Raw genomic sequence first — 72,089 nt, 5'->3', positions numbered from 1 at the left:
GTACAAACTAATTAAAATGAAGCCACATCAAATTTCTTTTCCAAAGGAAGCAAACTTTGAGTAAACATTGTTGCTTCCACTTGGCTGCACTAAATATTATAGCATCCTCAGGAGGACTAGTCGCAAAAGGCTGTATAGCTCACAAAGTTTATCCTTAAATTGGGCAGGTACGATACTACTGCGAAGATGCCAGGATCCCAAAGTTCTCATCCACATGAGGAAAGACCTGTCCCTTTTCCCATTTTTTCCAAGGCAAGAAGGAACTGTGGTGTGAAAATATTGCAGTCCATACTCTCTGTAACTGTCTTGTTTGCATATATAAATATTGCTTCTTTAAGAAAAAACACACACTGGCACCAGTGTAAGAATGTATGTTATAATATTTGCGCACATACAGATATCAGTCTGTTTAGAGCGAGAAGGCTGAAGAACAGGCACACACAACTGGCACAAAAGGGAAGCTGACCTTTCAGTATTTACCCTGGTGGTGTTTTCAATGGCACCTACCTGGCTGACGTTGGCGACGTCGTTTCGGAAAGCGCCAATAGACTTTGCAAGCCTGAAAGCTCCTTTGCAAAGCGTTTACTATACTGCTTGCTTGAACTTCCTTTTCTGGGGCCCCACATTCTGTAAGCAATTAATTATGTTTTATAACATAAGCATTCAGAGAACAGGTCGGTGTTTTGATGTGTATAACCTGCACTCTTTTAAAGGTGCTATTCCTTCAAAGCAGTGACTCAAATCCTCACATACCCTCCTCTAGCTGTAGCTGTAGCTGTGTGGGTGTGCCATCCACTGCAGCAGCTGCGGATGCAGCGTATTCCCCAGTCCTTGGCAGCGATGCTCTGTTTTAACTGTGGGGCAGAGGAAGGAGAGAGTTGGGATCACTGGATGCAGAACAGCAGAGTATGGAAGACTGATGAAATGGGAGATTCCTAGGAAAAAGGAGTTCTCTAATAAACATCCCTTTATATTTTTTCAGCCCTCTGTATACCCATGCCCGAACTGCTGCCAAATGTAGGCTTTTTTAATGCATAACTCATTCTACACAAACAAAAAGGTGGTAAATAAATGGTGAGGTAGGAAGTTAGGGAATTGTAAAGAGATTGCTCCTGAGGAAGAGGCGGAGGTCCCGATATGAGGTAGGTAAGTATCAGCAGTAACAAAGTTGAAGAGGCAGAAAATAAAGGGCTGGGTCTTGCTGTGAGAGAGAGTGAGTATGGGGACTGGTTGCTTGTTGGTGGAAGGACACAGCAGAAGTGCAGAGGCAGGGAGGAAGCGTGGGACTGGGACAGAAGGAAGTAGAGAGGAGACTTTGGTATTTGGCTGATCTCAATCAACATTTGACACCGTTAAGTGTAAAGAAATGAGGGAAGAACGGTTCTTGCTGCACCGCCTGCACTGCAGGTGCGGAGCTGGGAGCTGCTGCTGCTGGTGAGGGTGGCAGCCCATCCACATCACTGTGTGCTTGTCACGGTCTTGCTCTTGCACAATCACATCCGTCTCTCCTTGATACAACCAAGTGTGCCACATGGATCGATTCCCAAAGCCATCGTTGCCTCAGAAAAAGTTACTGCGTCACAGACCTTTTCCTGATACTGGAAAATAATTTACTCAGTGCTGGGAAAGAGTATTTAGAAGTGCTAACAGTCAAGGCTACGCACTGAATTGTAAATGACTGGCAAATAAGCTATTAATTAAAATAGAAATTGATTCCATCTTGTGGGATTTAAGGAGAAATAAGATTCTCACAAGGTCTCTTCTGAGTGCTCTTTTAGTACAGCTAAAGGCAGTATTTTAATTTTCAAATAATCCAACCCTATAATTAAAGTTACATTTTTGCCACAAATTTTAAAATATTAATGAAACTTGAATAAGTCTGGCTGAAGTGCTCCCAGGCAAAATATAGAAATATGCTAATGAGCACCTTCTTCAAAGATCTACTTATGAAAAAGCCATATTCCAACTGACAAAGTTCATTGCTTTCGTTGTCCTTTGTAATTCTAATTAAATCTTCCTTTATGAATCAATTTTTAAACCATTCCTTCCTTTCATGTGCTTGTGGAATCATATATTTAATTACATTTATCTGGAAATTTACAGGAAATATAATAATAATAATAATTAATAATCTTAAGATCTTTGTTTAAAACATTGTGTTGATTTTTGCCATCTAGAACGAGTTACTACTGAAAACTGAGGTGATACGTAGGATGACATAAATTAATTCTTAATAAGTGGATCATAACTGTCCATGCTGGTATAATTCATAAAGACCCTGTTTTGCACACCAGGGTATAACTAATTTATACAGAAGAAAAAAGAATTACTAACAACCTATAATAGAAGAATTAGCATGCTTAGTCATGCCAACATAAAATCAGAATTAAATATTCTTACTGATCCTTTAACAGTGCTGTTTCAGGGTGTTCCAATTGTACTATCAGGATGTGGATAAGGGTAATTTCACCTGACCTTTAGGCTGTGGTATCATGAGATACTAAAGTACTCCCAGCACCAATTCAGAATTGTAAAAGCTAAGTAATACAATTTTCCTGTCTGATCTATACACCTGTACTAGTTCAGATTTGTTCAGGAGAAACAACAAAAAAAAAAGGGTTACCTGTGCAGGAAGTTATTCTGTGTTATCTAAAGCTATTCTGTGCTCTAGATGTACTAGCTGTATCACAAGCATGATCTCCAGTACCTCCTTCATTCCTTTGGCTTCTGGTGCTCCTGGGGACATCTGCCCCCAAAAGCCCTTAAAAGCATCAATCCTTTCCCTAGAGGAATGCTACCTATGACCAGTGGAATGACGATGCCTCTGTCTGACTTTGCCCACGTTAAAATGATATGCGATTCAGCCTAAGCAAGGCCTGAGACTTGTAAATCAGTCTGTATTTCACTGTAGGATCTGATATCGAACATCTGTACCTAGGCAGATGTGCTAGATGTACCAGATCTCTAGGAGGTGACATGGATGGTGTGAGATGGTGTGAGATGTTACAGATACTGATGCAGATGATTCTGTATTGGCACCTGAACCTGCTTCTCAGATGAAGATGCTCTACTGGTGTCACTGTCAGCCTTGTTTGTTGTTCTCTTCCACTCATAAGAAGCTTGGCATAAGTAAGTAGACCTGTTCTTCTCCTCCACCTCTCATCTTCCTTAAAACTCAGGAGGATGTGGGGAGCAGAAGCTGAGTCCAAGATAGGGGCACAATCATGGCAGAGGCTGTCCCAGGGTGAAAATGGTTTTCTTAGAGCTAGATTGGTCCAGGCCAGTCAAGACTTCTTAAGTCCTCTGATTATGCTGCAGGGAACTGTGAATAAAGAAGATGAGCAGCCTGTGTAGAAGCAGTTCCATAGGTCCTTTTTCATATGTGTTTGATTTAAAAAACAAATACATACATAATGGGGACAAACCGGACCCAAGCATTTCTGTCAGCAGGAAAGTCAAACATTTATGCCTTGCACCATTTCTAGCTCTGGGGTGCTACTTCCTATACTTCTCATCCCCATAACCAGCCACGCATCTCTCCCAGCTCACTTACAAGAGCTCTGAACCTGCAGGATTTAGAGCACTGCGTCGATATTAGTTCAAGGTACGTCACAGCCCTGATCATACCAGTGCTGTGTAACTCACAGCGGTTCTCAGTTGCTGCTTTTCTCAGAGATGGGAACTTCTAGTTTTGCAGGGCGATAGTGCTGCTGAAATGTGACCATTTCACTTGAAGTTACAGTTTGTCACCATCTGCCTTACTGCAGCTGTGAAGGAGAAAGCCGGCAAACATTAATAGGACATCGAGTCTGATACCGATGCATGTCTGCCTTCCTTCCAGTAAGCAAAATGCATATTTCACATACAGTCATACAATAAAGGCCAGTCTGGAATTTACTGAAAATATCTGGAATCCAAAGTTGGCAGCTTCTAGATACCTACAGTATCTTCTCCACTGTCACTGGGACTCCTAGTTTGTTTAGTGGCCAAAGTAGCTCAGCACAGATGCCTGTATCATTTTTCCTACCCAGTAACGATTGCTTCATCTTTGTAGAGTGACATACTGTCATCAGTCATTGTTCTTCTTATGTATCCACTTTCAATAGGGAGTAGAGATGAGGCCCTGCAGACATCATCACTGGTAAAATGTATGAGCCTGATACTTGCAGACTCCATGTGCCACAACTGTGCACACTTTGAGCTGCGCAGGTTATGCTGGAAACCTACAAAGTCTACAAAACTCTCACCAGCAACTTAATGATTGATCCATCCCTGTAAGCCCGGTGACATAGCAGGTGACCAGCACGGCCTGGGCAACCTGCAGCATGTAGTCTGGAGGGAACAAGATTGCCAATCTGCCAGAGATGTCTTCAGGAGGCAGAAGTAGGCTCTGCTCCCCCACTGCAGCTAAGTTTGGCTGTAGGTTAGGGGCATGGAAGCCTTGGTAGCTGTGTTGCTAAACCAGCACGGCTGGGTGGGCTCTTTGGAGAGTGTTACAAAGGAAGGCTGAAGTGAGTCAGCAGCAATGATGTACTCAGTGCTATCCACTGTCTGGGGCACCAGAGCTCCTTCTTGCTGCACCAACAGGCTGTCCCTCCTGAAGTACTCCCACAGCCAGCAGAAATAGCACCAAGTTGCTCTTGAAGAACAGTTCTCTGGGCAGAGGGATCTCTCCTTGACAAAGAAGGGTGAAAAAGAACATTTCTATTCCTCTCTGTCACACTGTGTGCTGCCACTGGCATTTGGATGATGTTTTGCTGGCAAAAGGAGAGCGTGTGGTAGAAGGCGGCCTGGTGGGAGAGGGCTGAGGGGGAAACTGGCCTAGCGATGCTAGAAAAGGGAAGGAGAAGGGCAGCACAGGGGAGGGAGGAGATGCAGAAGGGGGATGAAGACTCCTTATGACCTCAAAGAGAATGGTGATACTACACACTGAGATTTCCTTCTCCACTGCTGTCAGGGTGTTGCTCCCCAATACAAAGACAACCATCTTCTTCTAAATCTTAGAGAATTATCACCACAGCTGAGACTCCCACCCTCTCCACAATGTCTGTGTGGGACTCAGGTTGGGGCAAGACAATGTGATGAAGGGGGGTAAAAATTTACCTTAACCCCCCCCTCCAAACAAAAACAAATTATGTAGATACTCAGGAGGAGCAACAGAGAAAGGTGAAGCAAGGGGGAAAGAAGACAGAAGCCAACGGGAAGGATTTTTCTTAGTCCCTTTCAAGGGGGGATAAACTGAGGAGTCTAGGTGTAGCAGGAGATGTCGTTCCTGGCAATAGCGACAGTGGTTGCAGCAGTTCAGATGGTAAATGTTTGATTCTTCTTCTCAGCCTCCAGCAAGCCAGTAGGGATTTCCAGTTCTGTGCTGCTGTGGCCAGCGGGCCCTGCCGCGAACACAGGCAGTGGGGCAGGGCTTGTCCTTCTGTCCTGGCTGGCCTCTGCTGGGCTGCAGCTCAGCCTGCAAGGGGAAAAGGCAGCAGAAAGTGGCCAGGCTCACCTACGGTCCCTGCGCAGCCTCCTCTATGGCTGGCATTGGAGAGATGGACCATTGGTCTGACCCAGCAGGGCACTCCTTATGTCCTTCATTTATTCTTACTATTCAAAGATTTCCTATGCTTAGATTTAGATGTTCAGAAGAAAAAAACCCACAAAATCCTGTTGTAACTGCCTAAACTTCATAGCATCTCTGTGATGCTGTTTCTGTGCCAGCCAACTCAGACAAGCAATCTGGATGCTTGGGCAGATGGAATTTACTCCCCAGGGGAAAAAACAAAACAAAACAAAACAAACCCCAAACAAACAAACAAACAAAAACAAACAAAAAAATCTTGAGCATTTTCATTGGAAAGGTCTTGGTCCAGGGACATACTTATCCATAAATTCTCATTTTCAAACATTTTTCTCCCTTTTTATTTTGACTCCTTGGTGTAATTCATATGTTGATAAAGATGCTACTTTTAACAGCGATGCTGAGAAAATACTGATATTCCCACCTAACTTTACAAAGGCTGATATGGCTAAGTCAAGCCATTTCTCTTCCAGAGAGCAAACAAGGGATAAAAGAGTCTCACAGGGTCAAACTGGACAGGACTGCACCATTACAATTAAACTATTAAACTGTTAAGCCACTGCAACGTTAAATGCTCTAACTGGCACGAAGGGATTCAAACTTCAGTCTGCTCCCTCGTACCTGCAACTCAAGTGATTCATACTTATAAATTTATAAATAAATAGTCAGCCACATTTCATATAAAAACAATAAGAGAAATACATGCACTTCAGTACTAGGTTTTGTTCAAAACTTATCATGACAAAATCCACCGATCTTGGAGTTAAAGTTTGTTTTGGGGCAAAATGCTCCAATCCTGTCTTTGCAGCAACACTGAGCACAAGAGCGACATTTAATTCAGTTAAATTATTTTATGGGAGAAATAGCTGGAGACAATAAAAACCACCAACAAAGTTCTCAGTCATATTCCAAATCAATCAGCAGCAAAAGGACTTGGAACAAAGTGTTTCTGCGCTTAAGGCTTGAATTTGCTGGAGCTGTCTGGGTATCTGTTTAGGCAGAAAAAACCAGCATGCTCATAAGTCCCCAGTCCCTCCAAAATATAAAAAAAAAGAGAGAAGCATATGGTTGTGGGCTTGAGAGAGAGCAGAAACAGGAGGCTAAATCAACCAGAATATATATGGTACCATGTATCTTGCCCAATTAGTGCTTTATTTCAAATACATTAAATATAAATATCAGTTTTCACTGTGATTTAATTTGACCAGAAGTGTCCTCATCACTGGGTTACAAAAGTGTTACTACACATCTTCCTGGTTCAATGTATACTTGATTATTTTGTGAAATAGAAGTGACAGAGAGAATGCCATCCTGACTCACTGTAATGTACAGGTTGGGGGAATTAATCAAGGACAATCAGGCTCAAATCCTTTTAAAGAGGGGTGGAAATGGAAACCTACTCTTTCAGATGCTGACTGATTATCTCTCGTGGTACTGTGTAAAAGAAAAGGGAGTATATATTTAGTTTTTTAATATTTTATGAACAGCCATATTGAAACAATGAGTATATGTGGTAATATCTAAATGTCAGAGACTATTTCTGTGAGAGTCCAGTTGTTCTTCATTTCAGGAATGAATTTTCATTTTTGTTTGGTAATCAAAATACTTTTTGATCTTTATACGCTTAAGAGGCAAGGAGAGTAAATTAACCAGCTTTATAATAAGCAAAAGTCCAGAAATCAGAACAATTTCCAGTATCTTTCTTTAAAAATATATCTTCAAAGTAATTTAAATCATGACATTTTTCTTTTTAATGATAACCTGCCTTCCATTCACCCCAGCTCCCCAGTGGCCTGCAGCTCTGACATTTCTCCATTGTCAAAATCTTTTTTGGATTTCACATTAGTTGCAGAATGTTAACTGCTGATAAATTGTGTTCATTGTTGATCTTGGACAAAATTAAACTAAAAAAAAATAAACCGTTCTTAATCTCAATTAGAAACAAAGTAGAAGCTCCCCTTAGTAGAAATAATTGCTTCCAATCACTGTAAATACACAAGAATGACTTTTTCAAAGTAATACAATGATAATAAAGCTATAGTTCTGTCCTCATATAATCATTGTATTCACATTTTAAAATGAAACTTTTTAAACTAGTAACATAAAAGTAAAATCTTCATGCCATCTATTCATAACTTAAGTATAAAAAGATACATTCAAATAATGTTCTAGAAATCACTGAATCATTGCATGACTTTATTTCATCTATTTTGTGTATCTTTATAACCCAATTTATATTTGTCTATTTACTTTTACAGACCTTTGTGATTACTTTTTCAGTCACTTGTGTGAAACAGCTGGTGGAGACCGTGCAGAAAAACATTTCTACCAATTTTGCGCTTTACCATAGTGATGATAATAGGTATGGCTCCTTTTTCGAAAGGCCAAGAACTGTGGAGTGTTACGAGTGTCTTTGTTAAGTCCTGTTCTTTTAAACATTTTTCAAGGTTCTTGGAGAGACAATGGGAAACCATGATTTTTGTGAACTCTGCCGGTGAAATACTAAAAGCAATGGATATAAAATTTTCTCTGTGATGCTACAATGTCTAAAGATGACCAGTTCTTGAATGAACAGCATGTTGCACAAACTGTGCTACAGAATGCATAGTGATGCTTGTTGGTAAAAGGAAATGCTTGGAAATGCTACCTGCTACATGTGCTACACGTCAAGTGTCCAGGCACTTGAATGACTTCTGATGGATGACATGGGATCTTTATGTATCTTTCACCCTGGTAAATCTGGCCATAGGAAAGCAATGTCCCATTGCTTCGCTTTGGTTGAGTTCTGTCTCCAAATTACCAATATAGCAGTGCTCTTTGGGAATAAAACAGTTCATGAAGTCCTCAACAATGGATGTGGGCAAGACAGTTTCAGCTGAAGGAACCCATCTATCAAAAGATCTCGCAACACTGGAATAATTTTGTTTTGGATAAAGGTTTCCCACCACACCCAGAATAGCACAAATACCAACACCCCTCATCTCTTTACTCCATTGTTGTCCTTGCCAGAAGCCTTTTGTGACATTTCTTTAAACCTGATCAGGCAGAAAATCAAAAAACTGCAGAGGCAGTTTGGGCAAAAGCTTAAAGCAAAGCTCTGAGCACAGTTCCTCCATTTTAGCCACCAATTTACAGACGAATATATTTGGTTTTCCTAGTGCTATGTGTATTTAATTGTAAAATAGAACAGATTAAAGAAAAGCCACCAAAAGCAAAATCAAATCAGACCACTCAGCAATATGGTGGGCATATTAGGTTCCAGCAAAGATCATTCAAGAGCCTTGCTCCATGTCAGGAAGAGATTAAATTTGAAAATTAATCTCCCACCTTACAGACATGACTCCTGAAAAGTCTCCTGCTTGGCCATTTTTGTGGGAGTCTGGAACAAATTACCACATTGGTAGGACAGGTAGGGAGCGGGGTGCCTGATCTGGGAGAGTTACTGGAGCTTACATGCCTGACAGCAGGTTTGTGCTATATGCAGTAATGTACACCTCCAGGGGTTGAACGTTAGGTATACACCAGGTTTTTCTGGCAAAAAATGTTTCCATGGTTATCAGTTGCCTACAGGACCAGGCAACAACTAAACACTGCTTTTTGGGGTCTAGTTTTTGGAAAAAAAAAAAAAGTGGCACCAAAGTCATGTAATGGATCAGACTTTTTAATAGTTCTTTGTGGTCAATGCAGTGCTGCGATGCTGTAATGGCAAGAAGCAAACCAGAAGGTATATTAACTAAGGATATTTAAAATCAACAGAAAGATAGCCTGGATTTTTCTTCTTCCTTCTGTTTTCAATTAAAAGCCCAGCTCTTATAATTTAGCTGATTTGCTAAATATGTGTTTATGTGTATTAGAGTCTTTCTCTCTGTCTTCCTTACGTGGAGGTGTCACTCTTTCTTAACCCAATTATCCACACTTGGGGGCCCAGTATATTATTTCTATTGGGAAAACAAATTGACAAAGTAAAATATCTTTCATTCAGACCCTTGTTTATTTACAATGACTGCTGGAATTCTGTCTCCTCAAACCCAGGAAGACTCAAAACAGCAGAAGACAGTCTTTCTCTCAAACTTTAAATAATTTTTTAGCCAAAGTTTAGGCTAAAAATCTTTCTTTCTAGGATTTTCTCAGTACCGTATTCTCAATGATTGTCCAGCATGTACCTGGTGACACCTTATTGATTTCTTTCAAGTGGATTTCTTTGTTGCAATTATTGTTGTTGTTGTTGCTGCTACAGCTATTTGGAAAACAGTTACTGAATCTGTCTGTCGCATATGCCCTGTCTGCATGTGCCTTTGGGAAGGGAGGATAGTTAGTTTTACTTTCAGGAGATGTAATGGTGCTTAACTGTTTATTATAACAATTTTAAATTATGGATGGCAGTTATATTCTCAGTATCAGAGGTTTAAATCAGTCCAGAATAACAAAAAAAGGAGAAAAGGGTCTCCCCCAAGCTGATTAAGACAACAGATCCAGGCAATTATGTTTAATTATATACATAAAATTGGTGGATAGGTCAAAATATCATTTGTCACGTTACAACACTTTTATGTGGTCACAAATCACACAGCTATAAACCAATACAAAGGGCACAGTCACAAAGTGTAGAGGGTTTATTCACAGCTGATAAATTAATTGATAAACAAACAAACAAAAATCCATTTCAATAAGGCCTGTCTCTTTTTGTATTAGTATTTATTTTATTGAATCTAAAACCTGCATTACAATGTCATACAGTCTTCAGTCTGACAAAGACCAAATATGATCAAGTGCCTTCTGAAAAGTATGATGAATACTCAAAATGAAAGACAGAAGGTGATGTTTGATCTATATTGTATTTGAAGCCCAGCAGATGTCCAGTGCTGATGGAAAGGGGCAGCTACTGCACGTTCCAATGACTGATGGGAACCCCATAAATATCTTCAATCCTTTAAAATTTTTCAGTTTCTTCTGTGCAACCATTAATGGCTATAACTAAACCTTTTCTGCTGCTTTATAATGAAATAGCTCTTGTGCCTGTACACAGAATAAATGGCTCAGTATGACACATATTCTTTATTAGGTGATGGTGGTGAAGCTGTGCCTCAATGGGATAGAGTCTACATCTTGGCCTCCAGAGGTCTGAAGAGGATGTAAGTCCATCTAGTGAGACAAGTGGGATGTCAGTATTATAAAAATCCAGATCTGACACGTAGACTCCAGCACGTTCTTCTAATTTTTGGTTTCCTTCCCCTTCAAATTCTGTTGGATGGCCTGACTATAAGTGAGGCTTATTCTTCCGTACCAAAAAATGGCAGATGTTAGGGCATCCTGGTGCATAAAGCCTGAAAAACCTCACATCTGGTCTGTGTATCCAGCTCCACAGTGGCGTTTTACCTCACGCAGTTTTGCTAGGAAAAAGATTTAGGGCCTGATACTCAAGTGCAGAAGTCCACATCTCAGCATCACAAAGAAAAAGTCAATAAAGATCAACCAATATAGAGCATAACAATTTTTGCGTATTAGGGTGTGTAAGTAACAGAGTACCCATAGCATCCTGCCAGACAGGTTAGGTTCAAAGTCTTCAGGGAAATTATAACTAAAACTGAGAGAGTACAATAAGAAGCAGTGTGTTACTTGCACGGCATTGTTTCTCTTGGGCCCGTGAAAATTGGAAGCATTTATAGACCAATCTGAAGCCAGCTGGATTCTGATGAATTTTAACCTCAGCCTCTAAGTTTCTGAAAATGAAAATACAGAAAACCTTTGCAAGCTGGTACAGCAGTCCTGTGAAGACTGGAAGCTGGTCAATCCTGCCGTCAGCTCAATGTACCAAATTATACTAAATAAGTGAAACATTGTCCCGATCAGCTTGCATAAAAAACTTCAGGCTAGAAGACTTCGATGAAGATACAACGAAAAAGTACATATGTGATGCCTAGTCTTGTCGGAAACAGAAATGAGTGGTTACAAGCTTTTGAATTCTACTTCGTAAAGAGAAGTCTCATGCGGCTGGTCTGAATCCACAACAAAACTCCTGCCCCGATACCTCCTGCCATATTCACACATTCTGGGCTATTGTGGAGCTCGTGTGTGAACACCTAACTTTTTCTCTTAGCTGTCTCAGCAGGAGCAGGCTGGCTGAGCATCCTCTTGCCAGCTACCAACGGATGGAGGCGGCGGGGGACTGGGCCCCCCGCGACCTTTTCTGGGCGACAGTTTTTGCAGGACCGAGGCCAGCTTCTGGCAGGAGCCTGAGGTCCCGGCCAACCCTTGCTGTCCGCGGGACTCGAGGCACCGCCCGGGGCGCTGGTGCGGGCTCCACCGCCCCCGGCCCTTCCTGTGCCCGCCCCGGGGAGGACGGGCGGTACGGGTACGGGTGCGGGTGCGGGTGCCGCGGTCGGGGCCCGGGCCGGGGGCGGGCGCGGTGCCCGGAGCGCGGCGCGTCCCGCCCCGCGGGGTGCCGGGGAGGGGTGTTCGCCGCGCGTCACCGCCGCCCGCGATAAATGCCCGGCGGGGCGGGAGCCAGGAGCAGAAGAGCGGAGCTCCTCGGGGTCGCTGCGACGCGGAGGTCGGCTGGACACGTCCGCACCCGCCGCGCCGCTCCCACCGCGGCTGCCCGCCGCAGCGAGCGGGGCAAGGCCAGGCCGTGCCTGCGCCCCCCGCCCCCCGGCCCCGGCCCCAACGCGGGCCTGGCGAGGAGGTGGGCGGCGGAGCGAAGCTGGCTGCGGAGAAAGGAGGCAGCCGCCGGCGGAGGGGTAAGGGCGTTGTGGCGGGCGCCCGGCGGCTCACCGCAGCATCCACCCCTCGGCGGAGGGAGGACGGGGGGGCCGGCGGCATCCAGGCCCCGGCGACCGCGGGGCGCTCCGGTCGGGGAGCGGGTCCTGCCCCAGGGAGAGCAGGGCCGGGGCCAGGCCGCCGGCTGTGGGCGGCGGCGGCGCGGTGGGGAGAGCCCGGTTCTGCCCCCTTCGCCTCTTTTTGTTTCCCTCCCGGCGGCGGGGTCCAGCGCGGTCGGTGTGGCGGGTTTCACGCTTTTTCAGGCAGGGTGAGGGAGTGACCGTGGCTCTCCTACCTAAAGCACTCAGTCATGTTGCAGGCGGTGTTGGAATATTGTATTCTTGGAAGTGCTGCTACTTTTTCTGAGAGTTATCTGTGCTTTCCTTTGTTTGGTGAATAGAATAACCCCATCTCCCCCCATTTTCTTGTCCGAGTTGAATACCTTTAGTTTTATTAGTTTTTTTGGAAATCGTAAAAGCTTTAATCGAAGTCATCTTTTGAAATGCACCAAGAGGGGATATTTCATATCAACTTCATTGTTTTTCAGTTCACATTTTGGCAATGAATGCAAACCTTTTACCTTTTTTGTTCCTAAATTCCAATACTGGAAGATCTTCTCTGCAGTCTAATCTTCACTGATGTCTGACTCCTTTTAAGTAGATATGAAAAGCATGCTTTCTTGCATGCAGACAGTGAAGTGTGCATGCCAGTGTACTATCTAAAACCACTTGAACAAACTGAAGTTCATAAGGTTGAAGATACGCTATCTTCCCAAATCAACTGTGTATACTTAACAGTAAAAAAAGGTAGCATCCTGGTTTCCCCCCCAAAACAACAGTGGCAAACTCTGTACAAACTACAGGTTTTGTTGCTTAGTGAGTTCATACAGGCCAGTACTTCAACCTCCAAATTACATTACTCTCTCTTATGCATTTACAGCCAACAGACCTGGAAGAAAGACTGTCTTGGAGCTAACTCCTGAGCATTTTGAGATCATTCATCATGAAGTATGTAGTAGAGGAATGGTTCAGAGTAACTACCTTGCTATTCATAGCTCAAGCAGTTTCCGCAATGGTTCTTCCTAATGCCACGCTCTTAGAGGAACTTTTGGAAAAGTACGTGGATGAAGATGGTGAGTGGTGGATCGCCAAGCAGAGAGGGAAAAGGGCTATCACAGACAGTGATATGCAAAGTATCTTGGATCTTCATAATAAATTACGGGGTCAGGTGTATCCACCAGCTTCCAATATGGAATATATGGTAAGGACAAACTGATAGCGACATGCAGAAAGAAATGTTCTTAGAATAGTGACTGTCTCTTTATAAAACAGCATACTTTAGTCTTAGCTTGCTTGTTTTCTCATTTAAAGCACTTGTTACTTGTTTGTCTTTTTTTTGTACAGGGGTGAACTGTTAGATAAAAATGCCTGTTTGTGGATCAAATGGCATGTTCTACTGATATTAATGGGTTTAATCTCTCGTGGCTCTCCCGAATTTAAGTGGCAGTTCCTCAGTGTTAAGAGGCCAATTTCTAAAATTGTGTTACTCAGAATAGTTGATTGTAGCATAAGAAGTTACCATCTAAGAAGAGTACTGAACTATGCAGTTTCAAAATAACGTGGATTCTCTCCCATGTTTCTAGGTTTGATGGAATTTCTGAGCAAAATGAGGCTCCTATAACAAGAAAGTCTTCTATTTAAGTTGGCATGTGTTACTGGACTGGAGTCCTGTATGTTCCTGTGTTTAACAGATTAATAATGTAATGCATAATTTCTGTTTGTGCTTTTCTCTTAAGAAGCCTCTATATTTGGTTTGCTATTAGTAGACTTAAATCCCCCATGTTTTTGAATTTTGATTTTATGCCATAGTTCAAGGCTAACTCTGTCTCTCCTTGCGAATTAGATCAAATCAGGTCATTAGAGCTTTGAAGAAGCCCAGAGGTCTGACAAGAATGGGCAACTTTTCTTCTGTATTCTTGTTTCTACAGAAAAGCTCAAATCTTTATTGTGTGTCCACACTGTATTATTTATCTGTCCAGCAACCAGAGAAATAGCATTACTGTAGGTTGGGTTGTTTATACCAAATATTGCACAGGTTTTCTGACACTTTCTATTGTAAGGTTATGACAGAGGTCATATTAATATTTTTCAAGATGTAGATATCTTTCCCAGCTTGGAATGATGTCAGCTTGGAGATCTGATTCATCTGGAGCATTTATGTGTCCTGGAGAAACCATGCTTGCTTAAACCATCAATAAAGGTAGTTTAACTTAGATTTACTTATATAAGTGAGACTAAGAGCCATCAGAAAATTAGTTACCACATGTAATCTCGAAACGGATGATAATATCTGAAACCTCTTTAACCCTTTCAGTTACAGTTGTCTGCACATAGCCTTAATCTTTGTTTTCTATTGTGACTTTTTCAGACCCTGTTTAATAATACAGGTTACCTTTTTGTTCCAAATAACTCAAGTTGATTTCCTTCTGGAAAACTTAAGAAAAAGCCATCCAGCCTTTTTGTAGTTGTGCACCTTTTTCCATTCCTAATGCCATTCTACATTTGCCTGTGTTATATATCTTGGAAAGAAGAATTTGGATGTCTTCATTGGAGTTAGATTTTTGACAGCTGTAGTCTTCAAAGATTCCTCCTGCAATGCACACACTTTGGCCTAGACTTTGTGTTATGTCTACATCTGGAACAAGTTTTGTTGTTGTTGTTGTTGTTGTTTTTTCTGTGCTCCCCAGTGACCCTTGACCCAGAGTACAAGTAGCATGGAAAAGAAGTTACCCAATTTTAATGTCAAGGAGAAATTTTTATGTCCCATTATTCAGAATGGGACAGCAGCTTCCAAGAGAGTGGGATTCAATTTTGGCATGATATGCAAGGGAATCAGGGATTGGGATGGGCAAGAGCTTGGGATTTGTGAATACAAAGGGTCTGCGTAAACGGTCTGGTCAAAGGGATGCATACGTGTTCGGGAACAGGAACCCATGAGAAGAGCATGGAGAGAGGCAGAGAGGCTGGTCAAGAAGGTCTTGAGAAATCAGTGGTATGGAGGGAAAGAACAGATGAACAGATGTGGTTAGGGGAAGAACTGTGACTCTCTGGGCAGAGAAAAATTGGTAGCAGGAGTTCATGGAGCGAGGTTAAGAGCACAGGAGTTTGCTAAGAGGCTAATTAAAAAAGACTAAGCCTGGGAGTGAGTGGGAAGGAAGATTGTATCTGGAGGAAGCAGGTGGGAGTCAATATTGGCAACCGAGAGAGGATGGTTTAGGAGACTGGGAGCCCTCGGCTGCTTGAATAGGAGGAGGAAATGACGGGATTCCTGATTGCTTGCACATACATATTTGTGATATAGTTTGTGATTGTGTGATTGTCCACCTTCTCTTCTATACGAGATGTCATAAAGGAATCAGGGCTGGCTTATTGTTTAAAAAGAGTGAAATTTGAATACAAAATTGTAAAAGCAGCGTGGAACCACAGATTGAACAGCAAAGAAGGAGCAATAAATTATAACTCATTAAGGAAGCATGATTTGTTTTGTGCAAAGAGATTCCTTTGGAAAAACTAACAAATGGTCATTATCATAGTGCATACATGCAAGAAATAAATTACAGAGGCAAACTCCATCCTGTCATTTCATAACTTCTGATAGATATAGCTGTGTAACTATGACTGCTAGCTTGTTGTCCATAATTAAAACAAATGACTGTTTTGACACTGAACAGTCACTTTATTTTTCTAGATGCTTATTAATAATAGGATAGACAAGTTCCGCTTTTCCAGATAAAGAAATAAGCACTCTTAGATCTGGTTTTCCAAGGGTCTGTGACCTCTGGATCAGTTTTATGAATGACAGAAGGTTCAAAGACCCAAGTATTGATAGAATTAAAACTGGTCTCGGCTATTTTTTGTAAAATAAAGGATGGGGATAAATGAGAATGTTTAATTAAAAAAAAAAAGTGTCAGCAGATAGCCCTGTACCACTAAAAAAAAAATATCCTTGCAATGTGATACATTGGGTCTTACCAAAAGTGAGTTCCAGTGCTCCAGAAGAGGGAAACAATCCCTCTAAATATTTTCCTGATGTTTAGTGAGCTAGATAAGTACAGCTGAAATATTTTGTCTACTTTTGGGGTGCTTTATTAGTACAGTCATGCTGGCAAAAAAATCTCCTGTAATGGGCACAGTCATGCCGCTGTAAGCTGCCCCTTGTACTAGTAAAACCTTTCCTTATAAATAGAGCTAGCTCTGCTTTTGGAAGTGAAGTTTTATGTCTTGCTAAATCTGAATGGAGGTGGTCAAGGTCCAGCTGCCTTTCTGGTACACCTGTCTCTCTAGAAGTCTCATGTATAGTTGAGAAGTTTAAGATCTCCAAGAGTGCTTGGAGCTGGGAGAAGGTATGTGGGGGCTGCATGCTCTTGTGGCACTGTTGGTGTGTCACAACTAAGCTAACTTAGCAGGCAGCTCTGGCTGAAACGCCTCTGTCCCGCTCCTGCCACTGGCATGTATCTGAGTTGATGTTGAGACTGATCCAAATACTTAAAGAATCACATTTATTTATTTATTTATTTATTTATGTATTTTCCCAGGCTGAGTCATGAAACTGGCTCCCTACATGGTTGAATCAGATGAGTACCAGTGCTGATAAAAGCGAGTGGGAATGCATAGCTAAGGAGTGGGAGGGGTAAAGAACCACACTTTGAGTGGGAGCTATTGGTTGTATGCCTTACTTGCAAAGTCCAGCCTTACCTTTGAGAGAACTGCAGGGCTAATGCCACACTTTGGTTTAAGTTGTGCAGAGGAGAAAAGCTTTTGAGCATAGTCTCCAGCATATAAGATCTTTGTTCTATTAAAAAAAAAAAAAAAAAAGAAACCAAAGAGCTTGAATTACTAATTTTCTGTACATCTGTACACTGTCCCCTTATGCCTCGAAAAAGAAAAATGGTACTGAGCTGTCACAGTTCAGAGACCTAAAGTTACTAGCTGCAGTAAGATTCACAGCAGATATGTCTAATGAACAGAATGTTCTCATGGTTGTCTGGCTGAACTTACCGGATGAAGAGTTCATCTTCCCAAGTTCTGTGGCTCTGGTGGTGAGCAGTGATGGATTCCTAAGGCAAGAGGATAAGAATAGAGCATGTGAACAGAGAAACTTCTGCAATGAAACCCCGCAGTTTCCAGCAAACAGCAGCTTAGGGACTTCCTAAATCTGACATTGTACTTTTTATGTCCAGTAGTCTTAGACGGAATTTTCTTTTATGAATCTGAATGCTTTTGAGTCCATTTGTATTCTTTGAATCCATGGCATCAAATTGCACAGCTCTATAAATTTAATTATGGACTGTGTGAAAAAAGTACTTTTTTTTGTTTAAACCTGTTATTTGATGCCTTGTTTTTCTTTATTGTGAGAAATAATAATTTTCTTAGTGGATACATCTTTTTCAGCTGAAGAGTCCTACTCCTTCTATTTGAAAACTGTTCTGTCTGAAAAGCTGTTCAATTTTATTTTCCTCCTCTGTCTGCTATGGTTCTACTGTTTCCCTTTTAATTCAAAGAGAAAAAAACAAACTGTTGATAGTTATGGCATACTGCAAATTGATATAGTTGTACTTTTTTTTGCTTGCTAGTAATTTCTAACATTCTTTTACTTTTTGACTGTGGCTAAACTAAAGCCAACATTTTCCTAGAGCTATTCACAATGACTCCAAGATCTTTCCAGTGTGCTAAGAGGTCATTTACTACACTACAGTGTATGTATAATTGGCTGTAATCTACAGCAATGTCCTTATTATTTTGCATGTGTTCACATGAATGCTATGTATCATTTTGTTTTCTGATCACTTAGTATTTGTGAGTCTGCTATCTCTATCTTTTATTTTCCTATCTTGTTTTTAGCTACCTTAAATAGTTAATACCATCTTGCATTCCCTTTTCTTGGGCTATTGTGAAGAAGGTATAAAGCAGAGGACCATGGACACATCTTGCAGGGAATTTGAAAAATGATTTCATATTCTTAAATGTACTTTCTGTCTTGTCACCTTTTTCTTGACAGTTGGACTTGATGATCTTAGAGGTTTTTTCCAACCTTAGAGATTCTGTGATTCTATGATTCTTTACCTCACGATAGCTGAATTTTAGTAATGAATTAATTTTTAAATAACTTAGGAACTTTGTAGAAAGCTTAACTGCACTTAACCCTTTTCCACAGTTGTTGACACCTTCAAAGTCTAATATATTTGGGAGGAATTCATATTATCCATCTATTTAGTATATTTTTTAACTTGTCCTATGAAATCATCGCAATAGAAGTCAGTTTTTAGTCTGCAGTTTTTCAGGATCTACTGGAAGCTTTTTAAAATACTAACACCCACACGCTGTTTTTTGTTACTGTGGTAATGAGGCCATTTTAAGAGAGGTTGTGTACCACACAGTAATTCAGAAGTTTCATGATCAAGTTCTTCCAGATTCTTGAAGGATATTGTCTGGTCCTGGAAATTTGATGCTGTTACAATTTTTGGTTTCATCTAATGTTTCTTACGTCTGATATGGATCCTCTGACTCACCTTGTATCTCTCCGTATAGAAGGATTCTGGTGTGAGAACCTGCGTAAGCTCCTCTGTAGGGAACAACAGTCTAACAAATTCAGTTAACTCCTCTGCAGTGGCCTTTTATGACCTTATGACTGCATGTTAGATCATTCTTTCCTACACCTCTTCCTTCAATACTGAGAGAGTTTTTGAACTGTCAACATTATGACTTCAATAGAAAGAAAATAAAATCTTGAGGTTATGATGAACAGCGTGTTATGAAAATGTATGGCAGTTGCATGCTGTATATATGTTTATCCTGCCATATGCTGTACACAATTGTTTCCTGGTAAAGAAAGTAGAAAGGAACATTTTCTTGTTGGTGAGCACGGGAGTGCTCTGGAAAGAGAGCAGAAGGGATGACATTTCCCTGCTGCCCTTCCAACACACCCGAACAACGCTTACCAGAGCGTTGTACAAAATAGCATGCTTTCAACATTTCCCACCTTGGGCCATTGACACCAGCGTGGCCTTCACACCTTCTACACACTTGGGGTACATCTATATGGAAGAGATACCTGAACTAGTACTGAAAACTGAAGCCAACTGCTGCTGGCAGTAGTCGGTCTGACCAGAGCAGTGTGCTGTTGTGGCTCTGCTGCTCTGGTCTCCCTGCCTGTTCCTCTGCTGTGCTGGGGCTGGTCGTGCCTGCCCAGCCTCCCCTGGCAAAGACCTTTAAGGCAAAAATGGGAACCATCGTACTTTGTCATATACTTGTCAATGTGTGTAGTAATCTTGGAATATATAAGGCAATACGTTCTTTCTGTGGTTAAAATCATTATTTGGCGGATTGACTTTAGACAACCTTCTGCACTCTAGTGCGATCAATCCCACCCTTAAATAAGTATCGTACAAGAGACTGTGACCAAATCAGGAAATCAGTCCATTGGTTTGTTCAGACTGGATTGATGCGGAAGGCCTTATTCTATGTGATTCAGTTAGAAAGGGGTTTTATTGCATTATTAATAAAATCTTACTAGATTGTAAAGTGTTAATAAAACTTGAAAAAACTTGTTTTAGGCACCATAAGCCTACAACTTCCTAACTCCTTGATCTCTTTTTTGTAAGCATTATTTGTGTATCATGGACTGAATTTGCAAAAACTTTTTTTCATTGGCAACCCCCAACATTGGGGGGTTGGAACTAGATGATCTTTAAGGTCCCTTCCAACCCAAACCATTCTATGATTCTATGAACATTGCACCTTAATGAATCTGAACATATTAATGAAAACTGAGATTTTTTTTCATAGTTATTATGGTCAACACTTTAAAAATAGTCACTATTATTTGGATTGTGTAAGTTGTTTGTTCCTTTATATTCCAAATACTTGTACTCTGCAAAATAAAAGGACCCACCGAGAATAACATTTACAAAAGCAATTTTTGATTAATGAATATATAATGTTTTCTATTTTAAACCATTCTTTTAATATTCATTCCTTGATTTCATACATATTTTCCCAAACAAATGAATGTCAGATGGCTCATGCGAGATCCTTATTCCATGCCTGTGCCTTTCCTGTACTGAAAGTGTTTAGGTTCCCAGCTTGACAGATAGCAATGCATTGCAACCTGGTATTTCTTGGCACCTTGCCACACACTGCATTTTGTCATTACTGTAACTAGAGAGCATCAGTGTCATCTGGGAAAAGGAAGTCTTTACTTATTTAATTATTTTTAGTCATCTTTTGGCCAGATCTTGCCAATAAATACTAGGGATATCATTGCAAAGCCCGTGCCTTGCTTCTATGAAGTTTTATTTTGCAGACCTTGTGAAGAAAATACAAACTTCCGGAGGTACTTTTTAAAAAGTTCATATTAGTATAATTTATTTGGTATAGCTGCATGGTTCTTACGGACAATTATGGATATGTATCTGGGAGCAGTAGTGGATCCATATTTTGTTCACGGGGGAAAAAAAAAAGAAATACATTTATATTTATTCTTACTTTGTGTTGGTGTAATACCTCTGAAGATCTTAGTTTGAAAACCTTGATAATGATGTGCTGAAAGTGCTGATACCATATAATTCCTTCCAAGACCATGACTGACTCATGACTTCTGTGGGGCCTTATATTTTGGGAGGCTTGAAGGTTTTCCTCTCCCTTTCAGTAACTTCATGATTTTCTTCAGAAGAAAAAAAATGAGCATGACTGTAAATATTTCTCATTTAGGTTTTTCTTTATTTTTCCTCAGGCAAATTCCTACTCTATTTAAATACAGATCATTGGACTTTGGATCATATGAACCCACTAGTGGATAGAGCTCTTACATGGATAATAGTAAAACGTTGTTTATGTCATCATAGTGACTGAGGGATTGAAATAAATTTTTGGCTATTTTGTGATGCTTTTAGATCCTATGGTCTGCATGAGTCTGGATGTAGCAGTTTCTCTGTCTATCTGTATCTGTATGTCCTAGCTGAGATTTTTTGTCTGTAGTATACTTAGGAGAATTGAAACAGCTTTAGGAAACATAAAAGAAGGCCTTGCAGTGGACTTACACATTTTGGTGATTTTTTTCTGTGCTGAATAGCAGTGCCCTGTTACATTTCATAGTCCTTTCTGACAAAACTTCTTCCTGTCTCTATTTAGTGTATGTTGTCCGTTTTGCCAAAGCTTTTCAGGGACGCTTGGTTAAAAACAATTCCCATTCCTTTCGAGCAGAGGACTTTGGTTTGTGGAATCTCTTAAGTGGCTGGAGAGCACTTTGGGTGCCAAGAACAGAGCAGCTCTTTTCAGAGTGAACCTGCCTCCTTTCCCTTCTGGTTTTCCACTTTTCTGCTCCACTTCAAAGGTTGGTGGAAGTGCTTCAGCTCCTTTGCCTGTGCTCAAAGGCTACTGACACTGCATCAAAGAACAGAGTGACGTTGACTTATCCTCTTATTCTCTCTGGCAGTTTTAGCAAGGGATTGTGCAATGTGAAGTGGCCAAGAAAGCAAGTGGATAAGTCCACGGTATGACTTTTATTGATGTAATGCCAACAACAACTAAGCAACTCCAAGTAAAGAAACTGAAAGTGGAAAGTAGCAGAAAGGCTCACTGTCTCAAAATTTAAGGGAGCCTTCCCAAAATAAAATAATTAACAACACGGGACAGGCACTGTTCATCTTTTATTTTTACTGTCAGAAAACTTCTTCATCCCCTATATAAAAGAAGATTATTAAAAATTAATCAGTAGTAGCAGAATCAGAGCTTAAGTACAAAATATGAACAGAACACTGAAAGAATCAGTGAGAGTATAAAAGCACCTCCATATAGCCTGTCATCTTTATGATATCTGCCTGGGAATCTTCTTTAACTTAAGATTTTTAATTGAGAAAAAAATTATTTAACATAATATCACTGAAATGCTAGACATGAATTTATCCTGTTTATCTATAAATATAGTCCTCAGCCTTAGATTTGGCGTAAGTAGAGTCACTATCATAGAAAAGTGTGATTCATTAAGAGGACTATCTTCTGTCCATATAGAAAAAGACAACTTTTACTTTATTATGAAGGAAGATCACAGTTTCTTAAAATGAGTCTATTTCACTCATTAAATCCAGAATTTTGGCTGCCTCATAGATATCACAATATATTTGTCCTGAATTCCCTGTTGGATCTCCAAATGGTCAGGAACTCCTTTAATACATTTTCCAACTCTCTTTTTTTTTAGATTTTATTTAAACATATTTCTAACAGTAGTGCCAAGTCACATATGATCAATGGGTGCTCTCTGGCAGTAAGTTCAATTCACTTATGTCAAGTTACAGTGATCATCTTTTAAAAGCAAAGATTCACTGTGACATACTTGAGACACTGCAGCTAATTCCTGTTCAAAGTCCAGGAAATTCTGTAGCATCTCTAAAACTGCTGTATAAAAGCAATCAGTTACAGCTAGTTTATCGTGCTAATCATGACTAGGATTTGAGGTAAGGACCAGTGCTCTGGTCAATTTGTCATTAGCTATAAATATTTATGAATACTATTTGCAATGAATGTGTGTAATTCATACTTTAACAAAGGACAAAATGCAGAAATCAAGATCAGCTTTCACACTGTTGCTTCTCGTCCATTCATGTCAGAATATAGAAGTGAATAGATGATTTTTAGTCATGTTCTAATAGAAAGTCTTTATGCACTGCTTTTAAAAAGTAGCAAAGTAAATGTACTGTTTCAGAACACCTTGGAAAGCTGAATATTCCAGCAAGGTTTTTTAACATGCGTAGAGTACACACAGAATTAAATGTGATTAGTCATGTCTGCTGGTTCCCTATTCCTGGTTTTACTTTTTGAACACAAAAAGCTCAAACTCATGAAACTGTAATAGGGAGATACTTCTAAATGTTGGTGCAATTTATTCAGTGTTTGGGAACAATATTTTTGGCCTCATACCACTTTCCTGTTTCCAGGTAAAAGCCACAGTTTTCCTGTTTTTTACTCTTTTCCAGAAGAGTAGCTGAAACCTCAAGGTCTATTCAGGGATCTCTGCCCAGTTTTGAGCTCTATAAACTCTCGTCTACCACATGGTTGCATGGAAGGTCCTTACCATTTCATTTCTAGACAGACAGTAGTCCTCCAACGGAAAATGGATGCCTGGCTTTCATGGCAGTGGAAAGTTTAACAGTTTTAGCTGTCCTCTTTCTTTGTGCTTAAAGGATATGTCAGTACTAGTTAGCTTGGTTAGTTTCGTATTTTCAAGGAGAGTTGTCTGGTGTTTCAGTACTCCTGAGTTTTTGTGGTCAGTCTGATGTATACTGTAAGGGACCTCGGGCTAGTACAGAGGCCACATTTTTTTCAAACTCAAATGACTGAAGGTAAGCATCTGAGTTGTGCGCAAGTTACTGACTTTTCAGATATGCTAATTATCATTAGTTTCCATGGACCTTCTTCGGCAGCCTTGATAGGAATGAAAATGTCTCGCCTAAGTGTAACTGAAAGCCAAGCAGATGAAAACTGCCAATGTCTGTTCATCAAGAAGAGATCATATCGAACCAATCTATTTTACTTTTTTTTTTTTTAACCCAGTAATTAACCAGCATAGTGTATCAGAGGGAAGTAGTAGGTGTCGTATTTTTGACTCTGGAAAGTTTTCGAGACTCTCCACCCTGATATTTTTGCGAGTGAAAATTGAAAGAAGCTCCCTGTTAAACTGACAAGATTGAAGGTGTTGACATTGTTGGTGCCTGTCCCTTTTTGGTTAAGCATTTAGGTTATGACTTATGTGAGCAAAGAATACACTGCAGAATACATTAACATTGGCACAGGCTGGGGTTGTTTTAGGGAACATGATCAAAATTAGAAAAACTTGACAAGTGGAAGTAATGGCCTGGAATCCACATGATGAAATTTAACTGCAAGGTATGGAATAAGGAAGAAATCAAACAGGTAAAATACAAGGAACAAAATGTAGAGGTAGCACTACAATAAAAAGATGCAGGAGTTGCATTGAGTTGCACTGAGTCAGCAATTTTTGAAAGGAGACTTTTCTGTGTGAAACTGGTGAGACCTTGTCTGAAATGCAATGTCCAGTTTTGGTCATTTTTTAAGAATGGTCTAGCCATTCTAGAGAGAATGAATAAGATTAACGAGATTGATTATAAACACAGAATATGTGATTTATGAGGAAGTTTGAAGGAATGAAGCAGCTGAATTTGTTTAATCTGGGAAATAAAGTTGTTACAGGAAAGAACATGATTTCTTTTTTTTTCTTGGCAATAAAACATCAGCTAGCATTGCAGGGCAGAAGGTTTAGATTGCATACCAAGGAAATCCTCTTTACTCTTAGAGTCGTAAAACTCTGGAAGAAAACTATAGTAAATATTATTGTGAAACTACTGTTACTAGTTTTAATTTTAAAAATGTGGATAATACATATATATTTGATTCTGGCTCAGTGGAAGAGGCTAGACAGACTACAGTCAAGATCAGTCTCTTGAAGTCATTTTCAGCTGTACCTTTCTGTCATTCTGTGCTGGTAACATGCAGCAGATTTCTAGTTTTTAACTATTTCTGGCTTATTTGTTCATGGCATTTCTGATTCTATGTTTCATCTTTCCTTTTTTCCTTCTCAGTGTCATTAGTCTTAAGTAATACAGTGGATTCTATTAAAAAGTAAATAAATACCCATACTGTACTGTGGTATTTACTTTACCACTCTCTCCCTATATTTAGAATGTATACAGCAATGAGGTATTTATACTATGCCATGGTAAATGTTTGCTTTCAGTGGTGCCCACTGTACTTACTTTTCCATCTTTCCTGAGCTTAAATTTTAGATCGTTTTTTTCTTTCCATATAGTCCCATCCCATATGATTTTTTCTGCCCTCCTACATATATGAAAATCTGCAATTAAAATGTTATCACTGTATTTTTTCTATGTTACTGGAAAACATTTTGTGAGCTACTGGGCTTGCCAGTTCTGTTGCAATACCAGTTGGTATAATTGGTGGACTCACTTATGCTGGTCTGCCTTGGGTGACAATGTACTCTTTTGATTGAACACTCACACAACACACATGGTGGGATTCATCTCACTAAGCTTTTGATGTCTGTGGTGTAGATGTCTGCGTTTGAGCCAGTCTACTTTATAATTAGTAGAGAAAAATGAGAATTTTCAACACACAGTTTATCTCAGTTAAAGGTGGGTAGCTAAAATTATCTCCCTCTATAGATGCTTATTTGTCTATGTAACTGCAAAGGTAATTTAGATAATTAGCTCAGATGTAGGTATCTGCTTTGAGGCTGTTTAAATTCAGGGGATGTTAATCCCACCCCATGTGATTAGTTTGGCTTTTGATGAATTGTAATTGAAGCTGTGGTATCCTCACTGAAACATCAGCACCTCCATAAGCAGAACATTGGTTTCAGTCTGCACACTACTTGAACCCCATGTTGACAGAGGTTAAATACCACAATTTGTAGTCCAGTCTGTAAAATTAAACTGGTGTTAGTTGTGGTTTATTTTCATGTGATATGTTGTAAACCAGAAGCATTCAGAAGATCCGTATTGCACGCAATATCCCTGCTGCAAAACTTGTAACCTTCTGGGGTAGAAGAAAAGTCAGCCGCTGGAGCAGTAACTGCTAATATCCATTCAGTTTAATCTGCTGCCTAGGTTTTAGTCTCAGCTAGTCTAGCATATGTGGAACATTTCTGAAATGCTGATAGTGCCATTTCTGTGTGAATGTCCTTGATGGTGCACTAGATTTTAATAAGATACTGATGAAGGCAATGCCTGTGTTGGCAAGGTTTGTGGGGCAATAGGAGCAGATCTGTAGAGCAAAAGAATTGGTGCTGAGGACCTGACATTCATGCTGTCTGCATTTCAGGGGTTTTATTTTCAGCTGGGTTTAATCTGTGTGGACTGAATACCCGTGAGCAACTGCCAAGTGTTAGATGCACTCCTGGAGCACAATTCCTGGAATTTTATCTGAAAAGGATCCAGTTTGTACTCCAAGAATGCTCTGTGATGCACAGTAAGTGGGAGTGATCAGTTTAATTTCAAAAGCACATTCCTGATCTAAATTAAAAAAAAAAAACAAAACCCTAATCCACTTTGAGTTCAATCATGGTGGTGTTGCAACCCAGTCTAAAAAATCAGCATCATTTCCTGACTGCTGGCTTCATGAACGGGAATGTTTTAGACAGTAGATGCAGCAGAAATAGCATAAATAATCATGATACCCAGATGATCTGCAGGTTGTTTTCCAAAGCTGAAACAGGAAGATGCTAGATAAAGTATACAACCCTACTGAAACTGTAAGGCTGAAGCATGTGGAGCTAAATGTTTTCACCTCTTACTGTAAAATAGATGCTTGCGGGGGCTGGAAGTTTAGCCAATGCTCCTGCTGTACATAGTGGCTCAAGTATTTTTCAATTTAAGACATGCTAGCAACTCTTTTTACATTTGTTGTTACTCTGAGTTCTGTGAAACAAAAGGAATAGCTTCAAGTAGGTTTGTGTTGCTGAGCAGTTGGTGATGTTTGGTGTCTACCTGCCTCTCTGTCTCAATGTAGAAAGCCAACCCTGATGATGATCCGTTTTTGAACAATGTGAGCAATACTTTTTCTTCATAAACAGATTGAATTACTTTGCAAATAGTACCAAACAATTGCTGGTCAAAGTGCTTGTCAGACCTGGGAATCAGCTGCCTAGTTGCACTTCCATCTTCTTGTGCTTCCATCAATACCCTGTATTTACCAAAGAAATCCGATAGTGCAAATTCATTGAAACCTGGTCATGTCAGAGCTTGAATGAGGGAACTAGTGGATGAGGAATCAGGTGCTGCACACACACCTACATTTCAAAAGACCATAGTCACCTTTTTTATGAAAAGAAAGAACTTCCTGGTTTTTTAAGTAATTGTTTATGAAAGGTTTATTCATCCTTCATCAAGCAAAAGGATCCTTGCCTATAGCTCTGCGGAGATTTCTTTTAAACTTTTTCTGTACCAGTTGTCTCAAAGAGTTTTTTAAGAAGTGTCCTTAGTTTAAATCTGTAAAGTGCCAGCTGATGATGATGAATGTTGTGTGAAGATGAATGTTTTTGAATTAAGTTTAAAGCATCAGAACTATGGCAGATCAGTATATATTTCAGATTCTAGTAACACTAATGACATTGTGGTTAAAGCATGAGAAATGCCTACTTCTGGTAGGATGTAAAATACCTATGGTGCTGTGAATCTTCGTATTCTTCCATTTTTATTCTGGCTTTTTTAAAAAATCCCAAGCAGCTTGGCATTTTAAAGATTCATTAATTAATTGTATATTTGTTTGAAGTTCTTTGTTCTGTAACTTGCTCTGAATGGACATTTTTATGTGTTTTTTTGAAACCTTTCCTTATACATTTGCTTTCCTGCCTTTATCTTTTTTCTTCACTGGTTTAAGGAGGAAGGTAACAGTAGGAGAACTTTTGAATTTTATGAAATGAAACATGAAAACATATGTGTATATCTTTCTTTGTATATGGAGATGCTTTCATTGTTTGAGGCCAAAGGCTTGCCATCATGTAAGTGAAACAACAGAATGCTATTAAGAGCACAAGAATAAAACTCCTATTCCAGTGAGAAGGTAGGTTTTATATACTTATGCAAATTATTTTATGTGTTTGTCTCATTTAGCCTGCTATGTGAGCAAACACAGAACAAATACAGACTCCTTTGAAAGTCTCTAGCAATCAAGAAAGTGACTTGGATGTCTAAGAAATTCTTTGGTACTGGGACATTGGGTCATTTCTTCCAAAATATTTCATAAATTTGATGTAACTTAGGTTTTATTTTAATTCTAACTTCTATTACAGACACTTCAGGAAGCGATGGCTTTAATGAGAAAATGAGACAGTTGAATGATGACTACTGCAATTAAAGAGATTGTTTGCTATGTGTGATTTACACTTGATAGATTTTTTACATCTGAATATGTAAATTTTTTGAGATTTACTCCATCACACCCCAAAACAATACTTAAATAATTAAAATGAAGAAGAAATTAAGCTATGTCTTGGTAATCTACTTGGTGTACCTCCATGCTGTGGACTGTGATTTGGCACTGAGATATGTAAAATAGCTTTGAAATAACTGGCTGCATTAGCAACAATAGTCATTGTATATTTGAGCACATTAGAACTCAAACATAGTCTTGATGAAGAAGTAATGTTAAGTTGTACTGTAGGTCAGTATTTCTTCATGACCTCTTATCTGAAAAAAACCCTGGATCAAACTAGACATTGGCTGGCAGGATAATAGGCAACATTTTCTGACAATAGACTATGCTAGCTATATGTGCATGATATCCTTGCCAGGTAGTTTTTATATCTGGCTTTAAAAATAAAGGATTTAGGTGTTAAAGGTTGAGAAATGAATGAATGAGTCCTTTCTTCTATGGCACACACACAGAATTTCCAAACCAGCTGACTGTTCTGGAGTGACTTTATTGCATGGTACATGCGTCAGGGAGAAAAGACAGACGTGGCATCATTTGCTGCAAACCCAAAATTTATATGCAAGTTTTCTGGCATCTGATTCATTACAGATATCTCATAACATTTTGAAGTTGGGGTTATCTGTTGATTCATTAGCCTACTGTGTGTTTGGGTTAGGCAGTATAATAGGGTGAATTAAATCCTTACACAGCAGCATCTATTTTATGTCAGATTTCTGATTATTTTTATCATTAAACTTTTTATTCACTACTTTTAATCAAAATTTTAGTGATTAAACTTAAAATTAATGAGAATATGAGTTGTATTCTCTGAAATTTTATAACATAGATAAGAAGGTACCTGTCTTTTTATGCTCATAGTTAAATTCTGATTTATGAGACAGTTGCCATGAGGTAGTATCACAGACATTTTACAAAGGTACTGAAATATGAATTACTCAAGTTTTAAAAATCATATTCTTTCTCCAGTGTTATAAAAAGTAGATTGCTAAAGCTGTTTCTAGAGAACCGTTGATAACTGAATAAATGATGCAAAGATATTTTTATATTTTACCATGCTAATTAAAACAATATATCTCATTAGGCTAAATAATTACTTTCTTAGTACATTTTAAAGATTTCTTATTTCTTTGATACACTAATAAACGACAGTTATTTAGCCTGTTAATGCTAGTTAGAATACTTTTTAATTTTTGATTAGCGAAAGGAAAATTGAAAAATTTCAATTGAAACAAAATCTGGTTTTAATCTTCTGTTTATTTGTTTTCAACGAAAACTGCCAAAAATTGTGATTAGTGCAATTTAAGTTCCCCATTACTTCATTTCCTTCTGTCCCTCTCATTTATGCCATGAACTGATGACTCTGTGGAGTTTCTGTCATTAGACTTGTCATTATAATTGACATGGAAGGGCAGTGACCAAGGAAGGCTGATGTTATCACTGCCTTGGAGGACTCCAGAACAGAATTAAAAATGAAGATGCTTCAAGGAAAGTGCACTATGGTGAGACACACTTCACCATAAACAGTAGTAAATAAAAACCCTGGAAAGCACCAATGGGACAGATTTCATCTCTAACATAAAAAGAAATAGGGTGATTACCTCATGATGAGCCTTAAGCTATGACCTCTTGCCTTTAATTAATTGTGCAGATTCCTCTCTCAGATAATTTCGTACACACAAACACATTCTTGGGAGTTGGCTCTCTAGCTCATATACCAACCTTTTCCGGAGTCAGGAATGACTGTACAATGAGCAAAAATGTCCAAACGCCCCAAGCTCCTCATTACTGATACTGTCTCCTGCGCTAAGCTTCCTGCAAAGAGCTTCACTGCATCCCATCTGCTCAGCCATGAAGATTCTTTCTTTGCCGCAGCTAAGTTGCGGCCTAGAAGTGTGCCTGTCTCTGGCTAGGCAAGCGGGGAGGGAACGAAGACAGTATTTCATATTTGGATGAAGACGGAGAAACAGTTAAAAAAGAAGGAACTTTTTTTGAAGACAGTATCCAGTCTCAACAATACCTTAGAGTGTGGGTGTTCATCTGTCAGGAGGATTAACGATGAATTTCAGTTTTTCATCAAAAGGCTATTCTTGCAGAGTTCTGGATGGCACTGTCATGCATAGTTATCATCAGTCTTTAAAAGAAAATTTTGTTACAGAAAACTGCTTTACAAGCTTGAGGAATTGACTCAAGCAGCTACTACTGACTGCCTAGCTCTGATCTTCCAAAAAAATCATCATTTCAGTAAAAATAGCTGCATAACATATTTTGAAACTTGTGTGGAGAAAAGAAACCCCACAACAACAGTACAATTCCTTTATCCATGACTCCTGTTTCCAGAGTTGAAAATGTGGAGGGATACTTTACAAGGGAATATATTGTGACATTTGTTTTAAAATGTTACAGTTTCGTTATTCCATTGTAGAATGATGAAGCAGTTGTATAAGAAGAAATATGTATGTGGAAGAAGTGTGTTAATCTTTATGTCTTTTACAAAGGGTACAATATGAAAAAGAACTATTTATGACAGTGTGACAAAGAAGGGGAAAAGATTTGTGCGAACTATCATACAAAACTTTCTTATTCAAGATTAGAATATTTTCTTATGAAGATTAAAAAATGTTATGGCTTATGACATTGAAATACAGGCCCAGTAGGGTAAATAAAAATTCCTACTGTTTCATAAAGTCAGTGGGTTTTGTATCGATACATGGGTTAAAAGCTTTGTTCTGTCATTAGTATATTGTTAGAGTAATGCTGTCAATATAAATGTTGCATTTTGGGAGTCAAAATGCACCCTGTAAATTTCTTATTTTCTGATGATAATAAAAACAGACAAAATGGATTTCAATGCATTAGAGAGTTCTGAAGAAGAGAACCAAGAACAGATACTCTAGGATTAAACTGGGTGATATTAAAGTCTTTACATAATCATGGTCTTGCATAACCAACAACATCTTTGTTTTTAATGAGTAATCTGATTAATAAGGTGAAAACTGCATGTCAAAATCAATACAAAAATAAATTCTAGCACATGGAATTTGTCTGTTATATTTCTGTATTCTTTGGCTGTGTTAAGGAGTTTTTACCTTCAACCTGTGCCAAAAAATTGTAGACATGATCTCCAGTGTCTGCATGGGAATTTGGGTTTGGAAATACTGAATTACTGTTATTTAGATAACACAGTCTCACTCTAAGAAACTTTGAATTTATGATGAAATAATTTAACTTCTATCAAGAAATGTGTTTCTTTCCTGGAAATATTTCAGTTTCCTAACCTGAGAGTTGATATCAGAGAGTCAGGTATCTGGAAACTATTTCTGCAACTGTCAGAAGATTTGAAAAGTCAAGCAGCAATATGAATACTTTGCACAAGAGGGACCACTTTGAGCAAACCCCAGCTTAACGCAGTAGAAACTATGCATAGACAGTATCATGTAATTTCTTTCAAGAAAAGTGGGTTTTAGTATGCTTTTGAAAGAAAGAAACTTGCATTTGCCTTTCAGCTACAAGCCTATTCTTCCATGTGTCTTAAAGAATAAAAAATAAGGATAAAAAATTGTGATAATAATGCATAATATTTTTCTTTAACTTGTTCTAAGCATGCCTCTTACTAACATGACTGCCTCCTTTTTTTACCAACCTGGCCATAAAACCAATGAATGACAACCTTACTCTAGTTTTCATATTTTGTGTTTCCACTGTGTATTATTTAAACAAAAGCTGATTATAGAAAAGGAAGAGAAAATCACTTTCATTTCAAATAAACTATTGGTTTAGAGGAAATAAAGTCTTATGTTGAAAGCGGGTTTGGTAATACCCTTTTGGCTAAGAAAAGTGCCTATTACTAAAAAGAAATCTCACAAGACAGAAAATGCACTTAATTTAGCTTGGAAAGTTGAACTAAGCCTTTCAGTTTCATATTTGTCTTTTATTCACTGCAGCATGGCTGCACATGCTTTCTAAAGGGAATGCTGTGCAAGGATTAAAACTTTATTTTTTTTCTCTTGGTGAAACCTTTTTTTCTTACCTAACACAAATGGGGCGTATAATTCTCAAGTCTCACTTTTTTCTTCAGTCTTCTGCTCTGGTAACAGAAACGTTAAAAATGGACAATATATATATGTATATATTTTTAATAAGAAATACCCACCATGTATTTCTAGGAAGATATCCCTTTCTTTTCTTTCAAATTTCAGACATGGGACACAGAACTGGAGAGATCTGCACAGTCGTGGGCTGAAACCTGTCTATGGGAGCATGGGCCTGCAAGCCTTCTTCCATCAATTGGACAGAATTTGGGGGCACACTGGGGAAGGTAGTTTAAGATACTGTTTTATACTACATATGTTTGCTTTTTTAAATCTAACAATATTTTCTTAAAGGTAGAATGATAGAAGCTACAACTTCTGAATGATCTAATAGAATTCTACTGCCTTTCGTAGGTACAGACCTCCAACATTTCATGTCCAAGCATGGTACGATGAAGTGAGAGATTTCACGTATCCCCATCCTCATGAGTGCAACCCATATTGTCCGTACAAATGCTCTGGTCCTGTTTGTACACATTACACGCAGGTACGTAGGTGGGTTTGTTTTTTGTCAGCTATGGAGAAGAGTTGTCAAGACCTCCAGTTAGGTTGCTGCATGACACGTAGAACGTACTGATCTTCCAGTAGCACTACAGCACAGAAGGGGCTGTTACAAGCATTGGGTATCGGTGACATAGTGTAGGGTTGTCACACAAATCTTTAGATTTCATCCTCATAAATATCACTACCTTAGCAGGATTAAGGATAAAACTCACAAATCCCAGTGTTAAACTGAGTTGTTACTGCTTAGTGCGCTTTTTATAGTCTCTGTGCTGGTATGCTGGTAGTCCTTTCTGTAATACGCTGAAGAAACAGCACATTTAGAAAAAGAAAAATGATTTTTTAAGTGAAATCCTCAGATCAAAAAACAGGTTTTAATATGTTGCTTCAACCTCAGCAAGATTTTGAAATTGCATAAGAACTAATTTGGTGCTTCTGAAATCTGTGTATCTAGCCTGAATTTTTCCAGAGGGGAACCCGTCATGTTTTTAGTGAATGGGAATTACGTGATCCTCAGATTATATTAAAATCCACGTATAATATTCAATATAATATTAGCAAACTTCAAAATGATGAATTTTTAAACATATATTTGCTGTTTGTTTACTAGCACAATTTACAATTGTATCTAATTTTAAGATAGAATTTCCTCCATATTACTATTTACTGTTTCTGTAAAAATACCTATAAATTACACTTACCCGTTACATGCAAGATCTACAGTACATATATATAGTTCTTTGTGGTGCTAATTCTTCACAGTTTCTATCTCTTTCAACTCCTGAATCCTGCTGGAACTATGCAGTTGGTTTATCGTGAATTAATGCAAGTTTAGCACCTGTCATATTTGTCTAATTTGAATGTTCCAGTATTGTCATTCAGATTATTATGAAATCTGCAATGAAAATTGTTTCAGCAGATGAAGATCTGAGCACAGCCACCTTAGATTGCAATGACATGAAAGCATATTAATTTAAAATCCATGACTTGAGTCTTTTCGGTGCATGAGGTTTTTTGTGAATAGTTTTATCGTTTATGTTACATCCTTTCACTACTGACAAGTATCTGTTCTCTCAGTCTAACCAATCTAAACCCCTCTGGGTCCTTAGGTTGCGCTGAGAACTCCAGGGACCTAACTTCTTCTAACTCACAATTATCTGTTAACTGTAATTCCAAGAATCAGTTCTTCAAATCATGTTTTGTAAATATGATTTGTTGCTACGCTTTCAAATACATGCTTAGATCATTTCTGTAAAATGAGAGCCATATCTTTTGTATCAAGGTAAAGCTTTTCATTCTAATAAGGATATGACTGAATGGCCTTTTGGCAGTTGTAATTAGGTCATTTTTTGTAAGAGGGGAATATATAACATCAGTTTTGTGATTTGCCTTTTATACGTTGAAGTTTGGAGACAGTTTTGATTTTAAGTTAATATCAATCAGCTTTGTTTTTCACATGTCTTTCTTTTTCCATAGGTTGTTTGGGCTACAAGTAGCAGAATTGGTTGTGCAATTAATTTGTGTCATAACATGAACATCTGGGGACAGATTTGGCCGAAGGCAGTCTATCTTGTATGCAATTATTCTCCTAAGTAAGTAGACTGACACCCAAAAATATCTGGAGGAGGCAAAATACTTTATAATAATCCAGGAAATAATCTGAAAGGAAATCAGTCTGGGGTTTCTGGTTTTTGTACTGTTACAAAGTAGAGCATTGTTCCCAAGGCAGCCTTTGGCTGCACAAATACTCTTGTGATTTTCTAGAACTTCAGTTTTCTGGCCTGTGTTTTAGTGTACGAGATCAGAGATCTTTGACATAGTGTGATATTTGTCTGAAAGATAAATGTATCTCCCCATTGTGACTTTAAGAAATGTGTAACATGAAGCCTATGGTTAAGATCAAATTCTATAGGATATTCCGTTTAGGAGAGCGGAGCCTGTTCTCATGTAATTGAGGAATTTAGTTTTACGGTGCTGTGACAAACTAAAACGATCACAGCAGTTTACGACAGTACTTCATTTTTTTCTTCATGACCTTTTCAGTTACTTCCTGTGCATTTGCTATATCTAAACAAAGTTATGGTCTAAGTGTTTGCTAGTTTTCATCATTTATTTGTCCACATATTAAATACTGCTTAATGTTAACATGTTGATTCATTAAGGCATGTTTTGCTAATTTTTTTTTTTTTGTGTGTGTGTGTGTGTAAAGGGGTAACTGGTGGGGTCATGCTCCTTATAAACCTGGCCGCCCCTGTTCCGCATGTCCCCCTAGTTTTGGAGGAGGTTGCAGAGAAAATCTTTGTTACAGAGGTATGTACTATTTCAACAGTACAACTATAAATGGGCAGAGAAGCATAACCTTTTTTTTGCTTTCTTTCCTCATTATTCGTTAACATAGTAGAATAGAACTGGTAGGGGCCTACTTTACTATGATGAATGAGATCATGTACTATGATACGTGAGGCTGAGCCTCAAAGGGAGCAGAGCGTACCGAAATCCTGCTGATTTAAGTGCTGATTGAGGGCTTTTAGTACACAAAGATGTGGACTGTTGCTGTATGCTATTTGTATGCCTTTCTGTAATTATAGTGGAAGTCTATGCAGTCATTTGTTTATAAGGAAACATGTTACGTCAGTGACATAGCCATGTGCATTACTATAGGAAAAATCAAGAACAAGACTAGAAGATAGTAGTAATGAAACAAAATGTCAGCTGGGATGATTATTAACTTCTTACAATTTTTGTAATGCTATTCATATTTTATAGCATTGAAACACAGCATAGTATGAAGCTGCTATTTTTTTGTTTTACTCAGTGTACAAGGAATTTAGCAATTTTTGTTAGTAACTTTTGAAAGTTATTCATCTATTCATATGGACCATAAAAGCTGGACCAGTGTGCCCAAATACCTTCCTTATGGTTCTTGGTTAAGTAAGAAATGTAGATTCAGTGATGAGTATTTCAAAGTTATTTTCATTATATATGAATCGAAGGGCCTCATTTTCAGGTATATGTTTTTATAAAATAAGCTTCTTCAATTACAAATTATCTATGAACTTGGTAAAACTCTTCCAATGTATAATAGAAATGTCACCTTTGTTCTGTTGGTTTTCTGATGGCATAAAGAAGATACTTAAACAGGAGTGTTAAGAGCATTTTCATACCTCAGTTGTGCTGCCTGTGCTAGAAAAAATCTACCTTTTGTCAGCATCAGAAACATACTGGAGATGTAGTATTAATCTTGAGGTCTTCATCTTATGAAGCAGTGGAAAGTTTTCCTTGTTTTCTTGCTTGTATTCATCCACCATTTTATGAGAACAAAGCCGTGTTAACAAAACATGGTAAGGGTTTTACATTCCACAAACACTGAATTTTTTTGCCTGAGAGATTTTTTTTTTGCCCATTTTCTGGAAACAGAGGATTCAGAAAGGCCTTATTCTCCCCATGAACCAGAAGAGGAAACCAATGAGATTGAACGGCAGCGATCCAAAGCCCAGGATGCAACGGTGCAAAGCCGGCCAAGAACTCATTCACCTTCAAGCTCCACAGGCAGTGATGACAGTGAGAAAAATGAAGTAATAAGCACACAGCAAATGTGTAAGGAATTTACCTGATTTGCAAGTGGTCAACAAATTTGAATTACATAATATCAAATTCATTGCAGTGAAATTGCTTTTTGCTTGTTTTAGCTCAGATTGTTTCATGTGAAGTAAGGCTAAGAGATCAGTGCAAAGGAACAACTTGCAATAGGTATGGTAAATTTTACAGTTGTCATTCTGAGATTATTCTAAAAGGCTGTATTTGTATGAGCTGGAATATTTTCCCTTTTTGTAATCCCAGGATTTAACACCAAGTTGTATTTTATTTTCTTAGGTATGAATGTCCTGCTGGCTGTTTGGATAGCAAAGCCAAGGTTATTGGAAGTGTACATTATGAAATGGTAAACAGTTTTAAATTAGATTTTGTGCCAGTAGAATGTTTAATGAAATGTCTTTTCTGTTGGAATAATAGTTAAAGTCATATTAAGATGGATTTTGAAGAAATCAATACTCACTAGAAATAAAAGCCTACACCAAATGTTTAAGATAGTATCAGGCAATCTAAGTTTGCATCTGCTATTCTGCATGTACTGTCTCAATGTGATTCATACTTCTTACACGTTCAGAAGTAGGATTTTTGTGTCCACATATTTACATGTAAATATGCAAAGGTGCAACTTAAGGAGAAATACAACAATTAGTGGGTACACTCATATAAATTATTTTAGTAAGACAGGCGTACTCGATTAAGCTTAAAGCTAGCTGAAAATACATAATTTACTCTGTAAAACTGAAAAACAGTATAGGAAATAATAGCTGCTGTGAATAAGTACACTGTAAATGAGTATAGTTTATCTCTGAGAAAGGCAAAGTGGTGTTTTCTTCATTTGAAATAATACCTACATAGACCACATCAAACTTAATAGACTATCTATCTACCAAGTTTTTAATGACACATAATAATTAAAACCTGATTTTTTCCCAAATAAATTACAGTGTGAAAAAGTGGGTTTGTCTGACATGGAACTGCTTTTCCTGCTCTGTTTTTCAGCAATCCAGTATTTGTAAAGCTGCCATACATTATGGCATCCTAGACAATGAAGGTGGTTGGGTTGATGTCACTAGGCAAGGAAGGAAAAATTATTTTATCAAGTCTTATAGAAATGGCATTCAGTCAATTGGGTAAGTTTTTTTTAAAATTAAAATGTATGGAAAGTTTTTCACCTGTTTATTTCATACAAAATATATCACAGTAATAACATTTTATTCATACTTTTTAATCATAAAGAATATGAAAATGCTATAAAAAGGCATGTGGATATACAGGTATTGTATCCATTCTAAAACTTTAGCCAGTGTTTAATCATGAACAGAAAAGTGACGCAATAGTGATGCAAAAGAAGGAGAAATAATTTACAAAATCACTTGGGCAGTAAGTATTTGTAGTTAAATAATCTCAATATTTGGTGTATTCAGTTAATTCATTTGTAAGTGTATATATTTTTTGTAGAAAACTAGTATATACCAACACTGAAGTAGATTAGATTGTTTTACATATTTTGGACAAAGGTGGTAATATTTCCAGGGTAAATATTATTCCAGGGACACAGTAATCTATGACAGCTAACAAGGCAATAATCTTACGTTTGTCTTAGGAAGTGTATTGGGTTTGCATGGCCAGGTTTTGGTAGCGGGGGGACTACAGGGGTGGCTTCTGTGAGAAGCTGCTAGAAGCTTCCCCTGTGTCTGACAGAGCCAATGCCAGCCGGCTCCAAGAGAGGCCTGCTGCTGGCCAAGGCCGAGCCCATCAGCGACAGTGGTAGCGCCTCTGGGATAACAGAGTTAAGAAGGGAAAAAAACCTGCGCAACACCAAGAGCAATTGCAGCCGAAGAGAGGAGTGAGAAGATGTGAGAGGAACAGCCCTGCAGATACCACGGTCAGTGCAGAAGGAGGGGCAGGAGGTGCTCCAGGCACCGGAGCAGACACTCCCCTGGAGAAGACCATGATGAGGCAGGCTGCAGCCCATGGAAGTTGACAGTGGAGCAGATATCCACCTGCAGCCCATGGAGAACCGCACGCCAGGAGGCACCTGAAGGAGGCTGTGACCCTGTGGGAAGCCCATGCTGGAGCAGGCTCCTGGCAGGACCTGTGGCCCCATGGAGAGAGGAGCCCACGCCGGAGCAGGTTTGCTGGCAGGACCAGTGACCCCATGGGGGACCCACGCTGGAGCAGTTTGCTCCTGAAGGTCTGCATCTCGTGGGAGAGACTCATGCTGGAGCAGTTTGTGAAGAACTGCAGCCTGTGGGAAGGACTCATGTTGGAGAAGTTGGTGGAGGACTGTCTCCCGTGGGAGGGACCCCAGGCTGGAGCAGAGGAAGAGTGTGAGGAGTCCTCCCCCTGAGGAGGAAGGAGCAGCAGAGACAACGCGTGATGAACTGACTGTAACCCCCATTCCCCGTCCCCCTGTGCAGCTGTGGGGGGAGGAGGTAGAAATTGGGAATGAAGTTAAGCCCGGGAAGAAGGGAGGGGTAGGGAGAGGTGTTTATAAGGTTTGGTTTTATTTCTCATTATGCTAGTCTGATTTGATTGGTAATAAATTAAACTAATTTCCCTGAGCTGAACCTGTTTTGCCCATGATGGTTATTGGTGAGGGATCTCTCCCTGTCCTTATCTCGACCCACAAGCCTTTCGTTATATTTTCTCCCCCCTGTCCAGCTGAGGGGAGAGTGATGGAGTGGCTTTGGTGGGCACCTGGCCTCCAGCCTGGGTCAGCCCATCACAGGAAGTGACCCTCTTGTACTGTACATAAGAACAATATGAACCAAGTAGAAAATACACCTCTTCCTATATGTTCGATCGTTTCATCACAATTCCACAAGTTCCATATGATACTTTGTGCCAATATTTTGCACAATTTCTGCATTGGCCAGCGATGGAGTAATATCATGTACTGTGGAAGCTTCATCTGGAGACGTACTACACTGTTCAGGTGCTTGCCCTAGGACTGGTATGTGCAAACAGATCCAAATACTTGTTGACATGCTAGGAAAAAAAACAGAAAAACAGTGCATAAAAGTGAAAAATACTTGGCTCTTTCCACATGTAATTATCCAATGATAGGACAACATCAATATTAGTATGTTTGAATTTAAGTTGTTATTAGTATTTGCAAATTACACTGCACTATATCTTAATGTGTTCTGCAAAGCTGTACATCACCGTTCTTTCTGTCGATAGTTAGTATATGTGTAATAGTAGTATGTGTGTAACTTAATGTATGAGTAATATTGAATGGAAAGAAAACAGAATTCTGCTGAGTGATATATTTTGCTCAAGTGTGAACCTGAGGGTAAGGAGAGATAGGTACTTGTTAGAGGCTGTGCTGTCACTCTGTGCTGTGCAAACAAATACCACATGCTATGACACCTGTCATAATTGCTCTTTTCAACAGATCTACCTAATCCAGAATAGAGAGAAATACTGACCAGGTAGACTAAATTCAGTGGCCTATAATTTGGGCTACCTCGGTAGCACTTAAAGCATTGATATCAATGTGTTCCTTTGAATCATGTGATGATTTGACTGTGGTTTAAGTTACTCCCCCTAAAAATGAATGTACAGACAAATAGGTCTTTTTTAAATGCTTTGAGACAGAGAGAGAAGTAAATCTTGATTCTATCAATACTAACGTATTAGGAGCCAGCTTTCCTACGAATGTAGGAGTAGTTGAACTGTAGAAAATCTTCAATCTAGAAGGAATTGATTTCCCGTCACTTGAAATCTGTGTTTCTGTGCCATCTAAGACAAAACTGTGTGAGTGTCCAGTCTACAGTGTGTTCAGCACCTGTCTTCTGAGAACTGGAACTCAGAGCGAGGTGTTACCGCCTGGCTTTGTTTGCTGTGGGCAGGGATAATCGTATCATTGATGAACAGTAATGGCCATTTCGGTTTTGCTTTTGTGATTCAGATGTTGTAAAAAAAAATTAGATGCCTTATAGATAAAAGACTGCTAAAGGACCAAATACATGCCTTCCTATCTACAAGTATAGTTTAGGAAACTCCTGCTGCTATGTGTGCGCACAGATGACATAATTCTTCATTCATGTCCTACAGTATTTAGGACATCACCTTTTAGAGTGAATTTACAAAATACTGTGATCAGGCATCAGCTTCATAAGTCAGTCTCTAAATCAAAGTCTTTGGGATAAATAAAAATGATTTCCTGAAGTTTCAACCTCCAAAAGGCCCATTGATAAGGGCAGGGATACCTCGCAGCTACCTGACTCCCACCAGTGTCTCTAGATGAAGCCTTGCATAAACTACATTATCTATTAAATGAACAGTGAAATGAAGTGGGTCTCACTTCTGGTGCATATCGCAAAACAGGAAGACAGAAAAGGGAATAGTGCAACACACAGCAAACTTCCTAATCTTCAGCTCCTTTGATTTATAATCAGGATTACCAATACAGATGTTCTTTCAACTGTTGATTTTTGTAGTATAAGATACCATTTGTAACAATATCTCAACCAGCTAATCAACAATAAAATACAGTGAACTATTCCCCCATCAGCGTTTGACAATGCTAGAGCAACAGAAGTATGAGCTAACTCAGTGAAAGCAAATTGGAATCCAATAAATGAGCAAATGTGAAATTGGTGGGCCGTGCAACTAAATAAACCAATGCAAGCAGTTTCTGAATACAAATCGCAGTGCTGTGGAGCACACAGGAGTAATTTGCTCCAAAGGCGAATAGAGGATTATTTCCTTCTTTTTTAAAAAATAATAAATACTCTTATGGGTGCCAAAAAACATCATCAGCTTCTTTGTTACAGATGAAAAATAGTAGAGGTGTATCCAGTGAGTTAAAATAGAAGAGGGGTAAAATAGGAGATAAAGAGGAGTAAACCAGAAGTGTTTATCAATTGTAATGTACCAACAGAACGTATATACCTGACTTTATATAAAAACAGAAAACGGATACATCTGGGTTCCATATGATTACTGAGAAAAACAAACTGTTACTTGTTGTACAGGGTTTATAGTGATACTGGTGATAATTTAACATAGACACAAGATCCAAAAGTAAAATTTAAATTATTTTTTTTACTTTTTTTTTTTTCTCCCCAAAAAGGCTGTCAGGAGCAACTAACTATTTTAAGTCTTGGAACTGTTTGTAGGAATGAACCTTTGGGGGGAAATGAATGATCTCTTCTGGTAGATGGATGCTTCTGAGCAATTCTCAACCACAGATTTTGGTTGCTACATCTTAAGGGACATATAGATTGCATAATTTGTTCTTCATGCATTTATTCTCCTCGCAAATTAAATTACTGAAAGAGTTTAACATGCATTCCTGGTTCTCAAACAGGTTTACTGGGAGTACAAAGTAAATATGTCATTGCAATAAATAAATTCACAACTGGGAAGAGGAGGTGCAGTCAGTAAAAATTGACTGGGGACGATGTGTTGAGTATATTTCTAGATTCATAGATTCTCTAACAAAAATTCTAGCTAAAAATAAATCATTGAGAGATGTTATTTACTGAGTATTTTTGTTATTTATTTTTCAGAAAATACCAATCTGCTAATTCCTTCACTGTCTCTAAAGTAACAGGTTAGCCTTTATTTCTTATGAACTCAGTACTCTTTGAATTATTTTTTTTTTCTAAACAGCACACATTTATTGGTTTTTGCTTTACTTTATTCAGTTCAAGCTATCACCTGTGAAACAACAGTGGAACAATTGTGCCCATTTCAAAAACCAGCCTCACACTGTCCAAGGTAAAATTATTTCGGTCTTATTAATTCAAAATACTGCCATATTTTCTGTCAGTTGCTAATTATATATAGTTGTCATTGATAAAGATGACAACAGTAGCTGTAAAAGTGAAGCCAGAAGTGTTTTAGTGGTGTTTTATTCTTTGGTCTAAGCAGAAGGCCAGGTAGGTAAAGATGATCTACAGGCTTTTTCATTAGGAGAATCTCATTTTCTTTTGCCCATAAAGATCTTTCTTTAGTTCCTTAGCAAATCTTAATGAATCCTTGTTAAAAGACTGTGAAGAAAGATGTATTTTTCTTTTACATTGTCTACTATTAAATCTGTGCACCTTGGGAAAAATATACTTTATTTCAGTTTATTTCCCTGTAAAACAGATACAATAAAAGGATGTGATACAGATATTTATCATAGATGTTATCAACTTGTTTGGGAATTTTGGAGGATAGAGTGAGCAAATATGTTTGCAAAAAACCTAAAGTATATATTGTTAAGGTAAGGTCTGGTCTGTAGGTCAGTTAACAGCTTGAAATATGTGCTGCTTCTTTGAAGCCTACGTTTTAACTCTTCGAAAGGAGCCTGTGCCGCAGTATTTTGAGGAAGGAAATCGGTAACATTTCTTAAAACCATAGATGAGTCAAAGGTAAATACACGGTAGCATGATTTACCGCAAGCTAAGCTGGAGATATCCACAGGATTACTTTCATAGCAATCCTACAGCCAATACAGGAAGCAAGTACAAAGCCAGAACTGCTAGGAAAACATCCCTTCACGTAGCACTTGGGTCCGTGGACTTGTTTGGTGTTTGGCTATGAATCCTGGCTTTCTAGCTGGAAGATGTGGAGCAGTAAGCGAGGGAGTGGAATGCAGGAATGGATGGGTACAATCTCATACTTCTATCTTTTTCTTTTTTTCTTCATTATTAAAAACTAAAACTAGCTTCATTAAGAGAAAAACAGCGTCTCATCAAGAAAATTTAAAAATAAAAATAAGGTTAAAAATGACTGATTAATTCTGATGCATCAACTTGACAGCATCAGTGATTCATTCGAGATTCTGTGCATGCTCTTAATTCTGAAAATGTAGTCTCGGGAGCTATGGCAATGATTGCACTACTTCCTTTTCCACTCTCATGCCCTAATCATAAATCAGCAGGTGTTCCAGAGTCCTCTTTGACATCTTGCTTCCTTCAGACAAAAATCTTGTTCCTAGCTGCATCAGCCTTTTTTGATTACCCTGCTGGTAAGACTGTAGCATGGTCAAGTGGTATGACATGCTGAATATCGATTAGAGCATGGATAGCATCCTGGAAAAAAATGCTTGCCCAGGGCTGCCCTGTGTAGGGTGGCTCCAAAGCCCTTAGGGCATGACCCATTTTGCAAATGAAACAACTCAGTGTAGACCTGGAGCTGACTGGCACTTCTTCCTTGTAGTGCGTCTCAATTAGCGAACAAGATGCTTGATGCCTTCTGTACTACTGTTGGCTTCCCACATGTTTTTTTGGGCGTTTTGGAGCTATAGCAGGCATGAATCAGAGAGTTTTTCTCAAAGGTTAACAAAATGCAGTTGGATAAAGACAGTCTTTGTTTCAGTGGCTTTCTGATCTATAATCAGCTAGGAATCTCATTTCTTTCCAAAGTTTTTCATTTTAGTGACAGATGCCAAGTGCTCACCCTCATTAAAAGTTGCTAAATTGGCTTGCATCACCAGGTCATCAGCATCAGAGCAGGTCCTTGTTCAGATCTGCCTCTCCTGAGAAGGTACTCAACTGAATAGTTTCTATAGGATGCTGTCGAAACAGATCACAGAATGGTAGGGGTTGGAAGAGACCTCTGGAGATCATCTAGTCCAACCCCCCTGCTAGAGCAGGATCACCTAGAGCAGGTTGCACAGGATTGCATCCAGGCAGGTTTTGACTATCTCCAGAGAAGGAGACTCCACAACCTCTCTGGGCAGCCTGTTCCAGTGCTCAGTCACCCTCACAGTGGAGAAGTTTTCCCTCCTATTGAGATGGAACTTCCTGTGTTCCTGTTTGTGCCCATTGCCCCTTGTCGTGTCACTGGGCAGCATTGAGTCTGGCCCCATCCTCTTGACATCCACCCTTTAGGTATTTATAAGCGTTGATGAGATCCCCTCTCAGTCTTCTCTTCTCCAGGCTAAACAGACCCAGCTCTCTCAGCCTTTCCTCATAAGAGAGATGCTCCAGTCCCCTCATCATCCTTGTAGCCCTCCCCTGGACTCTCTCCAGTAGATCCTTGTCTTCCTTGAACTGGGGAGCCCAGAACTGGATACAGTAATTATAAGGGTGAACAGTCTCTGTTCTCACTGGCTTTCCTACTGGCCTCACATATGTTGAACAAGAACACCATCTGCTTGTCCAAGGGAAGAAGACCAGACCTGTTGAAGTATGTTTTCAAGCACTTTATTATGAAGCACAACTTACATCAGCAATGCCCATTTTGTCAAAAAAAACCCCATATTGTCAAAGCCTCAAAAACTGTCAGCCTTATAGTATCAGTATGGACCCACATGTATTCATCATCAAATTGATTTATACTCAATAGTGCTTACGTTGAATATGATACAGTAATACTCTGACATCATTCTTCCTAACTGTGTATGGTTTATTTTTGATATTTCAGAGTGTATTGTCCTCGCAACTGTATGCAGGCAAATCCACACTACGCTCGTGTAATTGGAACACGAATTTATTCTGATGTAAGTATAGTGATTTACATTGCATTATATAATGAAATATAAAATCCTATGAAAAGCTATAATGTAAAGATAATAAGATATAATAGAGATATCCAGTTTTCCTCCATATGCTGATTTTTTACACAGTCTTTTTGAAAGTTCTTTTTCAGAGGCTCCTATTTAAGTTAGTAGTACTCATCTGCTGAAGATACAGAAAGTTATTTGAAAACTCAGTGTAGACTTCAGTACTCTCTGGACCCATATTTTCAATATTTTATCCAAATTCCCACTGATTTGTTCAGTATTATCAGTGTATACTTATTTAAACCCTTGCTCTTTAGACCCTGATGCAACCATAATTTCTGTCAGATTAAACTAACCAAAAAAATTATTCTGAAAATAAATGTCCACAGTCTCATTATTTTGAATATTTGTTAGCTGTGTAGATAGCTAAATATTTGCAACAGAATTTTGTTACATTTGTATGAAGTGTCTCACATTGTTATATTATTTTAACTTACTAATATTGTGGGGTTTTTTTGTCATTCTGTTTCCTAATCAACTTTTTTTTTTTCATCTTTTCTACATCATGTTTAGTTCTCAGTTGGGTAGAAAGAATGAAAAGAAAGTTCTTTTTATGCCCCTCCTTTGTCATCTCTCTATGGAAAAGCTAGAATGTAGTGGCAGAGAGAGCAGTTCACATTTTTGCCAGTAAACTCTTATGTTTTACCTGTCCTTTAGCTGTCATAAGGAATAGTATGGAAACCAGCTGGGTCAGATGATGATTTTCACTACTTTCCAGCACTTTGAAAAGTGTGAAAATAATATGCAAATATTTATTCATCATTATTTCGAAACTAACTAATGTCCCTTAGATTACCTGAGCAACTTGTCCTGAAAAAACACTTGTCTGTAAGTAGTGTTACACGTGTGAGAAGTACTTCCAGTTCAGGAAGTAAATTGACATGTGCATGTGGAACTGGCGTCTTAATGTGTATAAAATTCAATGAAAGTCCATTTTGTGGAAGACGATTTTCTTTCAGTTCTGTACTTGCAATCAAAGGCTACAGCCAAAGTTTGCCAGTCAGTTAGAAAAGACTTTGTTGTAGGAGAAGGAAGACCCATTTCTGTTTAACTTACACAGGAGAACATCTCAGAATATGTATTTGCTTGGGTTGGAGAAGTCCCAGATGACTTTAATTCATATTATAGAGTAATGCTTTAAAATTATTTTAGATGTACTATCTCATTATTCATCTCCATTGTATAGAAATGTGTGCAGCCATACTGCTTTTAGGAAAAAATGGACATAAACACAGGTAAGAAACCAGGGATGGGAGTCATCTTAACTTCAGATGCTGTCAGGGTAGATACCTATATTCTAGGTTATGTTTATAGTAGTCTGTGGTACATACAGTATAGTGGTAAAGGAGATGAATAGGCATCTGCAGAGCAGAATTCATTTGACCTTTTCAGAGTGTCTACCTCAGTATGAGATGAATTGCCTAAAAGAGATGTCTATTCCTCTCCATTTCCTACAGCAGGGTCCTGGGGCATCTAGCTCAGATGTAGACAGATGTGACCTACCTATATTTGTACAGATGTTCCCATTGATGGTATCAGCATTATGTGATTTTCTACAATGTTCCTTTGTTCCTAACTTTTCAGTTATTTTGAAACTAAGATACTTTTTATTGACATTTTCACTAAATAATATGATTTGGTATTTTGTGCATTATAATATATTACTGAACTAGTTTCAGGTGAAGTATTTATAGAGAATAAGCTGTTTAATAAGTGTGTCCACTTTTGCAGTTTTCCATGTATTCACAGATAGATTTGTTCATAGATACAGAGAATTCATTTGCCCACTTGTCATAGCAAATGTATTTGAAATTGCAGTCCATGATCTACTTAGCTGATTCCACAAAACAGATGGTGTTTTTGTGATGTTTCTGCAAATTCTTTTGTTTCAAAAATGCATTTATATGTATGTATGCATATATGCACATGACTATTTGCACTACTGCTTAGGCCACTTGCATTCAGTAAATGAAGAAGATTTTGCAGACGTATTAAGAAAAAAAGAAGAAAATAACATTAATAGATGTCACTAATGCAAAAAGATATGTTTACAAACCCATTTCTGTAGTATTCATGAGAATCTAGTTAAACCTGTCCTTTTCTGGCTTTGGTCTGATCAGACATTCTTTCTTAAACTAATTTCATATTTTATGGTCACTTCTTTTCCTCCCTGTTCCTGAGAAGGGTTGTTCTCTGCTTTATCAGTAGTGCCCCCACAGAATTTTTACCCTTTTTTTCTCCCATTCTTTTTTAACTTTGACATTGCAATCACTGTCCCTAACTCGATTGAAACAAACGCCCCCATTATTTCATCTTCCATTCTTCCAGCCTGCTAGCTATTGTCTCTTTGTGGCAGATGAATCACAGCCATGGTTCATATAGCCAGCATCTATAAACTTACATGTGTGAGGAGTTTTCACATAATACCAATCCCTCTGTGCTCTATACCTTGTATTTTTTAGTTGATGTCCTTTTGTTTCACTTGCCTTGAGGTAGATTGCAAGCTCTTTAAAACAAAAGTATCTCTTATTCTGAGTTTATAGTACAATTAATGTCTTTTCTGAATAGAGCTGTTATGAACAAGAACTGTAGTATGTGTTGTTCTCAGCAGACAGAAGTACAAATTACTCATTCTTCATATGGCCCAAACACATGCCACCTTTGTGCTTTGTGTCCCTGCCAGCTCCACTGCTAAGATTTTCCACATGGCAATGCTTTGTCTTGTTGGGAGACCAGGGAAAAAAAAGGAAGTTTCCTCCCATCTTGCACTGAAGAATTCGTTCCACCTTTCAACTTTGGTTCATCCATTTTGTCTAAAACTTTTTGAGTCTTCTTTCTGGAATTTCAGAATCATGTCATGTTGACAAGCATTTTAACAATACCTGTATTTTTAAAGCACTTTTCAATATGACCTCATTTGTGAAATAAAAGAAAAACCTTCCCAAAAATTGAATCATGTCAGGCATGATGTGATTGTCTGAACTCTGTTGGAGATGATCTTACAGCACCTACCTGTACAGAGATTGCCCTTGCTGTTAGTCCCTGGATTATCAAGGTACTAAAATAACAAACATTTTCATAGAAGGAGAGGCTACTTTCACTTGCAGATTTTTTTGGTAAAATTTTATTTTAATGGGCACACCTTAGATGTGTATATGGTAGAAGTTCTTTACATTCCAGTTGCCTTATAAGAATTTCTAAAGAGATTTAGGTTTAAATTTATCTTATTGTTTTCACAGTTGGCAACATTTTCCCAAAGACAATCTCATACTAGTAGTGACTCTATATTATGGGTGCTGATTGAGCAATTCTGTAAAAAAACCTGAGCCTCCTTCTACAGGCTAGAGATCAACAAAGGCCTCTTATCTAAAGAATTTTATGGAGTTGTATAATTTCATACCATCTGAGGACTTTGGCCATATTCATTTTTGTTTCAGTAACCATATATGGAAATATTTCCCTATTACTTGTGCAAAAGTACTCATAATTCTCTGCTGTGGTAAAATATAAACAATACAATGTCAAAAAGCTATTAAATAATTCTATAGTCCTGTGATGGTCAGGGAGAGACACTTATGGTTAAAACGCCTTTGCAGACTACTGCTATGCTGTTGTAGATATTTGGTATTTTGCTGAGTAGCTGAAGAAGGAAAAACATTAGGCAGCTTGGTATTCAGATTCTATGACCTGTTAAATACTAATGAATTTCAGAGGGTTCACAGCACAGTAATAAAGCAGGGCCATATAATGCTGTATGAAATGTTTATGTTAACTTAAAAATACTGCCTTGTATATCCTTTGGAGTGAGTTCATAAAAATTAAAGAAACAACCCCAAATCTCTGATGAAGAATTCCAGAAAGTGGCATGAGGCTGCTAATGTAAAATACCAATAATATACCGAAATTTGTGATAGACCTAAGTGTGAAATCCTGCTTTGCTTAAATTAACAGGAGGTTCACCTTAACAGTTCAAGGAAGTGTGATCAGGATGACATAATATTATTAAGTATAGGAAATATTATGGCATCAGTGCTGGAATCGGATTGCATTTAGATGAAGATTTCCAAGCCAGTGAGAAGTTCTTGAAAGCTCAAAGCAGATAATACTTTCTCAAAAAAATTATTTTCTTTATACATTCATAAAACTATATGCATTTATTCATCTCTATTTTGTACAAGCTAGTTCATAATTATGAATTTATACTAATTTAATTGTTCATATATTCAAAAACTATGCACATTTGTTCTGCTGGAAAGCAGCATTAGGATAACAGTTTATTTTTCATCTAAAAATAGTCTCTAAGTTGGCCTCATCAACCTCATTCTTCTAACCTCTCCTTTTTCATATATCCCATATAAGTGTCTTGCCTTTAGCTTTTAAATGTTGTGCATTAGCCTAGCTATACTTCCTTGATCCAGTCACCACTTGTGGTACTAACCCTAACAATGGCCTCATGCTTTACTGGAAATAGTTTCCAAAAAGTAGTCAGGCTCTTGTGTCAAAATCTCCATCCCTTGACTTTTCCTTTCTTTTTTACTTGACTAGAAACTTCCAAACAACATTGGAACAGCCAGTATCTTAGCTACCCTGAAATGTAATTATGAACGTATCTACCTATCTAATGATGTATACAAAGTGTAGCCTTTTGGTTATGATTACAGAGGTGACAAACTTTGATCTTTCTTTTCCCCGATTATACCTCTAGCTTTTTTTGTATCTCCAATGTGAACTGAAAACAAAGTTGCTATTATATTATAGTACTAGAAATTAATAGTGTTCTAGTTCTTCACTGTAGTTAATTGCTTGTAAACCTCATCTTTTGTTTCTTTAGACTGTAATCCTGTATTGCAGAGGCCATTTTCCACCTGTATATTTGAAATTGCACATGATCAGACTGATATTTAGTTACTCCAATAGTATGAGTACATAAAGGATGCTACAGTCCTAAAAATAAGGCAACTACTTGTGTTCAGGATATAACAAAAGTCTTGCAGTCTTGGGAGGAGGAGAAAAAGTAGAGAGGAGTGTAACTGGCATCCCTTCTGGCATGTTCGAAAATTGCAGCCAGCAGTGTAAAGAGAAAAACTCTAAAGCATCTTTGCAAAATATTATTTGCATAAAAAATTTCAAATTTTTACTCCTAGAAATATCGTACCATTAAAATGCAAACTATATAACAGTGTAACTGGCAAGTTCTGTGCTTGGAATGAAAGTAGGAAAATCATTGCTATTTTAAATTCTTGATTTTATATAGCATTGAGATTACAAAATACAGTAATGCAATTCTTGTTTAAATAGTGGTCTGTGTGACCAGCTATTGATATTTATATTGGCTCAGTTTTTAAGATTGGTTGTGGAGAGACCTATTGCAGTGAAGACTTTTTCCACAAAACAACTTGGCTTTACGTGGAGATCCACTGTAGCTGGAACTACACTTTGATGTGCTGTGTATTGAAGATTGGGACCTACATTATGGAGTATCTAAGAAGTTTCATTCTTCTGGCGATTAATTTTTAAAATACTGAAAGAGTAGTAGAGGACTGCAAGTTTAAATCAATTATTTAAGTGAACATTATCAAGATTGACACCGAGCAGTCCTTCTGTAGATACTATTCATGCTACATAGGTTCAGGAGAGAAATTAGTGGTCACGGAATGTAGATTTCACTCAGATGAAGCTGCTGTTAACTTCACAGAGCATTTTCATAGAATCATAGAATATCAGGTTGGAAAGGATCTCAAGTATCATCTGGTCCAACCTTTCTTGACAAAAGCACGGTCTAGACAAGATTGCCCAGCACCCTGTCCAGCCGAATCTTAAAAGTGTCCAGTGGTGGGGAATCCACCACCTCCCTGGGTAGATTATTCCAATGGCTGATTGTTCTCATTGTGAAAAATGTTCCTCTTTTGTCCAATTGGAATCTCCCTAGGAGTGACTTATACCCATTACCCCTCATCTTTTCCATGTGACTCCTTCTAAAAAGGGAGTCTCCATCTTCTCTGTAGCCACCCTTTAAATACTGGAATATGGTAATAACGTCTCCCCTAAGCCTTCTTTTCTCCTGGCTGAACAAGTCCTTTGATCATCTTTCTGGCCCTTCTCTGGACCTTGTCCAGCCTGTCCACATCTTTTTTGTATAGTGGGGATCAAAACTTAACACAGTATTCCAGGTGGAATGTGGCCTGACAAGTGCTGAACAATGACTTCTTTATCTCTGCTGGTGATGCCCTTGTTGATGCAACCCAGCATCCTGTTGGCTTTCTCTGCTGCTGCAGCACACTGTTCACTTATGTTGAGCTTGTTGTCCATCAGGACCCCCAGGTACCTTTCCACAGAGCTGCTCCCCAGCTGGGTAGATCCCGGTCTGTGCTGCATGCCTGGATTATGTTTTCCCAGGTGCAAGACCTTACATTTGTCTTTGTTGAACTTCATAAGGTTATTCTTAGCCCACTCTTCCAGCCTATCCAGGTCTTTCTGCAGGGTGGCTCTCCCTTCCAAAGTGTCCACTTCCCCACTCAGTTTGGTATCATTGACAAACTTCATCAGGGTACACTTGATCCTATCGTCCAGATCACTTATGAAGATACTAAACAGTGTCGGGTCCAATATCAATTCTTGGGGGACCCTGCTATGTTACAGGTTGCCAATTTGACAATGAGCTATTTACCACCACCTTAGTTGATAAGCTAAAACCACTAGCCTGCCATTAATCAACTGTCATAGCTAAGGAATGATTTTAGACCTCTATCTTCTGTTTGATGCTCACATTATCATTTTAATCTAATTAGCTTAGCATTTGTCCGTGCCTGGATAGGAAATTGTGATGTTCCCTTTGAATATGGATCATTTCACTGCTGTTTGAGGTTTTGCGTGTAGAGGTGGAATTACTGCAGTCTATCCCTCACCTTTGGGGTAGGACATCCTCCTAGAAACATATGACTGCAGCGTGCCTTTCTGTTCTATGGTTCCCCTGTTTGGCTCTGGCTGGAAAGTAAACTGAATCCTCTGATCTGCAATAATTGACTAAGGTTTGGTTTTTATTAGCTCTCTGCTGTTGAAGTGAAGGTTGGTAGAATTCAAACATGTTCCTGATCTTTGAACTGAGATTGCCTGAAATAAATGATTTTGGGGTCATGCTGCAGGAGATCTTTGAAGATGCACTGTCTGTATTCCTATAAACTGGCCTAATTCCTGTGAAACTGATTTAAATATTGTAAGATTCATGCAATAAATATAATTATTTTATGTTTCCTAGAACTTTGTTTTAATGTCTATAGTAGTTTTCTTCTAAATAATTTTGAAATAAAAGGATGAATGAAAACTAATCTTCTCCTCATTCTTTCTTAGATATCTAGTATCTGCCGGGCAGCAGTACATGCTGGTGTAGTCCGCAACCAGGGCGGTTATGTTGATGTTATGCCAGTAGACAAAAGAAAGGTGTACATTGCTTCCTTTCAAAATGGGATATATTCGGAAAGGTACAGAGCCCAGTTTCAAAGATTACACTTTACCCTTCACCTTGATAAGATTTACAAAGTCTTGCATTGTGTCTGTTTGTACCTGGGGCAGCGCTAGAAACCAAACAAATAGGCCAACATGGGCGATTTACAGAGCTTGTGTAACAGCTGTGGTGACTTTGGAGAAGCTGTGGTACCAGAGCTGCCTGCCTCCTCTAAGCTCATAAAACATTACTCTAAAAAGCTGCTTATGAAATAAAATAACTCTTTTGTTTACTTTGCTGGTTGTGTTGCAACTAACGCATTATTTGTTAAGAAAATTGCCTTTGCTTTCTTTGGGATTTTTTTTACATTAACATTAGTGATTTATTCTTCCAAGTTAGAGGATCTGCAATAGACTGGTACTAGTAGCTGATGGCAGGTTCATTGGTTCGTGATGAAATGTTCATTGCTGATTTACATGGTATTGAACCAGTGAGTCTGGATCATAAGTAATATTCACAAACATTAAAAGTCACAATCATTAAACCATATTTTTAAATCTTTTTTTTAATAGTTTGACTGTTTATAACAATGTTTTTCTGAAAGACATGGAGATGCTGTAATAGTTCATTTAGTTGTATTCAGTGTATTCATGTGTTCTATGATGATAATGCATGGCTGCATGTTGCAGATTCAGTTTAACCCCTGAAAGAGTTCTCCAGGTTCTAAAGGAAGAAAGAGAAATTACCTTAAAAAAATTCTTGTACCAATTTAGTTCTGTAAAGCTAGGAATGATTGTTACCTCTAAAACTATAGGCTTTCCAAGAAATCTGTGGGGGGAAAAAACCTCCAAAAGTTTTTGTAGAGAAGTTGGAAGTAGGAAAAGATAGAGTATTTTTTTGTTATTTTTAATTGGGGGCAGGGGGATGTCTTGCCTCTTTCCCTCAAACCTTACAACAAACCTTGAAACCTGTAAAATACAAACTTCCTTTGCTTAGTGGATGACTTAATTTACATATTCTTTGGCCTTTCCCCATGACCATCCAATTCCCTCAGAAAGAATGCTTCCTTACTGATACTTTCATTCTCTGTAGAAATCTCCTCATTGAGTAGAGATGCAGCCAGGAAAAGTGTTGCAAATTTACCATCTTGGTAAAGTTTGGAAGGTCAGTGGTTTGGAAAACAGTCTCATGCAAGTTTTCTGTGAAGCAGAAGATGATGTATTGTAATGCCGTTGCAGGCAACCTGTTTAATTGTGCCCTTCTTTACTGTCACCTCCATTTCCCTTTCCTTCCCAGATACACCTCAGACAGTGTTTGCAAAAGAGAAAACAATGGGACCATTAAATATGACATGCCAGTTCATTTTTATTCTAACAAAATTTCATTTGGTGTTGGGTGTTTTTGTTGCATTTCTTTTGAAGCCAGATATTTATCCATTCAGAAGACATTTCCTTTATTTTTGTAAAATATTAATTCTCGTTAGAAATTTATTGCTCAGCATAAAAGCAACTAACAAACAAGTGATCTCCTAAGTCTGCAAGTTCTCTCCAAATATGGTTATTAGAATATTGAGCATAAGATGCATGCTTTTTCCTAAAAACTTTTTTTAGTATTTTGCTTCAATAGAGCTTTATTCTTTAACCAGAATCCCTCATCACAAAGGATTACTTGGGGTTTTTAATGTTATGATTTGTTCCTAATAAGCTGCTTGGAAGAAAAAGTAATCTGAAATTTATGTAATCTTTATTTGCAACAGTTTTTAAAAAAAGTCTTAGCTGAAATTATGAGTAGTCACAGGAAGAGTCGCAGGATCCTAGAACTGTATTTAACAATTCAAAACAGTTGTCATTGGAGTGTTGCAGTCGTAAAAATAACATCAGGAATGTTTTTATGTTTCAGTTTACAGAATCCTCCAGGAAGCAAGGCATTCAGAGTATTTGCTGTTGTTTGAGTCTAGCAAGAAAAATGTAAAACAGACAAGTGAAACCAGAGCACTTGGAAGAGACTAATAAAGGCCATTTCTGATAATTCCTAAAATTTGTATAAAGCTGTAACATTATTGTACAGAAGATGTATACTGCTTTCCACCAAAAAGTTTAAATTACATATATATCTTAATGAAAAAAATCTGTTAAAGTAAACATGGGAGAAAAATTCATTTGAAAATTTATGATATATAACAGTATTTTGAATCCTGTGTTAAATATTGCTATATTTTCTTAGCAGTTACTCCTATACAGTTAAGTCAAAGCTCATAAATGTTCTTTGTTTTCTTCATCTGAATATGTTATTGTATGGTGCTTTATATATGCCACTAACAGTAACCTTAAAACTATACTGTAGGGAGGCCTGAGTTTTTATTTCCAGTGTACATAAAAGAAGCCATTCCAATAATTCAATATAATAAATCATGCCTTAAGGTAAAATAAAAATATATATATATAACTTTTTGATGATTTACAGTAGCATTAGCCGTGCAAGCATAAATGAAGAGCTAGACTGTTTTCAATTTCACACTAATCATAACAAGTAAAAATACCTATTTTGAAATAAAATGGAAAATATAAAATATAGGGAATTCCTGGGTCATATTAGCATGTTTTCCTCTGAAGAAATATTTTTAAGAGACTGGGCCATTCATGTTTATTATTTCTTAAATATGTTAATAAAATGTTTATTCGATGCTGCTAAGCTCTAGTTCGAATAAGCAATTCATTATGGCCCAGTCCTTCACAGATGTTCAGCTATCTTGGCGTGGGTGAGTGAGAGATACAAATATATAACCTTGAAGGATCTAAGAAAATGTTCATATTGAGAAGTGGAGAAACCTGAAATTAAGGAATAAGCCATCAGTTCTGCAATGCAGTTCTGCACACATACATGCTTTATTTTTGCCATATGACTCCTTCAGTTTACCTAAATTGGGTTTCAGCAAAAATGTAGAATTGTACACAGACATAAAAATTTGCAAGCTTGAGGCCTTAAGCTGTACATGGTATCCGTATACTATATATTAATATGAGGGTAAATGTTCAAAAGAAAACTTAAAGAAAATGGTAACGAAGGCTAACCTTGCTCCTCATGACCTGGCAAATACTCCTGCAGGCCAGGAAGTATAGTGGTACGGAGCCCAGTGACAAGTTTGTTGTATGTTGCTTCACCATTTTAAAAAAATAATTTATGGTGAACAGCCTTGTGCATTAATTTTACCATATTATGGTATATGAAGAACACGTAGTGGCAATACTATGTTTCTTTCTATGAAAAGTGTATTGGTGCTTTAAGACTGAAAAGCTGTTAAACTTTATTTTGGTATTTTTTGTTTCTGTTGTTGAGTTTATTTCCTTCCAACTTGTAAACTTATTTGTATTCTTCATATTTCAGGATACTATATTCTGCCTTCTGTTTTGCTACATGTACTACCTCATGTAGTTAGGCAAGCTTTGTTAGTTTTTTTTAATCTGTTTTGAATAAAATTAATTTACATAGTAAGATTTCCTTTGACAGCCTTTATTTTTTGTTTGTCCTGTCTCAAGAAGAAAAATATAACAGCCAGTCAAAATTTACTTGGTTTTTTTTGTGTGTGTGACCTAAACATTGCAAGCGTAGGACCAAGCAGTAGACATACTCTGAGAATCTAAAAGCTGTAAAGACAATTTAAGCACACAACTTCCATTAATTGCATTGGGATTTTATGAATAAATCTTCTGGTCATTTTTTCAAGTTTTGTCCAGCGTCTTCTGGAACAGATTGCTACCTCATTTTAATTGGGAACTCTCTGTCAGGAAGTGATTATAAAAAAGCCACCACCTTTTATTCAGTCCAAGTCTTTGCTGTTGTGGTAAATGTTTCTAGTGCAAATGTTCCTAGCTACATTTGTTGGGAACAAGCAGGTTTTTATATTACACATTCTTTTTTTGCCTCATAAGACTAATGGTCTACTTGGGAGTTCTATTTAGGAAATCTATTTAATTGATGAGGGAGACAAAGAGTCTTTGATGTATAACCCCCTTTTTTGCAAGTGGTGGCAGGAGGCCATTGAAAGAAGCTTTATATAGATTTTGCAATACTGGCATTAACCATTTTTCAGAACTGAAACCAAAGTGCAAGTAGACTTTGACTGTGATGGGACTCCAAGTCACTCAAAGGCTTGAGGTAGACTTGAACCGCCTTTCTTTAAAAGCATGGAAGCAGTAACACAGAAAGGCCTTGCGATACCTACAGTTGGGGTTATCAGAACATAAAATGGAGTAAGGCCACTTCTGAAATTAAGGGCACACAGAACTGCTGAGGGAGACATTTGAAAGAAACCTGTGTGAATGCAACCATAGTGCCCCTTCCCACACAGGCAGGACACTTTCTTGCAGCCTGGCCTTGCCATCCAGCAGCTTGCCATATCATAGAATCACAGAATCATAGAATGGTTTGGGTTGGAAGGGTTCTCAAAGACCATCTAGTTCCAACCCCCCTGCCATGGGCAGGGACACCCTCCACTAGACCAGGTTGCCCAAAGCCCCATCCAACCTGGCCTTAAACACTTCAAAGAATGGGGCATCCACAACTTCTCTGGGCAACTTCTGCGCAACCATGGTCCCCAGCACAGTGACAAGAATAAATGGAGGAAATTCTTTCTCCTCACAAATTATGTTGCACAAATTTTAGATTGCTGTTGCTTTTCTACATACAATGATTCTATCCTATTATAAATATTCCAGCTAACATCAACTTTTTTGAGAAATTCTCCTCTGTACTTATTGTAAGTAATGAGTCAATGAGTAGACATTTCCAAGCAGTTGGAGGGTGGAGAGCTACACATTGGTATTTTTATCTGCACCAGCAGCAACTGTATACCAGATCATAGAATCATAGAATCATAGAATGGTTTGGGTTGGAAGGGATCTCATAGATCATCTAGTTCCAACCCCCCTGCTGCAGGCAGGGATACATTTCACTAGACCAGGTTGTTCAAAGCCCCATCCAACCTGGCCTTGAACACTTCCAGGGATGGGGCATCCACAGCTTCTCTGGGCAACCTGTTCCAGTGCCTCACCACTCTAACAGTAAAGCATTTCTTCCTAACATCTAATCTAAATCTACCCTCTTTCTGTTTAAGCCCATTACTCCTTGTCCTGTCACTACATGCCCTTGTAAACAGTCCCTCTCCAGCCTTCCTGTAGGCCCCTTCAGGTACTGGAAGGCCGCAATTAGATCTCCATGGAGCCTTCTTTTCTGCAGGCTGAACAATCCCAACTCTCTCAGCCTGTCCTCACAGGAAAGGTGCTCCAGCCCTCTGATCAGCTTCGTGGCCCTCCTCTGGAATCTCTCCAACAGCTCCATGTCTCTCCTGTACTGGGGCCCCCAGAGCTGGACACAGTACTCCAGGTGGGGTCTCACAAGAGCGGAGTAGGTGGTCACAACTAATTCACAGAAAGCCCAAGTAACTAACTAGCAGTATCAGAAAATTTGTTGTAGCCTAATGAGAAAATATAGAAGTCAAATTTTAAATTCTGAAGAATTGTTTCATTAACCAAACAGTTACAAAATTATGTTCTCGAAATAAAAAAAGGGATAATCAATTAGAAAGTACAGCTTAATTCATGCTATTCATAATATTTAGCTTGTTTCCCAGGGAAGACCTATAAGTAGCCAGAAAGAATTATTACAACTGATACATAACAATCCTCTGCCAAAAAAAAAAAAGCTATTTTAGTGTGTTGATATCTGCCATTTATAATTTTGAAGGGGCTAAAATATAAGAAATGTGAGCCCGCTAAATGCAGTAGGCTCTTGAAAGTGTATGTGAAGCAAATAAGAATAGAAATGAACCTTTTCCCATGATCATGTGGTATTTCCCATTACCACTTGCTCCACGAGGAATCTTTACAAAAGAAAAGCATAGGAGTCATCTGGAGAGGAGTCAAATACTTGTCAACCATAGTTCACTTGCCTGGTGAGCTTTTCAATAAGGATCAAGTGAGGCATTTCTCCACTATGCTGCATCCCTTCCAGCTGGAGTAGCTAATTTCATACTAAACAAAAGTTAGTACGAAGGAAAGTGGTCAGACCCGAACAGATAATTCTTTAACAGTCTCTCACCATTTTGATAGCTATATGAGGATACTCTAGTTTTAGGGAACTTGGGACTCATACTAATGTCAGCAGGCAGCTCGTAGTACTAGCTGGACATAAACTAAGGAAACTAAGAAACATTTCCTAAATTTTGTGGATACTGAGGAACTTTAGAGAGTTTACAGACTTCCTTGTGCCTGATTTTTGCACAGGGGACAGTCTGATCTAGAAATTACATATAAAGTATTTTTGGAACCAAGCCTGAAACACAGGTTGGGATAATGTGTGTGAGTTTGCAGGTTTTTAATTGATGAAGTACTCAGTTTCAAGTTTTATGTAAATGTCAGACTGTCAGCTGTCTATGGATTCTCAGCGGATTTAAAAGAAGAAAAATAATATTAGCTTTTTTGTACGTATTGATACATACGCTCAGGAAAATGCATGGCACTTCATATGGCAGAGATGTAAGCAAGTTACTCACATAAACAGTGTCTTCTGTGTGGCAATTGCTTTTGAAGTATGTTTTGAATTTGGCTTAAAACTGAGATAACCCAGCCTCCTGTCAATACACAAGGGAAGGTTTATTTCCTGCAATTTCTGTAGTCATACAAAGGGTCAGATTTAGAAATGTAAATATTTGGAAGTTACAAAGATTATTCATACAGTGCAATATTCTGGAAATTTATATAAATACTGTATGAAATACTGTACTGTCACACATATATCTTAAGGCTTTTTATAGCATCTGTGGAACTCTGGGGAATTATACAAGGAATGAAAAGCCTGGAGAGTTTTGTTTCATTCAGTGTATAATATGCATCTTACAGAGCTTTAGATATACAAATGATAGCATACTTTAGTGTTCAGAAAATTGCATATGATTTTATAAAGACATACATTGTGCATATGGGAAAAGAAGCCATGCTGTCAGCTTTAGCTTTAGCCTCGCTCTGCTGTCAGGAATAAATGATGGAACTAGTATTTTATGTATGGTCACTATTGATCTTGTTGATATTGTTATTAAATAAGAAGTTCTTGTCATGTACCAAAGGGCTGTGAAAATACAATAAAATGTGATTTCTGCTGCATTTTAACATAGGATGGTAATGTGACACCTGAAATTTGCCATCAGATGTTCAATGATCTTGTTCATCTTAGCCTGTTTGGTAGGAGACAGATGTCTACATCATTAAATCATTTTGCACTTTGCAAAAAGTGCTAATAATGAGTCTTAAATTTTCAACAGCTAGCAAAAGCTCCCCAGTCAGACCAGCTCCATATAATAAGGCACAGGAAAATACGAGAGACAGAAGGAGGAACGTAAAGAACATGCAACCAACACAGCCAGTCGTGATGCTCCATGTCTTACTATCCACACTGATTTCTGCAATAATTACCCTAGTTACTCAACTCAGTATCTGCCCCCAGTGCTGTATCCAATATTGGTTTTGTCCTTACTAACAATGGGGTGAGTGTCTGAAGGCTAGCAGCAAAGTTGTTGGTTAAGAACTGACATACACCGGCCAAACAACATGAATAATTTTGCAATACTATATCTTCTAATTGGCGCACAAAAGACTTCAATTGCTAATGGCAGTAACTCTTGGGCTTTTAAATTCACTAATTGCATTTAAAGCATAAGCATTATAACAAAATAAAAATGTCAGCACATGCTAACTGTTTAGTAAGAAATTCAGTTGTTCAAAGAATTCCCATTTATTTCAGCTGAATGGAAATTGCTGTAGCTAACACCAGCAATACTAGCAATAATCTCCTTGAAATTTTATTTAATTTAAAGACTGCTTATGCAGTTTAACAAATTTTATTTAGTGTGTTTGCATTTATTTCTGAATGAATGTTGTTTATGAAGACAATATCCTTATTAGGAGTATCATCTTAGAATAAATACAAGAACTTGCATTAGATTTGCTTGCATATCTTTTTGGAATTACTTCCAAAGGCTGAGAGACTCCTAAGAATGTGTAGTAGTCCTAATTATTTTTAGGATGCTCAACAAAAAAAAAAAAAAAAGTGCTAGGAGGTAGTAAGACTTCCAAACTTAACCTACAGTTTAAAAACCAAGTACTTCACTTGCTTAATTGTTTACTTCAGCTTGTTTATATGCAACGTAAATAGCAAGCTGGCTTTGACTTCTCATAAATTGCTGCTACTGTACATCTCAAAGATAAATTGGAAACACTTGCTAAATAAATCTCCTTGTAGTCAGTTCAATCTTCATTCCTTATTTATCTGTTGAAACCCATCTGTTTCTTGTTGGTGGTGGATGGTTTTTTCCCTACTGAAAGATCATGTCTGAATAAGCATTTCTTTTATTGTGTCAGAACGACTCCAAGATCTTTGGGGCTGCAGACGGCACTAAGCACAGAAACAGAGCAATCATTTTATCCAAAAGGACTTAGTCTCAGATTTTGGATTTAGCCCAGTTCAGTACACAAAGAAGTACATTGTATGAATTGATTTAATGCTTGCTGTACTGGAGGTGATAGTCCTACTCTGGCATAGCTATAACTGAGCCAAGGAATAGTTCTGTGAAATGCTCTGAGCCTCTCTCTTATCCAGTGGGAATTATGGGGTAAATTAGATCAGTTTGCATTTTTAAATAAAAGAAATAACTAGACAGAAGGCTTTGGTGACTTGCTCATAAAGACTTGCCCTTCTGCCACTGATTGAGGGTTTAAGCATGTTAGATCAAACATGTTCAATGATGTGCAGATCGTGCAGATGCAGGGATTTTTTTGCTTGGCACTAATGTTAAAACAATTTATATTTGGAAGCTTCTGCTCCAGCAGCTTCAAAGCCCACATAATTTTAAAGCAGCATTCTAAAAGTTTGGAGGCAATTATTTTTTAATTTGTTGTTATTTTGTAATATGTAAAGATTTGTCCTAGAAATGAGGAAGTCACACCTTCTATATGTGCTGTTGCATCTACTACACAATAAAAATATCATTCTTTGATTTAGGGCTTCTTTTCTGCTAATATTTCAGTTCAATTTGTAGTTTTCATTACAATCCCTGGAGAAGTACAGTCCAATCAAAACAGCTAAAATATACTTAAGGAAAACCACCATCCCTACCATGGTCTCTCAGAAGACATTCAGCTCTTATTTATCTCACAGCAGTACAGCACATAAACGACTCAGAACCAATCCTATAAAAATTGCATTCTGTGACTCCCCAGAAGGATGAGTTTCCAACCCAGCTTCTTGTTTAGCACTAGTCAAAAGCATAGGCAAATGACTTAATGTCTCTTGTAATATACTGGGTAACTTCACATCCATAGTCTGTCAAAGAATCAGACATTAACAAGAAAGGTGAGACTAATTTGCAGCTGAAGGCTAGAATAGCTGAGGTCTCAGAGAATATGTGAAATGCAGGAAAGCAGGGCACTTTGATATATTAGGAGACAAACTTAGATGCCTGTATCACGTGATCCATGAATAGAACTGGTAAATGCTGCTACAATACAAGGAATAATCTTAATAAAGATTGATCTCAGTATTTTAAAGCTGTCTGGTTACTATCCCAAACCAAATAACCTTCAAAGAACATTTCCAGGCTCATTGTTTTTCTTCAGTGTGTAAAAATAGGCAAATACCAGGGTCAGTGGGGCTGCAAAGGAGAATTTGTCTGTAGTTTGATGGTTAGGTGGATAAGAGCTTTCTGAGGTATGCTGATGAGGTATCCAGTGACGAGTGGCATTCCTCAGGGGTCGATATTGGGACCAGTGCTGTTTAACATTTTTGTTGGCAACCCTCAGCAAGTTTACCGATGAGACCAAGCTGTGTGGTTCGGTCAACACACTGGAGGGAAGGGATGCCATCCAGATGGACCTTGACAGGCTTGAGAGGTAGGCCCATGAGAATCTCATGAAGTTCAACAAGGCCAAGTGCAAGGTCCTGCATGTGTGTTGGAGCAATCCCAAGCACAAGTACAGGCTGGGCGGAGCATGGATTGAGAGTAGCCCTGAGGAGAAGGACTTGGGGGTGGTGGTTGACAAGAAGTTCAACATGACCCAGCAGCGTGCACTTGCAGCCCAGAAAGCCAACCATATCCCTGGCTGCATCAAAAGAGGCGTGACCAGGAGGTTGAGGGAGTTGATTCTGCCCCTCCACTCCGCTCTCATGAGACCCCACCTGGAGTACTGTGTCCTTGAACAGAAGAAGGACATGGAGCTGTTGGAGCAAGTCCAAAGGAGGGCCACAAAGATGATCAGAGGGCTGGAGCACCTCTCCTATGAAGACAGGCTGAGAAAGTTGGGATTGTTCAGCCTGGAGAAGAGAAGGCTCCAGGGAGATCTTAGAGCAGCCTACCAGTACCTAAAGGGGCCTATAAGAAAGCTGGTTGCCCAGAGAAGTTGTGGATGCCCCTTCCCTGGAAGTGTTCAAGGCCAGGTTGGATGGGGCTTTGGGCAACCTGGTCTAGTGGAGGGTGTCCCTGCCCATGGCAGGGGGGTTGGAACTAGATGATCTTTAAGGTCCCTGCCTTTCTATGATTCTATGATTCTATGATGCACGAAAAATCTGATGGAAACTTTAAGATTTATTCACAGGCACCCAAACTCTTCTGTAAACAGTTTTCCCGTAAGCTTTGTTCTTTGCACAACCAAATCACTTAAATGAGTGTCTATTTGTGTTACATTTGAGTTAATTACCTGTTTTGTAAGACTGGCAGATGAAACTGATTTGCAATAAGCTTTTGCAAATATGGCTCTAAGGTTCTTTAGTGATAATTGTAAGGTGAAATAAGAAATATTCCTCATTGTATTTCAGAAATACATCTTTATGCCTTGAAACTGCTTATAATACAGAGCTACACCTCTCAGTATCCTCTAATGAAATAAAAACTATTGGGGAACTGGTACCTTTTAGAACTGCTCTAAGAGTCTGATGGATCTCTGCTTTAAAAGGTGATGGATCATGAAGGTCAAATTCTTCAGAAAACAGGACAAAGTATCCACTAAGCAGAAGACAGGATGGAGGGTGGTTTGTTTTATTATTTTGCCCTACAAGGTTTCCCAAATTGCTTAGATTAGTTATCAAGTACGTCTTATGATATCTTCTAAACTGAACACTCATCAAGTTTCTCTTAATTTATAGAGCTAGGTATTTAATTATTTAAATTGGTAGATATAAAGCTGCCAATCCATAATTTTATTTTGAATAAATTACCAAGAACTTAAAAATGAACTTAAATTCCTGCAGTCTGTTCAACTCAAAACTCTTCCCTTTGCTTGTTCTTTCCAATCTGTAGTTCACTGTGTATCGCTACCAGTTCATTGATCAGCAATATTCTCCAGATATACAAATTCCTAGACAGCAATGGTTTAGGAGTGAAAATCCAGAGAATATGCATTGGCAAAAAGTTATAAAAGATGCAGTAATTTGTGGGTTATCCTCACAGTGCAAGGAAGATAATCTGCTCAGGAGGAATGAAGTTTGTGTCCCCAAAAAGCCAATGTAAAGGAAATAGCTTCTTTCAACCTACTGACTAAATGGTATGTGTTAGCTGAAAGACTTCTTATTCAGTAGAACTTCGGGATTTGACCCTGGAGTTACTAAAAGTATCTGCACAGTTGAAGTTGCTACCCAACTCTCACTCTCATAACTCATGCCTAGTGACAGAAGTGACTGTGAAATAGAGGTAGTGTCTCTCCTCCCACCTAACCCAGCTGCTTTGAGTCTCAGCAAGAGCATAAATGCCTCTTTTCCTTCCTAGTCAAAGGTGGGAGTTACAAAGAAAGAGAAAATCTTGAGAGGATGTCTGTGGTGATACTGCACTGCACAGCGGGGCTGGAGGGATGGCAGACTCCTTGCAGGGCTCTGTCACTGGAAATGTTCATGTGAAATCACAGAGAGGAGAGGGAGGGAGGGAGTCCTGCCGTACCATTAGCATGTACAAGTAAGCGTAGTAACAAAGGCATCTTCAGCACAGTAACGATACTGACAACAGACAGCTTTTGTGCACAAGGAAATTTACCAAAGTGTACTATGAAGCAGTAAAGCCATTCATTGTTAGGTATAATGCTGCAAATTTGATAAATGAAAGATTGGGTTATCTTTTCAGTTAAACTGGTGTAAATCATTTAACAGAGTAATCCCACCAATATCTGTGAAGCTCCTCGAAAACTGAGGTAAGGATAGCTTTGCTTTTCCTAATTATAAGAATACTTTTGAAAGAAGAAGGTTGTTCACCAAATTGTGACGTCATCATCAAATTTTAGCTATGTCAGTGTTTCAAATGTTTTTAGTGGAAGAAGGATCAGCATTGCCTGTTCTGAATAATGTCTTATCTTGGTACTATGTGCTTTAGTAAGAAGAGACCTTTATAAAAAGGTAGCTAATCCATTTTACTGGGACATTCAAGTCTAGGGTGATCACAGAATCACAGAATGGCTGATATTCAACGGGACCTCGAGGTCATCTGGCCCAACCCCCCTGCCCAAGCAGGACTATGTACAGCAAGCTGCTCAGGACCATGTCCAGACAGTTTTTTAATATCTTCAAGGATGGAGACTCCACAACCTCTCTGGGCAACCTGTGCCAGCACTCAACACCCTGACAGTGAAAAAGCGTTTCCTGATGTTCAGAGGGAACCTCCTGTGTTTCAGTTTGTGCCCATTGCCTCTGGTCCTGTCATTAGGCACCGCTGAAAAGAGCCTGGTCCTGTCCTCTTCGCACCCTTCATTCAGGTGTTTATAGACATTAACACGATCCCCCTGAACCTTCTCTTTTCCAGGCTGAACACTTCTCTAGGCTGAACAGTCCAAACTCTCAGCCTTTCCTCATAGGAGAGATCCTACAGTGCCTTAGTCTTTGTGGCCCTTCACTGGACTCTTCAGTAAGTCCATGTCTCTCCTTTTCTGAGGAGCCCAGAACTGGACCCAGCACTCCAGGTGTGACCTCACCAGTGCTGAGTAGAGAGGAAGGATCACCTTCCTCAACTTGCTGGCAATACTTTATCTAATGCACCCCAGGATACCATTAGCCTTCTTTGCCACAAGTGCACATTGCTGGCTCATGTTCAACTTGATGTCCACCAGGACCCACAGGTCCTTTTCTTCAAAGCTGCTTTCCAGCTGGGAGGCCCCCAGCATATATAGGTGCACGGATTTGGTCCTCTTCAGTTGCAGGATTTTGCATTTCTCGTTGTTGAACTTCATGAGATTCCTGTCAGCCCATTTCTCAGCCTGTTGAGGTCCCTCTGGATAGAAGTACGACCCTCTGGCATCTCAGCCACTCCTCCTACTTTTGTGTCATTAGCAAAATTTCTGAGGGTACACTCTCCCCTTTCATCCAGATCATTAATGAAGTTGTTAAGCAGGCTTGGACCCAGTATAGACCCCTGAGGTACACTGCTAGTTACTGGTCTCCAACTAGACTTTGTGCCACTGATCATCACTCTCTGGGTGTGGCCATTTAGACTGTTTTTAAAGTACCTCACTATCTGCTCATCAAGGCCATAATTCATTAGCTTCTCTGTGACACTATTATGGGAGACAGTGTTGATCTATTGACAGAAAGTATCCTCTTTATGCCTTGCCTCTAGTGCTTCCTACTAGTCTGCAAATAATCTGCTCAAACAGTGGCTGCAGGATCAGGAAGTTTAATGCAGGGATTAGTAGGGATTAGTTGATGTTTCTCATTCTTTAGGTGGGGGCAGTCTACAGACACTGACAAACATTATTCTTGATGTTATACTACAGTCATATTTTCATATTATTCTCAATAAAAAATCCTTTCAGTCTTATCATATGACTCTTCAAGCTTGGTATATGCCTGTGACCTTCATCTAGCTCTAAACAATTTCCCAAAAATGTCCACTGTCAGGAGCCCAAAAAACCCAGCAGAGAACATGTCCTTTACAAAATGGGACAGTCTGCTGAAAGTGATGACCAGTTTTGCTATTTCAGATGGATGTTATTCTGTCTTGTAATTACTGGCAGACCTCTTCAGACCTATAGTATTTTGTCAGTCTATTCATGCCTGTTTATATCAGTTGAAGACTCAACACAGAAGATTTAATGTAAAGGTGGGAAGCCTTGCAATACCATGAGATAAGATAATACTCTGCAAAAAGCAAATCTTTTCTACATTAGCTCCATAAGCAAAACAGAGAGATTTCAGTGTGATGAATGAACTAATGTAAGGAAATGTTCTTTGTCTGATTTCACTGGAACAGCTCTGTGTGGAACAGAGGAAATGAAGCATTCAGGGTTAGAAATGTTTCAGGAAGTGGCATGAATTATAGAACATTCAAAACAATGGGAGATTATTTCAGAGGAAAAAGAGACTAACAAAGAAGTATACAGATTATTCAAAATATTTCTACTGGAGGCAGATCATTTGCTTCTCTATCACGTAAGAATGACTGGCTCCCATTTTACTTCGAACAAACAGCCTGAGTAGGACTGTTTGTAATTCCATGAGTAGGCTTAGTCTTCTCAAATCTTGCTCCTTATCCCCATATGCCTTTTTGGGGTGCTATGCTATGATCCATTGGGTATATCCCTCTGGATGCCAGCTTTTTTACACAGCAAGCCGACTAATCTTGGTACCTCTTACTTCTGTGAATTGCATTAGTACACCAAGGCAGAGAAAGATCTTCCAAGCAAGGTAGAATCTACCCAAAGGAATGGAGCAGACATGGGAATGGTCTCATTGCAAGAGGCCTCTCTGCCCAAGATATGCATTGAGCCTGGCATTCCTTGCCTTCTCTTATGTGGGCTGGTCTTAAACTTGGCATGCCTGAATCGTTGGGGGATGAAATTACAGTTTCTTTGGCTTTCAGACAGTCTCTGTGCTTGGCACAGCTGACAGCTCCCTTGACCTCTTTCTGCCAGGGCATTTATGCCCTGGTATAATGAACAGAGTTTATTGGTTTAAGGGACACAGCTTTAGTAAAACAAAAATCTGCTAAATTTACTGTCATGTGGAAGAAGCAACTCCCTGTAATGGCCCATTGTCACAGCTGCCTTTGAGATGCATAGCTGAAACTTTTCTACCCCTGAAGCTTTTATTTTCCACTTTGGCAAACAATGTTAGTCAAGAAAAATAACACCAACATTTAATCATCACAGTGATTTTTAAAAGCTTGAGACAGATTTTCAGCTGGTGTCAATCAGGCCAGCTCTCTTGACTTCAAGGGAAATTTGCTAATTTACACAAGATGATGGTATAGTCTACATTCTTCAAAAACAAACAGAAAATACACATTGCCAAAGCTTCTTAAGTGGGCATCTAATTTGGATTCGTAGCCTGTCACCTCCATAAACTTATACAACAGAGCATGCATGATTTCCCATTCCCAGGCTCATTTCCTGGTCAACCACACAAAATTGTAATGCAGGAAGAAAACAAGACTCTCTTTAAAGTGATGGTATTTTAAAAAATTTACTACTATTGAAATAAATGTTTCATAAATACCTGGTTATACAATGGAGCATATCTCTTCCGGCATGAAGATTTCAGGAAACAAAGCAGGAGAGAATTGGATTTGCTGCATGGATGGGACAGAAACTCTAGCCTGCACTGCAAAGCAATTTTACTGTCATTAATTTTCTTTGACTGTGAGAGAGGAGCTCTTTGGGCAACCCCTGCAGAGCCCCCAGCACACAGCCTGTTTATGCGGGCTGAATGCAGAGCCAGAATTTAACCGAAGCACAGTAAAAATAATGGATAATGTAAAAAGCCAGCTGTTTAGAGCAGTCTCACACAAACTAATAGGTACTTGTTTTTATAGACGTACGGTACTCATGTTGAGTCAGTTTAAGGTTATATTTTGCCTGGCCCCCAAAGCATCCCAAAACCCATGGGAGTGCTCTGATTTTTTCTCTGCATCTAGTGAATATTTATGGGGACTGAACAAGGACTTCTTTAAATTAGTTGTGTGGATTTACTCTCTGCTATTATTAGGTGGAATATAGATTACATCCTATGATTATGTATGGCATTGCAAAATCTAAACCTCTCATCGTTAGCACCGCTTCAGGAACACTCAGAGGGCAAAATATACATACCTCTTGTTTTCTGTTAATCAGGACAAAAATCCAATGATGCAAGGGTTCCAAAGTGAACCTTAATGAAGCAACAACGGTGAGTTTTTTATTAAATAGGTATTCATATGTGTTTGTTGGTATATCGCAACCTGTACATTTCGGGAAAATTTTCTAAAAATTCTGATTTCTGAATTACAGGACTAGAAACAACAGATGAGGACATAATATCAGAATAAAACAACACCTAATGCCAATCCTTTGGAAAATCTGTCCCTTGTAGAAAGCACTAGATGAGATCAGAGGTCTTTTGAAAATCTATTCATTATGATACATCCTTCTGGGGGAAAAAATAGCTACACCAAATGATGAACACATTTAAACTGCAGTAATGCAACTAACAATGCGATAGTCATATTTTTTCCTGTTCATTTCCAGCATCCTTTCTTGATTGTACAATTTTTATTGGTAATAGCAAACCAGTATATCTGTGCCAAAAATATTTAGGGGTGGTAAAGGAGGAGGATAAGAGAAAAAGAGAAAAAAAGAAATGTATCTTTTATATACTGGCAGCATTATTTCTATATTAAAAGATGTGTGACAGTTGTTGCACTTTATATTTTTGTGAATTGCCCTCAAACTGATCATGATTTTCTATAACTGTGGTTGTTACTCTCAAGAATTGTCCTAGTATTTTGCGAAGAAATTTTGGTCTTTCTGTTTTTTCCAACCCTTCCCTGTATCTTTACTCACCAATTACCTTTCAAAGAGACAACAGAAAAGGAGAGCAGTGAGGACTCTTCTCAGCCAGGAACAGCATGCCTATGGTTATGCCAGTCACGCTTAACACCATGCAGAAATGATGGTACAAGGAAATATGAATGCTACAATCCAAAGATGAACAAAGTAGTTGACAGATTGAGAGACAGATATGCAAAAATTGAAAGAAAAACAAAATAATTTATGGCGCTCTGTACTTTTGATCAGTTCCAGGAGACTGTTCATTAATTTAATGAAGCTGAAAGACTGTCAGCCTTTTCCTGTGGCTCTCATGGATGGGTTTTATGCAAAATTTCACCTCTGGGCATTGCTTCTCCTGAGTGCAGCCTGCAGCTGGGAACCTGCCTGCTCTTTCTCTTTGGCTTTTGATTTCTTTTTATACCTTTCCTTCTGTTGCAGAGAGTCATGCAACCTAATACTTGAGGTAGCTTAACACTTCTCTTAAGCATTATTGATTTTCCTCACCTCACTTCAGAAATGTTGCCGATCCTTGGGAATGGATGATCAGAACCATTTTTTAATCAGACAGTAAATAAAATATGCTAACAATTGATCTGGCATTTACTTCTTCGAAATTGAATGATTCAACCACTGTAAAAAAAATACTGTCATCTGCTGAGGTGGTTTTCAAATTTCAGTAATGTATTTGTACATGGAATACTATAATTCACATAAGCACTATTAACCATCACATTTCACAGAATGAGGTGGGAAGCACCCCTGGAGGTCATATGGTCCACTTCCCCTCCCCTGCTCAAGCAGGGCCACCTAGAGCTGGTTGCCCAGGACCATGTCCAGACAGCTTTTCAATGTCTCCAAGAATGCAGACTCCACAACTTCTGAGGACAACTTGTGCCAGGGCTCAGACATTTAATGCAAACATACAACGGAAAACAATGTACACAGGACACCACCACTTTCAAGAGGAAAAACCATTAGAAAAACATTCTGAGGTGCTGGTTGGTTTCTTATGAACAGCCCCCAGTTACAAGATCTTTCTCTTTTCCCTAACTCAACCAAAGTAGGCTGCATCAATCCAAGGATGTGATACACTTGACAAAAAGCAAGGTGAAAACAAGACACTCAAATCTGTAAGCAAAGCAAAGATGACATTTATGATACTTTTACCAAATTTGTGACTCATTTTCTCTGTATTTGGGGTATGGCAAAAAATTACAGTCATATATTTTTTTATCTTGAAAAAGTCTTTTGCTATTAACATAATTTCCTTCCCTCCCCTTGTCTCATTTTTTATTTCTTGTTTCATTTATTGTTCGAACTTTCCCAATGCTGCCATAATAACATGAAAGACCTTCTTTAATACCAACAATATACATGAACATTAATCCACTGAACTTTCCTGGATCTACTCGTGGTAACGTCTCCAGGAAATTGTCTCATGTTCCTTAGCTATGGCCCCCATACCCTTAAAAAAAAAAAAAAGTAATTAAACTGATTTGGATTTCTTTTATTGATTATTTCATTGTTTTTGCTTTTGTTTTGCTTGCTTGTTTTGTCTTGGTTTTCCTTCAGGTGCACGTCTTTTTAAATAATTCCCAGGATTCTTCCTTCCAAAATTTAGTAAACTATATAGTTTCAATTTCCTGTGAATTGATTTGCTGCCGCTGAAGTCTCTCAGTGGACATATGGAGCAGCATATCATGTTTTCTTTTTCTGACTACCTTTCCCTTGCTGAATTTGAAAAGTGGTTAAATAGTTACCTTTTTTACTGATACTAAGAAGAAAAATAGAAATCAGTGGAAAGACTGAAAAATATCCAAAAGATCTCTCTATTTATGTCTTTCTTCTTCTTCTCAACTTTTTTTTTTTTTTTCCCCCAGGGAGGTTGTGTGTTTGATTTTTTTTTTTTAGCAGGAGGAACTTGGGAGAATGAAATAATTAAAACAGTTCTCTTGAAGGGATTGCAGAGTCAAATGATGGACTCAGTGAGTTTGAAGTCTCCTCCAACTTGCTAGGAATTTAAAGCAGAAAATCTTATGCTATATTTACACTGATTTCTTGTGGCTGGGTCAAAGAAAGCTTTTGATGAAATTTGCCAGTTGTCCATAATATTTGCCTGTATGGGAACCCTTTTAAAACAGCTCTGGCTTGTATTTCCTGGGGCAAAACTCAGAAAGAATCTGGAGGGTAGGATTCACTTCAGGGCACCTCCACATGTTCTGGCTGGTCGGTCCTCCCCCGTGTATGCCATCCATTTTTGTGCTATTATCACAGGAATGATATCAGCCAGACAAAAGAGTCTGAGTAAAGAAAGGGAGTTATTCTTGTATTTCTGCTTTCTGTGACATTGCCTGCTTCTACAGCATGCCCTGGAAAACCAAATGAGATTTATAGGAAGCCTGAGCTTAGACTTTTAGACTGCCAAAAAGACAATGCAGTTGCAAACAGGCTGCTGGGTACACTACAGATGTAGCCTATTGATGTATGTCAGGGTGTCAATATAGAGCACTTAGGGCTTCATTTAATTTTGGATAGGCTGAGGTTTGTTGAATCATAATAACTTACATAATTGCAACATTATTTCAGACTGGAAGTTTAGTTTGGTTCATGATGCTGATCCTAGTATTACAAACAATACTTGAAACTGGTAGTTTTCATTTGTCTTTTCTTGCCAATTTTATCCTTTGAGTTCTGGTATCTGCCAGTTGCCTTAAAATTTTGCTTCCAGGAGTCATGTGAATTTGAAAAATTCAGAGTTCATTTAATGAAAAAAGTTGTGACAAGAA

At 38.5% G+C, this 72,089-nt stretch overlaps 1 protein-coding gene across 5 annotated transcripts; it reads left to right on the top strand.

The window, feature by feature from the left end:
• Window positions 1-11,946: 11,946 nt before the first annotated feature.
• CRISPLD1 (cysteine rich secretory protein LCCL domain containing 1) lies at window positions 11,947-55,035 on the top strand. Of its 5 annotated transcripts, none has more exons than XM_054814695.1 (15): window positions 11,947-12,309; window positions 13,268-13,335; window positions 32,547-32,665; window positions 32,793-32,925; window positions 34,416-34,531; window positions 35,149-35,249; window positions 36,357-36,536; window positions 36,629-36,689; window positions 36,813-36,879; window positions 37,530-37,660; window positions 42,053-42,096; window positions 42,191-42,263; window positions 44,901-44,976; window positions 52,387-52,517; window positions 54,380-55,035. In XM_054814695.1, exons 5-15 carry the CDS (start codon window positions 34,470-34,472, stop codon window positions 54,429-54,431), a joined length of 978 nt encoding a protein of 325 aa, XP_054670670.1. In that variant the 5' UTR covers window positions 11,947-12,309; window positions 13,268-13,335; window positions 32,547-32,665; window positions 32,793-32,925; window positions 34,416-34,469; the 3' UTR covers window positions 54,432-55,035. The 5 variants fall into 5 exon arrangements, with proteins under 5 accessions (XP_054670670.1, XP_054670666.1, XP_054670667.1 ...); XM_054814691.1 differs by having other exon boundaries at window positions 12,229-12,309; window positions 13,268-13,588; XM_054814692.1 differs by lacking the exons at window positions 52,387-52,517; window positions 54,380-55,035 and adding an exon at window positions 46,226-52,378 and having other exon boundaries at window positions 12,229-12,309; window positions 13,268-13,588.
• The last annotated feature ends 17,054 nt before the right edge of the window (window positions 55,036-72,089 follow it).

Source organism: Grus americana, chromosome 2, assembly GCF_028858705.1.
Source record: "Grus americana isolate bGruAme1 chromosome 2, bGruAme1.mat, whole genome shotgun sequence".
Lineage (NCBI taxonomy): Eukaryota > Metazoa > Chordata > Aves > Gruiformes > Gruidae > Grus > Grus americana.
This window is presented reverse-complemented; position numbering and strand designations above follow the sequence as displayed.

Coding starts and splice junctions, on each gene's coding strand:
- CRISPLD1 (XM_054814691.1), top strand. CDS start 13,331: ATGAAGTATGTAGTAGAGGAATGGTTCAGAGTAACTACCTTGCTATTC. Junction 32,926..34,415: donor TTTGTACACATTACACGCAG/GTACGTAGGTGG, acceptor CTTTTTCCATAG/GTTGTTTGGGCTACAAGTAG. Junction 36,880..37,529: donor GAAGTGTACATTATGAAATG/GTAAACAGTTTT, acceptor TCTGTTTTTCAG/CAATCCAGTATTTGTAAAGC.